General features: G+C 33.0%; 4 protein-coding genes and 1 non-coding gene across 5 annotated transcripts; 2 read left to right on the forward strand and 3 right to left on the reverse strand.

Moving 5' to 3' along the window:
* Positions 1-3,528: 3,528 nt before the first annotated feature.
* Positions 3,529-4,158, reverse strand: LOC105780349 (germin-like protein 9-3). The gene has a single exon (XM_012604629.2). The coding sequence runs from the start codon at positions 4,156-4,158 to the stop codon at positions 3,529-3,531; it is 630 nt and encodes a 209-aa protein (XP_012460083.1).
* A 9,619-nt stretch (positions 4,159-13,777) lies between these two features.
* Positions 13,778-17,167, forward strand: LOC105780386 (electron transfer flavoprotein subunit alpha, mitochondrial). The gene is made up of 8 exons (XM_012604679.2): positions 13,778-14,038; positions 14,143-14,325; positions 14,532-14,743; positions 15,415-15,578; positions 15,847-16,005; positions 16,163-16,215; positions 16,693-16,833; positions 16,989-17,167. Exons 1-8 carry the CDS (start codon positions 13,967-13,969, stop codon positions 17,064-17,066), a joined length of 1,062 nt encoding a protein of 353 aa, XP_012460133.1. The 5' UTR covers positions 13,778-13,966; the 3' UTR covers positions 17,067-17,167.
* Positions 17,168-17,553: 386 nt separating this feature from the next.
* Positions 17,554-17,624, forward strand: TRNAG-CCC (transfer RNA glycine (anticodon CCC)). Its single transcript has one exon. It is a non-coding gene; the product is annotated as a tRNA-Gly (tRNA).
* Positions 17,625-20,448: 2,824 nt separating this feature from the next.
* On the reverse strand, positions 20,449-21,494 carry LOC105787194 (vascular-related unknown protein 4). Its single transcript, XM_012613630.2, has 3 exons — positions 20,942-21,494; positions 20,724-20,795; positions 20,449-20,655 (listed from the first exon to the last, which is right to left on the reverse strand). Exons 1-3 carry the CDS (start codon positions 21,281-21,283, stop codon positions 20,539-20,541), a joined length of 531 nt encoding a protein of 176 aa, XP_012469084.1. The 5' UTR covers positions 21,284-21,494; the 3' UTR covers positions 20,449-20,538.
* An 11,910-nt stretch (positions 21,495-33,404) lies between these two features.
* LOC128039270 (uncharacterized) lies at positions 33,405-34,088 on the reverse strand. The gene has a single exon (XM_052627702.1). It carries the CDS (start codon positions 34,086-34,088, stop codon positions 33,405-33,407), a length of 684 nt encoding a protein of 227 aa, XP_052483662.1.
* Between the last annotated feature and the right edge of the window lie 35,631 nt (positions 34,089-69,719).

Here is a 69,719-nt window from a genome sequence, read left to right on the forward strand (position 1 = left end):
TTATTACCTTGTATAATTAATTTGAATTTTATTTATCTTTTATTTGTTGTTGCCCATATTATTTTTACTTGCATATCCTAATGTTATTCTGTCATATATAATTTTTACTCGAATTCATAAAAATAGAAAACTTTGAAAATAAAGGCAATACTCGTATTTAGAATCTTCGAGAGGATTGAGTCCTAACGTATCGGGTTCCAATTTCTTTCGTTGAATCTAAGTAGTCGAGAATGCTCTTTAATTTAAACATGAATGAAAAGCTTATCATCGGGAATTCAATACGTCGTATTCTAATGCATTAGATATGACACATTGTTTTCTCGAGATGAGGATTTTCTAAGAAATAATAAAAGTAATATTCAACGTTTAGAGTTTTGAGAAATTGTGCCCTAACGTATTGGGGTGCGATTTCTTCATATGACTTAAACAATTGAATATCATTTTAAGTTTTATTGCTCGAGTTTTTTTGACAAGCTCATTTTGTGGGAGTGAAGTATCACATCCTAACTCATTAGGTGTGACATTTCCTCTTTCCAAGATGAGAGGGTCTTAACGGGTAATTCGATTTATATAAGTTTTTAAAACAAAGGATCGTATTTTAAATCTCTTCAAAGTTTTCAATTTTCGACATTAAGACATTAACTAATCAACTAGGTACCAATTTTTTGGGCGTTACGAGGGTGCTAACCCTTCCTCGTACGTAACCGACTCCCGAACTCGTTTTTTAATTTCGTGGACCAAAATCGTTGTTTTAATAAAATCAAATCGTTTATTAAAAACAACCGCTTTTTGAGGTGATCCGATCCCACCTCATTAAAAAGGATTGGTGGCGACTTCCGTTTTCGTTTTCGTTTTTAAAACCTAAGTTGACCCCGTTTTATCAAAAAATGGTGTCAACACTATTGTTTTTTTAACAACTTTATAGAAAATAAAAGCAAATCGCATAGAGGAAGTAGCAAAAGAAAGAAAGAAATTAACCTGGAAGTATATTACATTAATAATTAAGGTGTAGTATTTATAACAAGATATTAAAACAATATATTTATAACAGTTTATTAAAATATTATATTAACACAAGATATTTATAACAAGATACTAAAACAATATATTAAAATAGTATATTTATAATAAGTATATTAAAACAATATATTTATAAAAGTATATTAAAACAGTATATTAAAACAATATATTACAAATTTTATAACAAGTATATTAAAACAATATATTACATTAAAATTAATGTTTTAATCAAAAATTAACAATATTAATTATTTAGTTAATAACATTATAAAAATATAAGCACCTATTTATGTTAAAAATAAAGTATAGAAACTAAAATTTAATCATTTTGGTAAAAGGATATAAAGATTAAAGTTTAGTTGTAAGCATAATAGAGGATAAAATGATATTAGACCATTTTCATATAAAAATAAATACATATTACATAATAGTATAATACCGAACTCATATATTGCACGAGATAATAAACTAGTTATTTAACTATGCTAGCCTTGTGATACAAGATCAAACTTGTCACATGTCTTTAAGTAATACTAAAAAAACACACATCATTTAGGAAAAGTCGCAAAGGTTGATTGTTTCGAAGGAAAGGGTGTGAGATAGTGATAGCAACCTGCCTGGGCCTGCTGTTTTTTCTGCCTCACTAAATAGTTTGTTTCTGCAATAAAACAAAGCAAACAAAAAAAAAAGAGATTAAATGAAGAAACTAAGCTTGTGATCTCAACCTTGCAAATTACATGCTCTATAAAACATAAATCAATTCTCAACCCTGCAAATTACATGCTCTATAAAACATAAACACAAATAAGTGTTGTGTGGGTCGGAATCTGTTATTGGAGCATTTATTACATTCAACTTGGAAGTCAAGGTCAAAAGAAACTAGTGTTTTTTCTCATACTTGACAAAATCAAACTGTATTATAATTTTTTGTCATGTCATCAGTCCAATCTTTTAAGCTTTAAACAACGTAGAATAAGGTCATAATCATAATTTGACCTAAAACAATTTTTGTTTAATATAATAATTTGGTATTTGATTTAATAAAAAGATTGTTTTTAATTAAAATTGATTCAAATAATTCTATTTTTTATCCAAACCAAAACTTAATTCAATGACAATGAAATATACTATTTATATTGGTAATTTAATGGTATAGTTTTTACTTTTTAAGTAAATAAAAATGTTGCAAAGAATAAAAATGTTGCAAAGAATACTATACTAGTAGAAGGCGTAGGTTATGACTTGATCCAATAGAGTCAAAACACCTTTCTATCTAAAAGGAATGGTGCTCGATGAAACGATCCAGATTCCACACTGTGCTGTGGGCTGGGAAGGGAGCTGCTTTGCGAAATTGGGCATTCAATGTTCTTATGGGGGAACCATACTAGAAAGAGAATAGAAAGAGCCTTCAAAAAAGAGCGAGTGAGTGATGGGCAACCTTAGTCTATATGTTGCTTGTGAGCCACCAAGTACCAGTCTCGCAATAGTACTGGCATTAAAGGATTGGTCCTTCACTTGCTGATCGTTTGCGAGTCGAACTCGCTCTCTTGCCACGCCTTTCACTCACTCGCTTTAGTCGGATTCAATCACTCTTTTTGTTGCAAAGAATAATATGTAAACACAATCAAAATCCCCCCCGAAGATTCAGTGTCTCAAAATCAAAATCAGAAAACTGTTAACATCAAGAATCAAAATCACAATCAAAATCAAAAAGCAAAAAGCAAGAAACTACTTCAAATTGGGTTAACAGGAAATAGGGTTAACAGCAAACTCACATTTGAAATTCAAAGGTAGAAGGTTAGAAGCACCCGCACCGTTAGAGCGGAGGTGGAGTCGTGGAGGACTGGACACCGGAGGTGGAATGGTGGATCGGTAGAGGTGGGTTTTCGATTTGGGGGGAAAAAGGGAGGAGGGAAGGGGTTAGGGATTTATTAGATGCATGGGGTCGGGGAAATGGGAAATGTAAATAATGTAATAATAAATTTTAAAAATAAAAAATATATATTAATTATATCCGGGCCAGGTCGGGCTGGGCCTGAGACAAAAAAATTTTGCCCGATGCCCAATCCATTTTCTAAACGGGCCTCGTTTTTTGCCCAAACTCATATTTCGGGCCTATATTTTTACCCAAACCCTCCCATATTTCGGACGGGCTGTCGGGTCGGGCCGGGCCGCCCAACCCATGAGCACCTCTATAACCAACTGAGCCGGTTGTTATTTTCATGGTGGTGTGCAATCAAGAACTAATTGAGGTTGTTTTTTTATTTTCCAGAGGCAGTTATATGCCATATTAAAAGGGTGCTTTGGAAGCATTTTTCACCGTCTTAAAACTTAGAATTCAATTTATTTAAGAAAAAAAACACTTGGGATTAGTTGCAACAAAGACTAAGAATAGGTTTATTACATCTTGATGTTTATTTAATAAGTCACTCTCTAAAGAACAAAGCAAAATGAAAAATCCCCATTTTGCAGCACAAGACGACCAAACATGCGCTCAGAATCCCCATCTCAGGCCTTAGGTGCAAACCCTGCTTTGAGCTTCTGAATTGTTTGCATGTCGATTTTGAATGACTTTGCTAAGATCTCATCATCAATGTTCGTCACAAACACCGTAGAGGGAACCGAAATGGTACCAGCAGCTGCACTACCAAAGGCTGAAACCGCAACTGCGAAATCGCTTTTAGCACAATTGAACTGATAATGGACTAATCCCTTCAGGAACACAAAAATGTCACCAGCTTGAAGTATTTGAGTAAACAGCTTGTTAGTAGTGTCAACAAATCCAACTTCAAGTATGCCATAGGTGAGAAACAAAAGCTCAGCAGCACGAGGATGAGTATGAGGAGGGTTAACAGAACCAGCAGGGTACTCTAAAACAGCATAGGAAACAGTTTGTCCATTAAGGGCAGGGAATTCAGCCATGGTTCCTTTAGTTACAATGAAATTTGTTGGTGGATCAGAGTTAATGAGTGGCCTCATGCCAGTATAGGTGAAAAAGTTTCCACCCAATAGAGTGGCATTGACTCCAATTGGAACCACAAAATCAGATAAAATATCAGGGTCTCCACTTATTGCAGACAAAGGGAAGGTAAGAACTAGAACTGCTAGGAAGAATCGTTGCTTGACAGTCAATGCCATGGCTGAAAAAAACCTGGAAACAAACAATGCTGCTATGTCGTTAGCAAGAGTTTCATATGTATATATAGATGGAACAGTTTCTTGGTATTGTCAACTAGATATTTGTTTGATTGTTAATTACTTAAAGTTGATGAAAAAGGAACAGTTATAAACATGGGAACTATAAGCTCGAAGTTTCTTGTCCATGTTCCCAGGCTTTATTTATTATGGAATTTTGGAAGATTCAGATTATTTATCCAGGCATATCCATATGGAAATAATTTCAGGCCCCAACACCCTTTTCTTTTTAATTTTTATATCACTTTAATCCTTAATTTTAAAATTAATTTGTTAATAAACCGAGTTTGAATAAATATATCTCTATTTTTTAGATTTATCCGTGTCTAGCTCTTTCAATAAAAGAGTGTCAAAATACTTTCAAAATAAAATAAAAACTAAATTACACCAACTATCATTCAACCTTAGGATAGCTGACAAAACAATCACTCAGGTTTCAATTTAGTCACTCAACTTTCAAAAATTAATAAAACAGTCATTAATATTATCGAAAAATAACAAATCAGTCACTCATTAACATTTTCCGTTACAGACCTAATGGGATAGGTGACGTGATCAGTTAACTGGCTGACGTGGCTAGTTAACTTGGCACGTTGGACAAAGCAAAGTTAGTGACTATTCTTTTTGTCCTTCCTTTTTCATTTTTTTAATAAATGACCCAATATTTTTACTTTTTACGTAAATGGCTCACTATGTTTATACTTCTTCTCCATCCCAAGAATCTTACCGCCAATGCCTCTGCTACAACCATCATTGACCTTCAAACCATCACCACCTTATCTCAATCATCCAATCATCCATTCAACAATCAACAATCTAGATCAAAAGATGTTTGGAAAGCACCTAATAGGGGTGTTCATTCGATTAACCGACCTGATACGAGCCAAGGAGGTGACACTCAAGGGGTTGTTTTTCCTAGTGGTCCAATCACTCGAAGCAAGGCACGACAATTAAAATCAAAGATGAATACTTTTGTCCAAGACTTTGTTGCTACAAATTTCAGTCATCATGTTCGTGACGTTGACAAATACGGGAATGCAATTCACTGGACCAATCTTGGAATAGTGAAAGCCCATGAATTGGTGGATTAATCTTTTATGTATTTTATTATTATTATTATTTACTTAATTCTCATTGGTTGGGACACATCACTTATGAGTTAAGTAATTTTATTGGTTAGGTTATTATTTATTTATTTTCTTAGATAATTTTAAAGAGTTTTATTAGGATTCAATTACTCTTGAAAGAGTTTTATTAGGATTCAATTACTCTTGTAATTTTCCTATAAATAGGCTTGCTTTCTACACATTGGGTGAGGGAATAAAAAAGAGAGTATTTGTTTTCTTCCAAATTTGTGTGAGGCAAATTTTTTGAGAGTAGAGTGATTCTTCTCTTGCTATTTAGTTTGGAGTTTGTTACTTTGAGGTATTTTGAGTTACAAATATTCAAATTTCTTTCCGCTCATCGGTGTTTCTAGAGGTTCTTCTTCTAGGGGTTTCGTAGGGAGCCGCTCAATTATTGGTGTTTTTGGTTACAAGTTAACCAAGGGTTCCATAGGGCAAATCTATCATTTTATTATTATTATTTAGCTAATTTTATTTATTCTCATTTTATTTCTAATTTGTGTTTCTCTTGTGTCTAGATTCGGGATTTCCGCATCGGTTGGTATCGATTTCAGCCATTGATTGTTATTTTTAAGCTAAAATCATATCCAAACGAGTCAAAATACTAAAAACACTTCTCATCGGTTTCGTCGATTTTTTTCTCCTATTATTCTTTAAAAAAAAAGCAAAAAGCGCAAAAAAACGCAAAAAAGAAGAAGAAAAAAGCGCAAAAAAAACGCAAAAAAAAAGTTGCTTACCTTTCATACGTAGGTTTCTTCTTTTCCTATTATTGTTATTATTTTTATTTTATTTGTCCCAAAATTGAATTTATTTTCCTTCTTCTTTTCTTGACTCAAGTATAAATTAAGCTTCAATTTTTGAAAATCTTAAGACACCAAACGTTTCCGATTTTTTTTTAATAAATTGGGTAGAGTTTTCTTAAGTGTTCTTCTTATTAAAGCTTTTCTTTGACTCTAGACTTAGGGATCGTTGCAGGTCTACGTTTTTTTGTTTCTCTTACGCTTTCTAACACTTTGTTTCTTCTTGTGTTAGCAGATATTAAAGGCACGCACAATTCCTTCATCCGTGTAGCCTCCATTACAAATTGCCTCGTCAAGTTTATTGGCCTCTTAGAGCAATTAGGGTCTTTATTGTTTCTTTGAAGTTTGCACCTCCGTTATTTGATCTTGATTAGTAACCCTCTCCAAACATATTTACAAGTTTTGAATCATTCAGAGAGTTATTCTTTTGAGAGCTAACGAGTGAGGTTATTATTATTTTTTCTTTCTTGTTCCTGTTTGTTTGATCTTTCACAGATACCATGCTGCTCACTAGATCCCAAACTAGTAAAAATGAAGAGGATGAGCAAAAAAGAGAGAACGATCCTTTGGTCGAGTTGTTACAAAAAGAGATGAAAAAGTTGCAAACTCAATTCGAACATCGCATGACCCAGATGTTACAAGAGCAAAGGGAGTATCTTGATACAAAACTTACAACTCAAGAGAGATACATTGCCGATAATTACAAGAAGTTGAACGAAGCCTTTATAAGCCGATCAAATTCGCGAGATCGAACTTTTAAACGAAGGGAGGACCATGTTTTTGATGATGACTTTGAGTCCGAGTATGTACCTAGAGAAAGGTTGGAACGAAACAATGACACCCCAAACCAAAATTTCCTTCTTTCTCAGGGAAGAATGATCCTGATGCTTACCTTGATTGGGAGGAAAAGATGGAAGCAGTCTTTGCTTGTTACAATTACTCGATGAGAAAAGGTAACATATCTTTGTCATTGAGTTCATTAATTATGCACTAACATGGTGGAATCAATTATGTAAAAGCAGGATTCCTTATAGAGAGCAACCTGTTACTACTTGGGTTGAAATGAAGCGCATCTTGCGAAAACAGTTTGTTCCACCATACTATTATCAGAACTCCATCAAAGACTCCAACATCTTGTTAAGGAGATAGATCTGTGGATGACTACTACAAAGAGATGGAGACTATTCAGATTAGAGCCAATCTTATTGAAGAGGCTGAGGTGACTATGGCTAGATTCCTTGCCGGCCTAAAGCCTGAGATTGCAAATCGAGTTGAGTTACAACACTACATGAATGTTGAAGAGATGATTCAACCGCACTCACCATTGAAAAGTAATTACGAAAGAAAGGGACAACGAGGGGTGTTAGTTCAGTTTCTAATCCTGCTTGGAGAGGAAATTGGCAAAAACAAGATGATAGATTGTGGAATGGGAGAGATGCACCGTTCAAGCTAAATGAGCCTAAAACTTACTCCAAAGATAGATGTATGCCTAATTCACTTAAAGGTTCTACTTCTACTAATCGAGCTCCATCTTCTTCTTCTACTTCTTCTAGTGCCATTAAGCAGCCAAAAGATATTACCTGCTTCAAATGCCAAGGAAGGGGTCACTATGCTTGAGAATGCCCTAATAAAAAGTCATTGGTGATTCAAGAAGATGACGAGGTTGATTTTGAGTTTGATAACGAAGATGAGATGCCTCCTTTGGAAGATGCTGATGATGTGCATACTCATGATGAGTATGAAGAATACTTGGAGTATGGTGAGAAAGCACTTGTTGCTCGAAGGGCTTTGAATGTCCAGTTTAAAGAGGAAGGGCGCGAACAAAGAGATAACATTTTCCACACGAGATGTTTGATTAGTGGACAACCTAGTTCATTGATCATCGATAGTGGAAGTTGCACCAATGTGGTAAGTTCTTCCCTTGTTGAGAAACTTGGCCTACTTTATGTGAAGCATCCAAGGCCATACCGCTTGCAATGGCTGAATGATAGTGGGGAGGTAAAAGTATCTAAACAATGCTTAGTTTCATTTTCCATTGGTAGATACTCTGATAAAGTTTTGTGTGATGTTGTTCCAATGCAAGCTGGGCACATATTACTTAGACGGCCATGGCAGTTTGATCGACGAGTAAATTATGATGGTTTCCTTAACCAATATACCTTTGTGTTCCTTGGAAAGAAGTTTACTTTGGCTCCACTTCCTCCTCAAAAAGTCTACAATGATCAACTCAAACTTGCTAGTGAGATGGGTAAGGGAAGTGAGGTAAAATCATTGAAAAAGGCTGAGAGTAAAGAGGCCCTTAGTGTTAAAAGCCAACTTAAAGGCCCAACATTGGTGAGTGATTACACACACAAGTCACGAGATGAGAAAGTGAGTTTATTCGCTAGGTTTCGAGATATCAAATTTGCTCTTTGTACAAAATAAACATTTGTAATTATTAGGTTTAGGGAAAACTTTGTTTTGACTAACCCTAATACACATTTGCCTAGTTGTTTTGTTGATCTTTTGCAAGATTTTGAGGATGTATTTCCTTCTGAAATGCCTAAGGGATTACCTCCTTTACGAGGGATTGAACATCAAATTGACTTTGCGCCTGGTTCGAGTATTCCGAATAGACCAGTCTATCGAAGCAATCCTGAAGAAACTAAGGAGTTACAAAGGCAAGTTGAAGATCACTTAGAGAAATGGTTGATTCGTGAGAGTCTAAGCCCTTGTGCGGTCCCTGTACTTCTCGTCCCAAAAAAAGATGGTTCTTGGAGAATGTGTGTTGATTGTCGTGCTGTCAACAAGATTACGGTAAAGTATCGATATCCAATTCCTCGATTAGATGATATGTTGGATGAGCTTAATGGTGCATGCATTTTCTCTAAAATTGACTTAAAAAGTGGTTACCGTCAAATAAGAATGAAACAATGTGATGAATGGAAAACTGCTTTTAAAACTAAGTATGGCCTGTATGAGTGGTTAGTCATGCCATTTGGCTTAACTAATGCTCCTAGCACATTCATGAGATTAATGAACCACATACTTAGACCTTTTTTAGGAAAATTTGTCGTTGTGTATTTTGATGACATACTGATTTATAGCAAAACTTTGAATGATCATGTTGGGCATGTTAAATTAGTATTAGATGTGTTAAGGCATGAACGACTCTTTGCTAATCTTGAAAAATGCACCTTTTGTATGGATAAGCTTGTTTTTTTGGGTTTTGTGATAAGTTCTACAGGAATCCATTTGGATGAGGAGAAGGTAAAGGCAATTAAAGAATGGCCTATCCCTAAAATTGTTTCTAAGGTAAGGTATTTCCTTGGGTTAGCCGGTTTCTACCGCAGGTTTGTTCGTAACTTTTCCACAATTGCTTAGCCTTTGACTGCACTTATTAAAAAGGATGTATCTTTTCATTGGACAGATAAGCAAGAATTAGCATTTAATGAACTTAAAGATAAATTGTGTAATGCTCCTATTCTTGTTTTACCTAATTTTGAAAAGACCTTTGAGATTGAATGTGATGCTTCTGGTGTAGGTATAGGTGTCGTCCTCATGCAAGATAGTAAACCACTAGCCTACTTTAGTGAGAAACTTGGTGGAGCACATTTGAACTATTCGACCTATGATAAAGAGTTGTATGTCTTGGTAAGGGCATTAGAAGTTTGGCAACATTACCTTTTACTAAAGGAGTTTGTGATTCACACTGACCATGAATCACTTAAGCACTTAAAGGGACAAGGTAAGTTGAACAAGCGACATGCGAGGTGGGTTGAATTCATTGAATCTTTTCCTTATGTTATAAGGTATAAGAAAGGTAAAGATAATATTGTGACTGATGCTCTATCACGGAGGTACACTTTACTTAGTACTTTGCATACTAAGTTATTAGGTTTTGAGTATCTCAAAAATTTATATGCCACTGATTTTGATTTTGCAAGCATTTATGACGCATGTGAACATGGTGCATTTCACAAATTTTATAAGCATGATGGCTATCTTTTTCGAAATAATAGACTATGCTTACCAAAGTGTTCAATGCGAGAATTGTTGTTCGAGAGGCTCATAGTGGTGGTCTTATGGGTCATTTTGGAGTCACTAAGACTTATGATGTTTTACGTGAGCATTTTTATTGGCCTAACATACGAAAACTTGTTTAGAAAATTTTCTCTACTTGCATTACTTGTAAACAAGCTAAATCCACTGTGATGTCTCATGGTCTATATACTCCTCTTCCTGTTCCTAGTTCACCTTGGACTGACATTTCAATGGATTTTGTAATAGGTTTACCAAGGACAAAGCGTGGACGAGATAACATATTTGTGGTTGTGGATCTATTTTCTAAAATGGCTCATTTCATTCCATGCCATAAGACTGATGATGCAACCCATGTTGCCGATCTATTTTTCCGTGAAGTTGTGAGATTACATGGAATCCCAAGGACTATCGTTTCCGATAGAGATCCAAAATTTCTTAGTCACTTTTGGAAGGTGTTATGGGGTAAGTTAGGTACTAAACTACTTTACTCTACTACATGCCACCCTCAAACTGATGGTCAAACCGAGGTGGTAAATCGAGTTTTGGGATCTTTGCTTAGAGCTATAATAGGTAAGAATGTTAAATCTTGGGAAGAATGGATACCCTATGTTGAGTTTGCTTATAACCGTTCTGTTCATTCTTCCACAGGTTTTACTCCTTTTGAGATTGTATATGGCTTTAATCCACTTACTGTTTTAGATTTGCTTCCTTTACCTTTGAATGAGATTGCTAATTTAGATGGTGAAAGGAAAGCTGATTTAGTGAAAGAAATCCATGAGAAGGCTCGTAAATCCATTGAGAAAAAGAATGAGTCTAATGCACATCGAGCTAATAAAGGGCGAAAGCAAGTCTTGTTTGAACCTGGAGATTGGGTATGGGTACATATGAGGAATGAATGATTTCCTTCTAAGAGAAAGAATAAACTTGATGCACGAGGGGATGGACCATTCCAAGTACTCGAGAAAATAAATGACAATGCTTATCGCATTGATCTTCCTGGTGAGTATAGTGTTAGTGCTACTTTCAATGTTTCTGATCTTTCTCCTTTTAAATTTGATGTAGGTTAAGATTCGAGGACGAATCTTCTTGAAGAGGGGGAGAATGATACGAGCCAAGGAGGTGACACTCAAGGGGTTATTTTTCCTAGTGGTCCAATCACTCGAAGCAAGGCACGACAATTAAAATCAAAGATGAATGCTTTTGTCCAAGACTTTGTTACTACAAATTTAAGTCATCATGTTTGTGACGTTGACAAATACGGGAATGCAATTCACTGAACCAATCTTGGAATAGTGAAAGCCCATGAATTGGTGGATTAATCTTTTATGTATTTTATTATTATTATTATTTACTTAATTCTCATTGGTTGGGACACATCACTTATGAGTTAAGTAATTTTATTGGTTAGGTTATTATTTATTTATTTTCTTAGATAATTTTAAAGAGTTTTATTAGGATTCAATTACTCTTGAAAGAGTTTTATTAGGATTCAATTACTCTTGTAATTTGCCTATAAATAGGCTTGCTTTTTACACATTGGGGGAGGGAATAAAAAAGAGAGTATTTGTTTTCTTCCAAATTTGTATGAGGCAAATTTTTTAAGAGTAGAGTGATTCTTCTCTTGCTATTTAGTTTGGAGTTTGTTACTTTCGAGGGTATTTCGGAGTTACAAATATTCAAATTTCTTTCCCGTTCATTGGTGTTTCTAGAGGTTCTTCTTCTAGGGGTTTCGTAGGGAGCCGTTCAATCATTGGCGTTTTTGGTTACAAGTTAACCAAGGGTTCCATAAGGCAAATCTATCCTTTTATTATTATTATTATTATTATTATTATTATTATTATTATTATTTAACTAATTTTATTTATTCTCGTTTTATTTCTAATTTGTGTTTCTCTTGTGTCTAGATCCGGGATTTCCGCATCACGACCGGTTAACCTACCCGAAATAACATTAACCGAATTAACCAACCTTTCAAAATCTTTAACCGTTAACCGAACTGAAATTTTTTTAAAAAAATTAACCGAACCGAAATTTTTTCGGTTAATTCGGCTAGTTAACCGAATTAACCGAAAATTATATGTTTTTCTATTTTTGGTTAAAAATTAACCGAATTAACCAAATTAACCGAATTACCCGAATTAACCTAATTAACCGAATTGAATCACTACATAATTAAATTATTTTTAGACTTTTAGACTTTAGTTTTAGTCTTAGTTTTAGAATTTTATTTTTATTTATTAAATTATTTGTAATTTTTATGATTGGATTGGGTTGGGTTGGGTAATTGGGTTGGGTTGAATACTTGGGTTTAGATTGAACTTAGGTGAATAGTGGGCCTATTTATATATTATAATTTTATTTATTAATTTTTTCGGTTAAACCGAAAAAATTCGGTTAACCGACCGGTTTCGAACCGAATTAACCGTTAACCGAAAAATCAAAAAATAATTAACCGACCCCCGACGAAAAAAAATTCGGTTAATCGATCGATTAACCGAATTTTTCCTGTTTTACCCGAATTTTGCACACCCCTAGCACCTCACCTTGTTCAAGCCTAGAAGAAAAAATGGTTCCTACCAGAGAAAAGAAGAAATGGGAAGTCAAGATTGAGCAGGTTGTTGACATCAAGAGATTTGTACAAAACAATGGAGGCAGAGATATTGGCATCGTGGAATCGATCAAAAGAGAAAGAGTTAGGGGAAGAGTAAAGGAAGGTTGGGAGAAGCGATTGTTTGGAAGAATCCGAAAGCAAAGCCATTGCTGCAAAATTTGAGAAAACAAAAAACGTGTCGAAAATTTGAGAAATCTAAATACCCCCATCTACCATCTCCACTGTTAGATGTAGATGAAATTTTGGCCACCGGTTCTCCTCTGTGGGGCTTTCTTCTCCTCTATAGACGAAATCAAAGTTTGAAAGTGGGTTTAAGGAGCTTTGAAGGTAACAGTGATATGCCATTGGTGATGAGTGGAGCTTTGGAAATTTTCTCTTCTTGTTCTTTTCTTCTTTTTCTCTGCTTCTTTTTTTTTGTACAGTATTATGTCATGTCACTTTTTTGTTACGTTTGTAATGGAAAATGATTAAAATGACTGTTTTGTTATTTATCGAAAGTTGAGTAACTGAATTGAAACCTGAGTGACTATTTTGTCAGCTACTCTAAAATTGAGTGACTATTGATATAATTTATCATAAAATAAAATAAAAAAACAACAAAATCTCATTTGTATCCAAATTTTTAATTCAAAAGAAATAGAAACTTTTAACATTTTAAATTAATTGGTTAAACTAGCTGCCAGGTTTTTATACTATAGTTAAATAAAATTTAATTTTTATTATAAAACAAATAATTTTAATCTCATACTTTTTGACACAATATGTCTAAAACTATTTATAGTCTCTTTCAACCCATAAATAAGAGGATAATGTATATTAACACACTCAAATCGAGATCGTCCTACACAATAATACTTATACCAATCGAATTAAAACTTAATTAAAAACTTAATATTAATAAATGTTATAATACAGGAATCGTAGTTTGACCAAAATGATTCCATCTCGCTGGTGGATGTTGTAGCTCATAAATAAAAGGTTATTTTATTTAATTGGGCCGCTAAAAGTCGATTGGGCCATTCCTGAAACAGAAAACGCAGCGTTTTTCTACTTTGAGGGTGGAGGGGAGGAAGACGTCTCTGCAGATTCCGTCGCCATTTGGATAATCGTTAATCGACCGCCAACTTAATCAAATAATTCCCAAACAATCCCTAGAATCTGAGATCTTCCAAAACTTGAATGAAGAATTAGAAATGGCGAGTCGTTTACTTCTTCAAAATCTGTCAAAACGACATCTACTTCGTTCCACCTTCGCTTCTAGATCCGTAAGTTTCTTCTTCTTCGTCTTCTTTCTTTATTTTTAATATTAATTTAAGACATGGAAATTTCCTCTAGTTTATTTTCTTATAATTTTGCTTTTATTGAAAAGGCAAGTACGTTGGTGTTAGCCGAGCATGAAGGTGGCTCGATCAAGGCTCAGTCATTGAGCGCGGTGGTGGCTGCCAACTCCCTAAGCCAGGACAATCCCGTTTCCTTGCTATTGGCTGGCTCCGGCTCTTCCCTTCACCAAGCCGCCGAGAAGGCCGCCACGTGTCACCCTTCTATTTCTCAGGTAAGTCACCCCTGACGTCAATACTCTCTCCTTTTTTACTGTTTTCATTTTTATTTAGTTATAAATTTTCACTTTTTCTTTTTTCTTTTTAAATTAAACTCCTAATTCTACCTTTTAATCTGCGGGAAATCAAATTAACAGTTAAATTTAATTTCTAATTGAAGGATGAAAATTATTTGATAAATATATGTATGCTTCCTTTGTAGGTTCTTGTAGCTGATTCAGAGAAGTTTGCATATCCTTTGGCTGAGCCATGGGCTAAGTTAATCCAATTGGTTCAGCTAAAAGGAGACTACTCTCATGTAATTGCTACTTCAGATTCATTTGGGAAGAACATATTACCTCGTGCTGCTGCCCTTTTGGATGTTTCTCCTGTTACTGATGTTGTTGACATTAATGGCCCTCGTCAATTTATCAGGTAACTCTTATGTTGTCATGCTATTTGTTTACTATCACAGAATGCACTGTGGTGGATACCATTTGTATGTGAATTGCTGTTGCTTGTCGCGCAAGTTAAGTTAATTGAGTTGTGTTGGTACACTTGAGGTTTTAAAACAATGGGCTTTTGTAAGAAATGGCAAGTACATTACGGTTTAGGAGGAATTGTATTTTGCTATGTTACCCAGACTTGGAGGTTAGTGTCAGACGGGGTATGTTTTTGTTACCCAAATGCTTAATTATCTTTTAGTTCTTCCTTGCAGTTGGAGTATTATACCCCTCATGCCCATTTCAGTTATATTCCAGATACAGTTATTAGATACGGATATCAGGAAACTGGACAGGCTTTGCATCAGAAGTATTTTGGGGTTCGCTCCACGTCTACTAGTTGGTTGCTAGTCAAGGGCCATAGGGTCTTGATTTTGAATTGTGTTGAAGTATGTAGGTTATTTAATACTTGTAGGCAGCAATGTAGCTTCTTGTTAGTTGTGACCAGTTATATCGTTGGATATTTGGTTCGTGTATGTATTTATGATCAATAAGTAACTTTAAAGCTTAAACTTTGCCGTTACTATGTTTGTGTCATTTAAGAAGCTTATACCTCTTGTTAAACTGACTTTGCTGTAAGGTGTACTACTTTTTTTGTAACAGGCCGATTTATGCTGGAAATGCTCTTTGTACAGTTCGATACACTGGTGCCAATCCTTGCATGTTGACAGTTAGATCTACCTCTTTCCCGGTGCCTCCTATCTCTGTTGATTCGAAGTCTGGTGGGGCTTCTATTTCCGAGGTTGATCTCTCAACCTTAGATGAAGGTCTGTGTAACTTCTACTGATGCACAGATGTTCAAACTTCAAATTGACTTTTCTCTGCCTTGTACGGTATTCTGCCTTACTGCTTCAGAGTGGAAAGGAACTAAAGACGACTTTTCTGTTCTCCTAGTTTTTGCATCGGAATTATGATGTTGAGAAATTCTATATTAAAATTTTTTTCATTACTAACTCGTTAGATTTACTTGGATATTGGGTTTGCAACTGGAGTCTATGCCATGTCTTGAAACCATCATTCTTACTCTGATTGCAGATTCTGTTGGTAAATCTAGATTCATGAAGCTATCATCCCAGGATACAGGTCGACCTGATTTGGGAAGTGCAAAGATTGTGGTTACAGGTGGAAGAGCTTTGAAAAGTGCTGAGAACTTCAAAATGATAGAGAAGCTTGCAGAAAAGCTCGGTGCAGCTGGTAGCTTCCAGAACTCTACTATGTTGAACTTATAATATCTTCATTTTAGTGTTGTCCTTGTCACATCTTTTCTCCAACGAATATATAGTGAACCTTATCTACTAGTCTTTTACATTTTTATGATATTATGCTTATTGGTTCTTCTCTTGTGCTATAGTTGGTGCTACCCGTGCTGCTGTTGATGCTGGATTTGTTCCCAATGACCTTCAGGTAAGATGCATATGGTTCTTTCCCGCTGACAAGTTACAAGCATGTGATAAGGAACTTGTATCATGTCATTTTATATTTTTTGGCTGGTTCTTTGGTTTTGTTTGAATGGTTTCAAATGGAACATTTAAACTACTGTTGTCATTGGTTGCTTTGTTGAGGTTGGGTTCCTAAGATGTTGTCCTTTTTCTCTTATTTTCCACAAAAAGAACACATGCATGCATGTAGAAGAGGAAACTATTTCATGATTTAAAGGATCATTTGTGATACATTCGTTGAATTATAAAATCAAGAGATTACATACCATTGCATCATTCCGTTAGCTTTCTTTGTTCTCCTCAATCCTTGAAGAAATATGCATTTGCATTTGGATGAGAATCTAAAAAGAAAAATAGCTCGAAGTAATAAACTAGCATATTGCTGCAATATATTATATATGTTTTTCCTTTCTGATCTGCTGTGTTTTGACTATTTTGTCAGGTGGGCCAAACTGGGAAAATTGTGGCCCCGGAGTTATACATGGCATTTGGTGTTTCAGGAGCCATTCAACACTTAGCTGGCATGAAAGACTCTAAGATTATTGTTGCTGTTAACAAAGATTCTGATGCACCCATTTTCCAGGTGATCCTCCTTTCCTATCCAGACATGCATATATGCCCTGTTTGAGAGATGTGAATGCATGCTGCATACACAAAAAGGGTGCATATATGACCTTGATTGTTAGATGTCGGACACTGATTGATTCTCGCTGCATTCTATATTCTTATACGGTGCAGGTAGCTGATTATGGACTTGTGGGTGATCTTTTCGAAGTGATACCAGAGTTGTTAGAGAAGCTTCCTGAGAAAAAGTAGACCTGTATACTTCCCAAAGTTACAAAAAATTGTTGAATGGTGTTTAAAGTAAAGTTTCAAAATGAATAGCAATAAAAGTAATGAAAATTTACTGTTGAATAGCTGACATTTCTACCTTGATTTTTAAGTTGCTAGCCTGTGGTTGGGAGCAAAGCAGATGCTTTAACGGGTTCCTTTACATACACACATGGCTCTGCCATTGTTGTGGTGAAATAGATAACTACATTTATGCTTTAGCTAATTGCAGTAAAACTGAGGTAAACAAAGATAAATTGTGCTCTTTTATCACATTAAAGAATTCTTCATTTGTCAAAGCACTCAAAATTATACAGAGGACTGATGTTTTCGCTCTATTTGGTTGTTATATATATGTAAAAAAAGGAACAAACAGAACTGCATTCCAATAAAGTTGTAAAGTGGTTGGCGGAATAAAAGAAGAGTAAATATTTAGTATTAATATAATATTTGAGAATCAATTAACAGCGAAGCGCATCTAGTGTAGTGGTATCATAGTACCCTCCCACGGTACTGACCGGGGTTCGATTCCCCGGATGCGCAAATGTAGAAAGGCTGCTAAAGAAAATTTTGCAAATAGCTTTTAATATGTAGATATTAAATGGTTTTGAGTTAGTTAAAAATGCATGTATTTAGGTGATTAAAATGGGAAAGCATATCTTTTGTGTGACGAAAGCAGTTCCTGTATCGCACCCATCCCTTCCACATCTCATGCATTTCATATGATTCAACAGCCGCTATATGGATGGGGCGCCGTATTTCCCCTTTCTTTACTTATGGATTCTCCATTTTTATTTTTTAAAATTTAGCAATGTGCTGCATTTTAATATTTAAAAATTAAATATCAAATTTAATAGAAGTAACAATATTATCTATTGTATTTTTAAATTTTAAATTCCAACAACTAAATAGATTAAACTATTTTTTCATCCTGTGTAATTCACTATATATTTATTAATTTAAAATAATTTTGAAACCAGTTTGGCAAATAAAATGATTAACAATAAAACTGATCTTTTGTCTTCATTTATGATGTTATAATAATTGCAAAAGAAAATGATATTATTTTAATTAACAAAAATAAATATTTATGTATGTATTTTTAAAAAATATTTTAATGTAATTTCATATAAATTAACACATATATACCAAATAATATTCATGTTTTTCATAAATCTATAACTATGGTAAAATTTTTTAAAAATATATCAATATAGAAAAAAGTAATAAAAGACTATAGTATCGTATATATTTATATTGATATATTGTTTAAGATATTATTATCTCTCACATACTTTATATGATTTTTTAATAATAATAATAAGAATAACGTTAATAACTCAAAAATGGATAGTAATTGACATTAGAGGTATTTGAGAGTGACTGAACACTGCCTAACTACGTAGAATTACTGTTTCAGAAAAATAAAACCAAACATTTTTTATACTTGAAGAAAAGAAAACTTTCCGTATTGGAAGCAGTTTGGGTGATATATACTATAGGCTGCTACTTACAAACCATGGTTGGAATAACAGTTCAATTACGATATGGTCAATTCGCCTATATCTATGATTGGTCCACATCTTTTCATCTTTCCTTTTATGCCTCATCATCCACTCCTTTCTTCCATTATTTGTGTAACTTTTTGTCTATTCTTGTATGTTACATACACAGTCTCAGGTTTTAATGCCACTCATATATAATGTTGTTGAGGAAGAGTTGGGAAGATGTAGGATATTGGTAGTAGAATTATGGTGGGTTTTATTGGGATGTGATAAGATGAGCCTCAATCATGTCTTGAAGAGTTTATGGTAAATATTTTATTACACGTGAGTTTGGATGTGATGAGAGAAATCTCCAAGTAAATCTTAATGTGATTTGACGATATCCATGTGGTATGTAGGAGTCTTTGGTTAGGCGATTCATCAAAATGATTGATCTAATCAAATGCTTTGGAGGAGGTAGCTATATATATTTAATGCTGTGTTTAAGTTCCTCATTAAGATGTTTGATAAATTAAAAAATTAAGCGTTAAAAAAAATTAAGGGTGAGAGTACTTGGGTAGTCCCTCTAATATCAAGAAGGAAGCAAACAAGTGTCTCTATTGAAAATATGGACCAATCAAATCCCTATACTTTTAAAATTGATAACGGTGTTAATAGAAATCATCCAAGATTATGACATATATTGACGAAAATAATTATTATTTTTAATATAATGTGATTTTTAATTAAAAAATACATGTATTGAATATTAATTTATTATAAAACTGAAATTTTATTTTACTTTAATTTACTAATTACTTTAGCAAATAAATTAAATATGATTGGTTATATTTAATAAAATTAAGCAAAAATGAAAATGGGTCGATTTTTAAAAAACTATTTCCCAATTTTGTTTTTAGTTAATAGTTCTTTTAAAAGTGATATGTCAACTTTTATAACAAATTAATATTTTCCACTTATTATTAAATAAAATCTACATCATATTAAATAATCATTATTTTATTATATCCTAATCATTGTCATCAATGCCATCTATATCATATTAAATAATCATATCCTAATCATCGTCATCAATGCCATCAGTATTTTAGATGATTTCCGTCCACACTGTTAACAATTTTACCAACTTGCTTTCGTTCCACCTTAATTGCTTCATTTTTAATTAACACAGCAACTAATTACGGAATTTCACTGAATTTAAGTTCTATATTTCATGAGTGTAAAATTTAGTTAGATAAATGGAAATTTTAAATTTAAATTATTTTTATTTTATATGTTTACCTTTATTTTTTTTAAAATTTACATTATTTTAAAACATAATAGTAAAATAAAAATAATTAAAAATATATATTAAGTGATAATTAACTCTTATCTATTTATCGTTTTCTACATTTTTTTATAAAAAATTGTCAACTCAATCAAAAAATTAACAAAAACTCATTTTTTTACAAAACAAAAATATATTATAATAAATAAATGTAGGAAAACAAATTAAAAAAATTCAAAATCTTAATATTACTATTTGGATCCAAATTACATGCCTGTCTTGTATGAAATTTGTAAGATATGTTGAAACACAAAACCAACCCCTTTATAAAGATATTATAGGTTCTTGTTGACTTCTAGGTAGTTGGAACCTATATGTCCTTAATGTTTTTTAATTGATTTCTCAGCATATTTATAATTTTAGGTAAATATTACTACACTAATGAAGTATTTTTAAGGTCATTGTCTTAACTCAATCATTTCTGCTGCGATCTTAATTAAAAGGTATTTGTCTTTAACTAAATATTGTGCACCATTTGTTCTTCTCCTAATCTTTTTTTTTTTTCCCACTCAAAGAACATTGCAGACAACAAAAATATGAAGCAACATTACTGTTTTGCATTGATGCAGGTGGAGACAGGGAGAGAGAGTGAGTGATATACATAGGATTGGTAATAAAACTGAAATCAACCTAGGTATTGTACTACCATTGACAATGGAACTAAACAAAGACCCTTTTTCTTCAGTTGGGTTTCATCGTTTCTCTCATCTGTCTGTCCTGATGAACCGCTTCCTTTGTTCTTCTGTAATAACAACATTAATCAATAATAAACCCCATTAATTAATCAAGACGAAAGGATAGTTTCTTTACCTGAGGTTTGTCCATAGCATCTTTCACCTTCAGGTTCTTATCAAATTGGTTCTCCATGTTAGTGTTACAAATCTATAAAAGAAAAAAGGGAAGTTGACATTTTAATTTCATTTTTCTAGTTTGGTTAATATAATGTTTAAATGACTAAACATGTAAATTATGCATAGTATAAGGAGTAAAAGAAGAATTTGACCAAAATAAAAGGAGGTGAGGCTGACCTTGGGGCTGTTAACAGGAGAGCTAGCAGTATCTTCCAAATCATCATCAACAAAACCGGCAGCAGGTGATCCATTATTCTTCCTTTTCTTGAAACTCAACCTGCTCTTCTTACAGCTTTTATGATCCAAAGCATGTGGTCCAGCCGCAGAACAAGCTGCATCAGACAGCAGCGATGATGTTTGGTAATTGATGTAAGAAGAACAATAACAGCTGCTGCTGTTACCATCCATCTGGATATCATTTGAGAAATCTTGAAAATACATAGTCCAACTACTTTCCTCAGGAGTTTCATCACCCACTGGGGATGATGGTCTAAACATTGAATTCATGGAGTTCTCCATATGTGAGAGGAAGAAAGAGAAGTTGAGAAGTGATAAATAAAGCCCTTCCCACCTGCAAATATGTACGTGTATATATATAAAGAAAGAGAAAAAGAAAAGACAAGTTTGAGAATAATAGAAGAGTAAGAGATAGGAATGTTGGTGGGATTGATGTGGACCAAATACTAACACAGATTATTATTATTAGATTAGAGGGAGTTTGGGGGGGGGGGGGGAAGAATGTATGTAGGTATGCACCAACATAGACCAATATTTTCTTAAAATTCCTTCCACTAAAATGCTTTGAATCTCTCCCTAAAGTCGCTTTGTTAGACCCAATAGATTCTAACACTAATTAAAACAAACATGAATTTACAACAGTATAAATGGATACTTCTCTCGTAATCAAATTAAACTATTATCAGGGTGACTTTTTCTTCATTGAAAATTAAGGAAAGGGTCTGTATTTTTCTCAATCATTCGTTCAAATACATACATCCTTCCATTATTGGAAGGATATTTGATAATTAGTTGCAGAATTTGACTTCAACATTATACATTTTCTTATCTTAAAATATATGTAGTTTATAATATTATTAAAGTTTCTAAATTAGTATCATTAGCTGATAAAACACCAATTAAACTTGAAAATGATAAAAAAAAACTGTAAAACATTTCCATAAGAAGAATTTCATGGGAAAAGGGCGCAATGTGTTGATGGTGGGATCCCATTAGCAAATTTGTAACATGAATTTGGAAGGTTTCATTGTTTTATACAAACATCTTGAACTGTCATTTACTACATTTTACAACCTTGTCGTTTGGCCCATTTTTATCTAACTGCTCCTTAAATACCAAATTTCCCTTTTCTATTATAAAATACATTAACATTAGTTTTTAATAATCTAAGGCTATTGACTTTTGATTATTTATACCACAATTTGGTTAATTAGAAGATTTGGTGAAGATTTGCTTCTAATTTTAATAACATTCTTCTTTATGTCAACTGTCCAAATAAAACCTTCATCATGTTGGGAAGTATTAGAATTAATTGTCATCTTCTTTAATTTAGCAATGAGATTAGATGTTATAGCAGTGAGATATGTGTTTGGATTCAAATATAATGATATATCGACTATTATGTAAAAATAGCTTTTGCAGATTTATGATGTATTCATTTACTACTTAAATATAATCTAAAACGTGTTTAATAAAAGGAAAAATAAAATAAGATAAAGCGTAAAACTCTAAAAAAATGCTTCATTGGAGGCGTGAGCATGCGGTGAAATATTGAGCCTTTACTGTGTTTCAGTACTCCAAACTCATAGCGCTAAGTTAAACTTCAGAGAGATTTCAAAATAAGGTAAGGTTGAGATTAATTATTGTAGTTTTAGTGTGATACATATTTGTATTTAAATTTAACAATAGTGGTGAAATAAAAAAAAATTACAAATAAGAATATTGAGGATGTGTTTGATAAATTATTAATATTTTTATTTCATTAAAAATAAAAAATTTTAACATTTAATTTTTAAATGTGTTTAATAATCCTATTAATTTTTTAACTAATACAAAATTTTGTTAAAAAACTATTGAACAATATAAGTACGTAAATAACTATTTTTCACTTAATATTAAAAATGTTAGGTTAATGTTATTTTAGAAATTAAATTTGAAAAAAAAAAGAGATATCCAATAATTAATTTTATTAACATATTAAGTACTAAAAGTTCCACCAAAATGTGGGTGACATGGGCAGCTGTTACTTAAAATTTTCATCTCCTAATCTAGGGTCGGTTTGATGGCTAGAGTGTTTATCGTTTCAGGTGTGGTCTAAGTTTGAGTTGAGCTAGTCGCTTTGTTGTTAGGGTTTTACCCTCCTCTTGTTTGTAATTCACCCAAAAAAAAAAATTCAAATCCAATTTTAATACTTATCGACATAACTTTAATGAATTCGCAAACCCAATTAAAATAATTATTTCAATCGATATATTCATATTTATAAATTTAAAATCAAAGTATCTTGAGAGAAAATGATAATGACATAAATGGTTCTCATTTTCTTTGACATGAAGAAGTGAAATCTAGGGGTATAGACATGAGTATTCAAGAATATGTATAGTTCTAAAATTAGGGGTTGTAAATCATATACTAAAATTTGGTAATATAAAAATTATGTGCGGTTATCTCATCCCTTAATTATGAGGTCGGAAAGGTTAGGGGTTCGATTCTCGTTCATGAGAATGAAATACATTTCATGGTAAATTATTTACCTTTTCAAAAAACAACGAATACGTAATTTAGAAAAATAGTTGGTAATGTAAGGTTAGAGAGAGGGGGGGCTTTCACCCTTCAATTTCTATGATAAAAACACAAGATATGAAGGATTGCATTTATTTTCCTCCCCTGTGTGTATCATTTTACGTACCCAACATTTCCAATTAACTTAATTGAACAAAATACAAATTGGTTTTATTTTAGAAACATTTATTCCACTTGTGTGTAGGATTATTTGAACTGAAATTGAAGATATAACATCACTGTCGGGCCATGACTTGTTCAAAATTCAATTTATATGTACATATGGGGGACTATTTCTTACAGTTGCGTGGGCCTCTGAATGAAAATTTAGATAAGAATTATGATATAGCACGCTTCTTGCCTAACACTATTTCCTATCAGTTTCTTTACCTTTTCTAATGTTTGCCTTCTTTTGTTATGAAATGAACCAGAAATTAAGGTTGAGACTCTTTCATTTTTTAATAATGTGTAGTTCAATTAATTTGTAAATAATATTACTTTATCAAAAAAACAAAAACAAAACTGGTCTCCTTCCTTGGATAAGATTTGAAAGAGGGCAGCAAAGCAACCCTCTTTTACTCGAGAACTATCTTCAATGTTTGAAGCTTTTTATGTCCTCACTTTATCATTCCAATAGCTATTTTGAGAACAATAATCAAATTAAAATTTTTTCCAAAATCTTGATTTCCCTTTTCAAAATTTAGGAAACAAAAGATTAAACTTATTTAAGTTTATGATATATTGTTTTTATTTATGTATCATGTAATTTATATCATATGAAAATTAAATATACTATAGTATAATATAAATATTAAAAAATATATTATGTATGTTTAAATTTTTATTATACATTAGTGATCACCAACCCGAGTCCTAAATAGGATCGAGTCACCTACCCGTAACTCGGATAGGTCCCACCAGAAGATTGAGTGCGAAGCGAGCCACAAGAGGACAGCAAGACGAGTTCGCGGGCCCTGCTCGCAAGGCAAAGCCAAGGACCTAACTCGTAACGCAAGGCCACAGTTCTAGCTCACAGGGGCCTAGGGAGCTCACAGAAAGGGCTGCGTGCTCCGCATGCCACCCAGACACATGTCCAACAAGTACGGAGCTCGCCTAGAATAGAAAGGACCGCGTGCTCCATAGACACATGCCCAGCAAAATGGAGTTCGCAGAGAATGTGAATACTAGGAGACAGAGAATGTTAGTACTAGAGGCAGTGGAGTTAAGATAAAATTGTGGGGCCCTATCATGAGCTGTAATAGCATTTGTAACATGTATAAATACTCGAACACTCCTATCAATAAGACACGAGAGAAAATATTACTCAACAAATTTAATAAAAGCTTATCTATTAAAAAGAACTATAATGACTTATTTAGATAAGCTTTTATAGTATTTTTATACTTAAATAAGTTCATTTGCTTTAATCTATAGTCATTATAGTTTAAGGTTGTTTTAAATATATAAGCCTTTAATAAAAGAAAAAATATATATAATGGTTATTAAATAAAAATAATTATATCTTTTAGAAATAAAAAAACAATATAGGTAAATTTTAATGAGTTTGAATTAAATATTTACAAATATAAAAAAATTTAGATAAAATTTGAATCAAACCGAATATTAATATTATATGTAAATTTGATATGAAATAGGCACACATTTGCAAATCTAAATTAAAAGGGGGCTAGGGTAAGAAATTCGTTAGCATGGAACAAAAGCTTGCATGCTTCAACATTTGTGGTCCATTCTTAATAAGATAGTTTCCCTGTGAATTGCTTGGATTCAGACCTATATGGTACTAAAGGGAAGGATTATACAACAGATTTAAGAATAGTTCCAATCAATTTAAAATAGCGATGTTGACGAGATTAATGTAACAATGAGATTGCATCCCTTCTCTAACTTGACCAGTACAACTTGAAATGAAGTTGCCTAGAATGGCTCCACAAGGGATCATTCCTAAACAAGTGAAAGCCAACCCACCATAAGCAGAAAAGCGACCTTGCCGATTTCAAATTTTTTCTAAAAAAATGCCTCCATTCCCTTGGATCTACCTCCACCCCCTCACAAGCCACCAAGATCAAAAGAGTATCGCTAATGCAGATTCCATGGAAGAACGATTTTACCCCATGAAAATCATCCAACACTCCCACTGAATCAAAAAAGTGAATTGACAATCATTGAAAACCCGACAAAGTCAAGAAGAAAGCAGATCTCCACCCTCAGGTTAATAATATTTTGCTTCAATGCTCTCATTTTAACACACACCCTAAACCACATAAGCTTCAACATTACACCTTTGTCATGAAGATAGAGCAGCATATAGATAGCCATGAATCGGGTTCAATAAAAGAAGAAAACTCCCATATGCCAGAGCTCCAAGGATCACATCAAAGTGTCCCTCCCGATCCATTTATCGAGACGCCATTGATACCAAATCCTCCAGAACAGCATCTTCGTCCCCATCAGTCTAGGTCCCCAAAATAATATTACCCAACCCCAACGCTTGCTTCGCCTCTTAAAAAGATCATCTTGGAAAAATCCAATTAACAAAACTGTTTATAGTTATAACAAAAGTTTAAAATTTTTAAAATCGAGCTAGTTTGTAATATTTTTATAACAGTAATTTTTTTATAGAAAATTAATTGTGTTTTATGCGAGAAGGATTCAAGTTGATCCTGACTTTCAATTGATTGGTCTTCTATGCTATCCTTGTATCTCAAATTGTGCTAAGTGTGAGCTCGAACAACACGAACCAAACACTGAATAAGAAACGATATTATTACTTTCAGTTGGAAAGTAATTCTCTCAATAGAAATCGATAAAAATCGTAATTTCTAAAAAAAAATAGAATTTATTCTAAATAAATAAATTACCACTATTTTTTGGTAGAATAATGATAACTCAATAATTAAGAAATGTATGTATTAGGTCAACCGGTGCCATCTATCTATAGGGAGAGAAAAGAATCCTAGTTAAACAAGTCCTTAAAAAATAATATTTATTTAATATAAAACACTCTCCTAATCTAACTAGGAGAGAGGTGGGCTGCATACCCTAGTTAACAATCTTAGGGTTGTCGCCCCTAACTTATCAATTGAGGGGGGTTTGGGCCTTGGGTTTGGGCCTCTTATGTATTGGATCTAATTATATGTGCTTCCTAAATTTTTGATCCAACATTTTATAATTTAATTCAACTCAATATTTTTTTCTTTATCCCAAAATAAATATTATTATTCATTTAATTAATTAATTAATTAAATTAACTAAATTAATTTCTCAATTAAATATTTTTCAACCCAATTCTAATTTTATTAAAGTCATGATAACTTTACTATAAATGAATCAATATATTTTTTATTCATGATTCATAGTGACTAATTAATTTAATTCCATTAAATTCATTTCTATATTTAGTGAGAAAACATATTCATTTGTGAATGCGACTCATTTATCTAGCTTTATCATTTCCATTTATTTCATTTATTTGGTTCTACATGCAATTTATTTATGGTTTTAATGAGCTAACTAAGTGACCGATTGAAAATATATAATTAGGGATCAAATTATTTATATTTAAGTTACTGCTTTTCATCTATTAATTATAAATTTATTTTATCACGAAGTCATTCCACTATAGTATTTTGACCGAACTTTCCGTAATTCATACCATTATGAAAATTACTTAATAAGTGTTCGTCTAATGACCCTATCATAAGTGTGCTATTCTCTCAATATGATATAATTTATCTCATGGTAACCATTACAGCTTCCTTTATGAAAAGTCAATTACTATAAAATAGTAAACAAGTCATTTATCACAAAGATAAGTGATCCGTGGCCACATTTGCTTTTCATCTATCATGTAATACCGATGAGAGGATATCATCTACCCATTAGTTGAGTTATGAATTTCACTATTGTAAATGATACTATATACTGTAAAAGTCGTATACCCAGCTCATATATTTTCAGTTCCTCATCTATTTAAACTCAAGCTTTTACTTACATAAAAGTATATAAGTCACACATACATAGTTCATCATCGGGTTAGGATTGAGGTATGTCACATTATAAATGTCATAAGTGAATAAATTTATAAATGGATATAATATTTATTCTACTTGGTCCTCTATGATATATTGTCAGTCTAGTCAATCACAGCTATGTCTTTATCTTTTGGGAGTCATCCGCTTCGATACTCAAGACAAAACATCTCCCCAATTAGACTTGATATACAACATATATATTAATCTTTCAATCAATTTGTTAATTTTCAATTAGACTAAAAACATATTTAGATTATCTATTGTAGCGACCTAAAAATTTCGGGTACGGGCGCTAGTCGAAGTAATTGTTTGAAAATTTGAAAACCGAGTCTCGATTTTATTATAAAAAAAAGGGAGTCGCCACCGATCTTTTTTCTAGGTGTGATCGGACACCTAATAAATTTTCTTTTTTTAAGAAAAATTTATTTTTTAAATTTTTCTAAAAAAGAGGTAATTTTTGGTCTACGTGAAAATCCAGAGAAAATTAGAGTTCGGGAGTCGATTACGCGCGAGGAAGGTATTAGCACCCTCGCTACGCCCAAAATTGGTATCTCGTTAAATGCGCGTTGTCTTCACTTTCAAAAATACGAGTTCAATTTAATATTTAATCGTGATCCGATTAAAACACGAGAAATTTTTTAAAAAACACGAGAATTTTGGAAACACAATTTTTTTTAAAAACGAAAATTTATGAAACACTAGATTTTTTTGAAAACACGAAAATTTTCAAAACACCGAAATTTTTTAAAACAAGAGGATTTTTGAAATACGAAAAATTTGAAAACAATAAAATTTTTGAAATACGAAAATTTTAGAAACACGAAAATTTTTGAAACACAGAAGTTTTTAGAAAACACGAAAAATTTTGAAAATTGGAATTTTTTTTGAAAACACGAGAATTTTTGAAAAACATGAAAATTTTTGCAACACGGGAATTTTGGAAAACACGAAAAATTTTCCGATTTTTTTATTAAGCACGTATCGTATTTAACACTAATCGATGATATTCACTCAACATAGCAATGAAATCAACGAATTAGTGTCAAATCAATTCGTTGCCTTATTTTTGAAAACACGAATATTTTTTTGAAACACGAGAAAAATTTTTGAAGAACGAAAATTTCGAAACACGAGAATTTTTTTCGAAAACACGAATTTTTTTGAATATTTACAATTTTTAAAAGGACGTATCGTATTTAACATAAACCGGTGATATTCACCCAACATAGCGATGAAATCAACGATTTAATGTTAAATCGATTCGTTGCCTTATTTATTAAAATTATTTAAAATTAAATTAAATTAAATTAAATTAAATTAAAAACATAAATACAAAAATATAAAAGTGCATAAAAATACCAATAATATTAAAACGAAATGGCATAAAAATACATGCATTTAATTAAAAATGAAATAAATAAAATTACCGAAAATGTCCGAAATACGAGCTTCGCCGAACGGGTTACACAAATTAAAACCCCTTTTTTCTTTTTTTCCTCTCTTTTTCTTTTTTCTTTTTTTTTCTGGATTGGGCTGGCCTGTTGGGCTGCTGCTAGGCTTGGGGGCTGCTGGGCTGCTGCTGCACTGGGCCTGGGGGTCCGCTTGGTCTGCTGCTGCGCTGGGCCTGGCCTGCTAGCTGGCTGGCCTGCTGGGCTTGCTAATAAGTGGCCTGCTCTTTTTTTTTTTTGCTTTTCTCTCTTTTTTTTTTTTTGGTTTTTTTTGGGCTGCTTTGGGCTTGATTATTGGGCTCACTGGGTCGGGTTGCGGGTCAGCTAGGTCGGGCCGAATTCGGGTCGGGTCGGCCCGATTTAAATTTTTTTTCTTTTTTCTTTTTTTTCCCTCTTCCTTCTTCTTCTCTCTTTCTTTCTTTCTTCTTCTTCTTCCTTCTTCTTCTTCTTCAAAACCGAGCCCCCACACCGTCGCTTCTTTCACGCCGCCGTTCGAGCTGCCACCGTCGACTCCACCGGACCTTTCTCTTTCCTTTCCTTTCTCTCCCCTTTTTTCTTATTTTTGAAGCTTTTTTTTTTCTCTTTGAAATTTTTTTTTGGAGATTCGTGGGTGGGGGCCCCGATTTTAGGGGTAAAACACCCTTTATAGATGATTTTTCTTCTTTTTTGGGGAGCGGTGGCTAGGGAGAGGGAGGCCATGCCTTAGGCGGTGGCTGGAAATCACGGGGGTAGGTGTGCAAGTTGCTGCCAGAAGGACTAAATTGCAACTGCAGTAAAACTTTTGGGGCCAAAATGAATTTTGAGAAAATTTAGGGGTCAAAATGTAATTTCAAAAAGTTAGTGGGTCAAAATGTAATTTCAAAAAGTTTAGGGGTCAAAATGTATTTTTTGATTTTTTATTTTTTGAATTTTTTTTTGAATTTTTTTTAAATATATATATATAAACACGACAAAACCCGGACAAAATTTAGTGCTTACAGCTGCCCCTCTTTGCTCATCGCTGTGAAACAGGGATAGAGCAAAGACTTTAAAGCACTGAATTTTGTTCGACTATCCAAAATTTTTTATTATTATTTGAAGAACAGAAATTGAAAATACCTCGGCGTGTGGCCCGAGGCTCGACTCACCTATCGTAATATGAGTTGATTTTTTGAAAAAAAACAGAAATTTAAAAGAAATACCTCAGCGTGACCCGAGGCTCAACTCACATCTGTAATATGAGTTGAGTTTTTTTTTTTGAAAAATAGAAATTTAAAAGAAATACCTCGGCATGTGACCTGAGGCTCAACTCACCTCTCGCATTATGAGTTGATTTTTTTGAAAAAACAGAAATTAAAAAAATACCTCAGCGTATGACCTGAGGTTCAACTCACCTCTCGCAATATGAGTTGATTTTTGAAAAACAAAAATTTAAAAGAAATACCTCGACGTGCGACCCGAGGCTCAACTCACCTCTCGCAATATGAGTTGATTTAAAAAAAGACATAAATTAAAAATACCTCAGCGTGACCCAAGGCTCAACTCACCTCTGTATTATGAGTTGATTTAAAAAAGACATAAATTAAAAATATTTCAACAGTGACTGAGGCTCAACTCACCTCAGATTATGAGTTGATTTAAAAAAAGACATAAATTAAAAATACCTCAACAGTGACCCGAGGCTCAACTCACCTCAGATTATGAGTTGATTTTAAAAAGATGAAATTAAAATACCTCAACAGTGACCCGAGGCTCAACTCACCTCAGATTATGAGTTGATTTTTGAAAAAGCGAAATTTAAAAATACCTCAACAGTGACCCGAGGCTCAACTCACCTCAGATATGAGTTGATTTTTGAAAAAAAGAAATTTAAAATACCTCGGCGTGACCCGAGGCTCAACTCACCTCTGTATTATGAGTTAATTTTTGAAAAAAGAAATTAAATTAAAAATACCTCAACGTGACCCGAGGCTCAACTCACCTCTGTATTATGAGTTGATTTTTGAAAAAGCGAAATTTTAAAAAAATACCTCAGCGTGACCCGAGGCTCAACTCACTCTCAGATTATGAGTGATTTTTGAAAAAGGAAATTTAAAATACCTCAACAGGACCCGAGGCTCAACTCACCTCTGTATTATGAGTTGATTTTTGAAAAAGAAATTAAATTAAAAACTACCTCAACGTGACCGAGGCTCAACTCACCTCAGATTATGAGTTGATTTTTGAAAAAGCGAAATTTAAAAAATACCTCAACAGGACCCGAGGCTCAACTCACCTCAGATTATGAGTTGATTTTTGAAAAACATAAATTAAATTAAAAAATACCTCAACGGACCCGAGGCTCAACTCACCTCTGTATTATGAGTTGATTTTAAAAAAAAAACAGAATTTTTAAAAAATATTTCTTGAAAGAAACAAGGGTTTCAAAAAATATCTGGTAAAGCTAAAAGCCTTCTTCTTCATTGATTTTGTGCAGCTTTCTCCCAGTATTCCTTGCTCTACTGGTATACCTGTATATGTCATTTATGATGTTATTATGATATGCACATGTTTGTCCTAAATGCTTTTGTGTCTACATGATCATGCAATGCACCCTGGGCTGTTTGTCACGTGCCCCACTTTTGATTTTTGTGAGGGTCCGCATTCATTGCCTCCATTCACGACTTTCTCTCAAGTTTTGTACTCATCTTCAAGGTTTGCAAGTAATCCACATTTCTTCGCATATCACTCTCTTGCCCCCTGCTGAACATTGTTCCTGCTTTGGGGCCCTTGTATTTATCAAATTCTCATCCAGGTAATGCTCAACATTCCTTTTGTTTAGAGTATGTCATCTTACTATTTATCATTTAAATGAATCCAAAATGAGATGCATAAAAAGACAAAGTAGGCATGAAAGAAAGACTTCAAATTCATTTTTTTTTTCAAAAGCAACAAACAAAAAATTGACAAGGAAAGTTTAACAAATAAATTGTCATAAAGAAAAGAAAGCGAGTTCAATGGCCAGAAATGCTCTAGATATCCAATGCATGAACTTTCCACGTTTCTTCATCCTGGATCTTTTCGAGCACGGCTTCTTGTGTAGAAGATTTTGAGCTTCTGAGAATGCTTCAAATATTGTAACCCCGCCATTCGACTCCCCGTTCAAGCCAATTGGCTTCTTCAAGCCCGAGCCCACTTCATTAGGACGCCCTTTCGGGTTTTCATCCTAATCCTTTTTTGTTTATCAAGACGCCCTTTTCGGGTTTTCATCTTGATTTTTTCTTTTTGTTTTTTTTTGTTTTGTCTGTTTTTTTCTGTTTTTTCTATTTTTTTCTATTTTTTTTGTTTTTTTTAAGCATAATATTTCTTCACAGCATCTGAGTTCATTGGATTAGGTAATTCTTTCCGTCCATCTCGGTGAGAATCGAGCCCTCCCGAGAATGCCTTTTTACAACGTATGGCCCTTCCCAATTTGGTGACCATTTTCCTCGAAATTCCTTTTGTATCGGGAGGATCTTTCTTAAAACAAGCTCCCCTTCACGAAATTCTCTTGGCCGCACCTTTTTTATCATGAGTCGTGATCATTCTTTTCTGATACATCTGTCCATGACAAATTGCCTTCAAGCGTTTCCCTTCAATAAGGTTTAGCTGATCATATCGAGCTCGAACCCACTCTGATTCTTCTAATCTTGTCTCCATTAAGACGCGCAGGGATGGGATCTCTACTTCGATAGGCAGAACGGCTTCCATTCCATAGACCAGAGAAAAAGGAGTTGCCCCCGTAGACGTCCGTACCAAGGTGCGATATGCGTACAAGGCGAATGGTAGCTTCTCATGCCAGTCTTTATACGTCTCAGTCATCTTCCTAATAATCCTCTTAATGTTCTTATTAGCGGCTTCTACTGCTCCGTTCATCTTCGGGCGGTAGGGTGAAGAATTATGATGCTTTATCTGGAATTGCTCACATACTTCTTTCATCATCTTGTTGTTCAAATTTAAAGCGTTATCTGAAATGATTCTTTCAGGCAGACCATATCGACATATAATCTCCTTTTTTAAGAACCTATGATCGCGACCTTTGTCACATTAGCAAACCAAGTGGCTTCTACCCATTTTGTGAAGTAGTCTATAACCACAAAGATGAATCGATGCCCATTGGAAGCTTTCGGGGAAATTGACCCTATAACATCCATGCCCCACATAGAAAAAGGCCACGGAGAAGTCATGACATGAAGGGGCGATTTGAGTGCATGAATTTTATCACCATAAATTTGACATTTGTGGCACTTTAAATGCGTAACCAATGCAATCCCTTTCCATCGTCACCAATAATAACCAAGTCTCATAATCTGCTCGCCATGGTGAAACCAACGGCATGTGTTCCTAAATTCCTTCATGAACCTCTTCAAGTATCTTTCTAGCTTCAACAGTGTCCACGCACCTCAGGAGCTCTTGATCTTTTCCCCTTTTGTAAAGAATATCCCCGTCAAGAACAAATCCAATCGCCATTCTCCTGATTGTTCTTTTGTCATTCTCGTTTGCTTGCTCGGGGTACCTTTGATTCTTGATATACTCCAAGATATCATGGAACCATGGTCGTCCATCTGACTCCTCCTCAATACTAAAACAGTGTGCGGGGGTCTCGTATATACTCATTTGGATGGGGATTATCTCAGTTTCTCTGTTTGCCTTAAACATCGAAGCCAAGGTGGCTAGGGCATCAGCCAGTTGGCTCTCCTCTCGTGGAAAGTAGTTAAAAGTTACTTTATAGAACTCCTTGATCAGCTCTGCAACGAGATCATGATATTTGACTAATTTTGGATCTCTCACTTCCCAATCTCCACGAATTTGATAAATGACTAATGCTGAGTCCCCGTGTACCTCTAAAATTTTGATTTTCCTCTTGATAGCTGCACGAAGTCCCATGATGCAAGCCTCATATTCCGCTATATTATTTGTACAGAAGAAATTCAATCTGGCAGTAAGCGGGTAATGGTCCCCTTCAGGTGACACTAAGACTGCTCCTATCACATGCCCCAATGCATTTGATGCACCATCAAAGCTCATCTTCCATGACTTTCCTTTTGATGACTCGCCCTCTTTTTCTGAAATGCATATCAAATCTTCATCTGGGAACTCAAATCTCAAAGGCTCGTATTCCTCCGTTGTTTAACTTGCCAAGAAGTCAGCCATTGTGCTTCCTTTTATCGACTTTTGGCTCACATATACAATGTCATACTCATTCAATAGGATCTGTCATCGGGCCATTCTCCCTGAGAGTGCAGGTGACTCCATCATGTACTTCATTGGGTTCAGCTTTGAAATTAACCATGTCGTGTGATACAGCATGTATTGCCTGAGCCTTCGAACTGTCCAAATCAATGCACAACAAAACTTCTCAATTGAAGGGTACTTTGCCTCATATTCTGTGAACTTCTTACTGAGGTAGTAAATTGCCTTCTCTCTTCTCCCTGACTCATCATGTTGCCCCAGTACGCAACCCATTGAGTTCTCGAACACGGTCAGGTACAATATTAAGGGTTTTCCAGGAGTCGGCGGTACTAGCACAGGAGGATTAGACAAATACCGTTTTATCTTATCGAATGCCACTTGGCACTCCTCGTTCCATTCTCCCGGGTTCTGCTTTTGAAGGAGTCGAAAAATTGGATCACACTGATTCGTAAGTTGGGCAATGAATCGAGCAATGTAATTCAACCTTCCTAAAAATCCTCTGACTTCTTTTTGTGTGCGCGGGGGAGGCAATTCTTGTATAGCTTTTATCTTATCTGGATCAACCTCGATACCTCTTTCACTAACAATGAAACCTAGCAGTTTTCCTGAGGTAGCCCCAAACGTACATTTGGTCGGGTTAAGCTTCAACTGGAACTTTCTTAACCTTTCGAACAGCTACTTAAGACTCCCCACATGTTCTCTTTCTTCCCGAGATTTGGCAATCATATGATCGACATAAACTTCTATTTCTTTGTGCATCATATCATGAAACAACGTCACCATGGCTCTCTGATATGTTGCCCCAGCATTCTTTAATCCGAACGGCATTACCTTGTAGCAAAAGGTTCCTCCACATTGTTATGAATGTAGTTTTCTCCATGTCTTCGGGAGCCATCTTTATCTGATTATAACCTGAGAAGCCATCCATGAAAGAAAACAAAGAATGCTTTGTCGTATTATCCACTAAAGTATAGATGTGCGGTAAAGGAAAGTTATCCTTGGGGCTTGCTTGATTCAGATCACGATAATCCACACACATTCGTACCTTGCCATCTTTCTTCGGTACCGGGACTATGTTAGCCACCCACTCTGGATATTTGGAGACTTGTAGGAAGCCAGCGTCGAATTGTTTCTTGACTTCGTCTTTTATCTTCAACAGCATTTCAGGTCTCATCATTCTTAGCTTCTGTTGAACAGGCTTGCATTCTGGTTTCAGTGGGAGCTTATGGACCACAATATTTGTGTTCAACCCTGGCATATCCTGATAAGACCATGCAAACACATCCTTGTACTCATGGAGCAAAGCGATCAAATTCTGTTTGGTGTTCTCTGAAATGGAAGTCCTAATCTTCACTTCTTGTTTCTTTTTTTCATTCCCCAAGTTCACTACCACAACAGATTCTTGATGGGGTAGGATATGTTTCTCTTCTTGTTCTATCATTCTCAGTAAGTCAGGAGACGAGACACAATCTTCAACATTTTCGTCAGCTTCGAATTCTCCTAAACAAATAGCCTTCTCAAAATCAATTTCAGGATTCATAACGGGATTATTCATGCCATTGATATCTGAGCACCTGAAAGGTGAATGGAAAAGGCTATAGAAGAGCATTGAGGTATTGGAATCAACACACAATGATATGAGATGATATGAGACACATGTCGAAAAAGGATAGAAGGAGTAGTCACGAAGTTAATGGAACTGAAAAGATCATGACAACATAAAGCAAAATGCATCTTCATTAATGTTCATTGAAATGATAAAGAGCAAACATAAGCTCTTACAAAAGGAATTCCATTACTTAGGGACACACAAAATAATGAAGAATTAACATTGAGCATTACTCTGGAAAGGACTTAGAAACTACAAGGATGTCCATAGCTGTCCAGTTGTTCAAAACATATCCTGAAGGACAGGGGTGTATCATTGAAACATCATCACTTGTATCACTCTCGTTGAGTTCAGCATCCATAGTTCTAGCTCCTAAATGCGTTCTATAAGAATGACGTGATTCCAAACTTGTAGTGTCACAACTGTGGATTATGCGATTCTAGCCTTAGTGAATGGTTAGGGTGATATGTACATGCAATGCATGAATGAATGACAAGTGAATGTTAGTCATGAATAAATATACAAGAATTTGGTGTTGATTTCAAGATAGCCCCATATTTTGGCGTTTCATTAATCAAAAGAGCCCATTACAAAACATTTTTTTCATCTTGGACTGAACAGTTACACAAATTCCCTGGTTACATCGCTTTGTTTCTTCACTCGTCCTAGGAACTCCGACATGCTTGATCTTTGGCTTAGAAAGAATTGCCAACTGAGAGCTTCAGCCTCATCTAATAATTGTACAATTTGCACAGCTGCCTTGCGAATTTCATTGACTAAACTTCAGCCCATATATCAGTCATCCCCGTCAACTTCATTAACTTCTTCTTGAAGGTCATTGGTTTAGGCTCCTTCACATATATCTTATTGAATTGTACATTGTCGATGCGAAGTAGGGCAACATACTCTTCTATCGTCGGAGTCATATCTTATTGATTGAAAGTGAAACACTGATAGGCAGGGTCCCAGAATCGAACCATTGCTTGAATCAACTGCTCGTTCACATTGATTGCCATCAAATGAGCTATATCCCCGTACTTTTCAGTGAAGACAACTCTGGTATCTGAGTCCCACTGTTTCCAAATTCTCGTCAAGTCTTCAAGACTGTTTTGACAACCATTCAAAGTCACACGCTCGGGAAGATCAGAGATGTATCCTTCCTTTAAATTGTCCCCTTTTGCTTTTTGAGTCCTCAAAGACCAATCTCAGACTACAGCATTTTTCTTGGTTACTCGTGTAATTGACTCCTCCATCAGAAACCCGTTTTTGGCAACCAATCTCTAATCAACACCTTCCTAATGAAATGCCTATGATGCATGATGAAAAATATGATGCATGATGAAAAATAAAATGAAGAACAAACAACCTTGGTTAGAGATCACAACAGATATAAACAGAAGAAAAAAAATGAAGATTATGGAAAATTTAACAAATTAAGCTATTCAATCATGTAATTTGGTGGAACAGATCCACATTTATTTTTTTTGCCCCAACATGCTTTACAAAAACCTACCCCACATACCATCAGACAATCTACCCGACCCAATTTATTAAACAGACTCAATTTACTTGCAAATAAGTGTAAATGTAAAAGAAATAAAATGTAAGAGGCGTTTCTCCCGTGTACTTATTTTGGTGACTATTCATCGGACAGAGGTTCGGCATAGCTCTAATTGGGTAGCTCGTACGGTTCACTATATGTGGTTTCGGTTCTAGAGAGGTACTCGAATTGTCCATACTGTCACCTACTAAGGTTAGTATAGAGCCTCGGTTATCGCCCGTCATGGGCTTGCGAGCTCAATTCGAGGGATTACATTTACTTATGCCTATGCGGAGGGACAAGTTAACTCACGAAAGCATAAGTCATATGTAACCCGGAAGTAATTACTAGCCTGTGCGGAGGGACGAGTTAACTCACGAAGGCATAGCGTTTACTTCCACTTAAACGGACGGAGCCCGGGTAGAGAGCTCATGTTATGCAAAAAATGCAAGTGCATGGTGTGTGGAGAGAAACTCACAAACCTTTTATTTTTGATTTACTAAAACAAAAAACGTAAAACTTAGAGCTAAAAAAACAGAAAAATAAAACACATTAGAAAAATATTAATATAAAAACCGAATGCAAATGCATGACTTTTGAAAACAAAATTCAAGGATCACGATTAAAAATTAATTTGAACAAGAAAATTTGAAAATTTTGACAACACGCGTTTAACATCAGACTCGACTCTCAAAAAAAAAGATCCCCAGTGGAGTCGCCAGCTGTAGCGACCTAAAAATTTCGGGTACGGGCGCTAGTCAAAGTAATTGTTTGAAAATTTGAAAACCGAGTCTCGATTTTATTAAAAAAAAAGGGAGTCGCCACCGATCTTTTTTCTAGGTGTGATCGGACACCTAATAAATTCTCTTTTTTTAAGAAAAATTTATTTTTTAAATTTTTCTAAAAAAGAGGTAATTTTTGGTCTACGTGAAAATCCAGAGAAAATTAGAGTTCGGGAGTCGGTTACGCGCGAGGAAGGTATTAGCACCCTTGCGACGCCCAAAATTAGTATCTCGTTAAATGCGCGTTGTCTTCACTTTCAAAAATACGAGTTCAATTTAATATTTAATCGTGATCCGATTAAAACACGAGAAATTTTTTAAAAAACACGAGAATTTTGGAAACACAATTTTTTTTAAAAACGAAAATTTATGAAACACTAGATTTTTTTGAAAACACGAAAATTTTCAAAACACCGAAATTTTTTAAAACACGAGGATTTTTGAAATACGAAAAATTTGAAAACAAGAAAATTTTTGAAATACGAAAATTTTAGAAACACGAAAATTTTTGAAACACAGAAGTTTTTAGAAAACACGAAAAATTTTGAAAATTGGAATTTTTTTTGAAAACACGAGAATTTTTGAAAAACATGAAAATTTTTGCAACACGGGAATTTTGGAAAACACGAAAAATTTTCCGATTTTTTTATTAAGCACGTATCGTATTTAACACTAATCGATGATATTCACTCAACATAGCAATGAAATCAACGAATTAGTGTCAAATCAATTCGTTGCCTTATTTTTGAAAACACGAATATTTTTTTGAAACACGAGAAAAATTTTTGAAGAACGAAAATTTCGAAACACGAGAATTTTTTTCGAAAACACGAATTTTTTTGAATATTTACAATTTTTAAAAGGACGTATCGTATTTAACATAAACCGGTGATATTCACCCAACATAGCGATGAAATCAACGATTTAATGTTAAATCGATTCGTTGCCTTATTTATTAAAATTATTTAAAATTAAATTAAATTAAATTAAATTAAATTAAAAACATAAATACAAAAATATAAAAGTGCATAAAAATACCAATAATATTAAAACGAAATGGCATAAAAATACATGCATTTAATTAAAAATGAAATAAATAAAATTATCGAAAATGTCCGAAATACGAGCTTCGCCGAACGGGTTACACAAATTAAAACCCCTTTTTTCTTTTTTCCTCTCTTTTTCTTTTTTCTTTTTTTTTCTGGATTGAGCTGGCCTGTTGGGCTGCTGCTAGGCTTGGGGGCTGCTGGGCTGCTGCTGCACTGGGCCTGGGGGGTCCGCTTGGTCTGCTGCTGCGCTGGGCCTGGCCTGCTAGCTGGCTGGCCTGCTGGGCTTGCTAATAAGTGGCCTGCTCTTTTTTTTTTTTCTTTTCTCTCTTTTCTTTTTTTTTTTGGTTTTTTTTTGGGCTGCTTTGGGCTTGATTATTGGGCTCACTGGGTCGGGTTGCGGGTCAGCTAGGTCGGGCCGAATTCGGGTCGGGTCGGCCCGATTTATTTTTTTTTTCTTTTTTTCCCTCTTCCTTCTTCTTTTCTCTTTCTTTCTTTCTTCTTCTTCTTCTTCCTTCTTCTTCTTCTTCAAAACCGAGCCCCCACACCGTCGCTTCTTTCACGCCGCCGTTCGAGCTGCCACCGTCGACTCCACCGGACCTTTCTCTTTCCTTTCCTTTCTCTCCCCTTTTTTCTTATTTTTGAAGCTTTTTTTTTTCTCTTTGAAATTTTTTTTTGGAGATTCGTGGGTGGGGACCCCGATTTTAGGGGTAAAACACCCCTTTTATAGATGATTTTTTCTTCTTTTTTGGGGAGCGGTGGCTAGGGAGAGGGAGGCCATGCCTTAGGTGGTGGCCGAAATCACGGGGTAGGTGTGCAAGTTGCGCCAGAAGGACTAAATTGCAACTGCAGTAAAACTTTTGGGGCCAAAACGAATTTTAAGAAAATTTAGGGGTCAAAATGTAATTTCAAAAAGTTAGTGGGTCAAAATGTAATTTCAAAAAGTTTAGGGGTCAAAATGTATTTTTTGATTTTTTATTTTTTGAAATTTTTTTTGAATTTTTTTAAATATATATATATATAAACACGACAAAACCCGGACAAAATTTAGTGCTTACATCTATTAATACAAATTGTCTTCCTATATTATGATTTGACAACGTATTTCTACTTAGTATTAGTTAAGTTGTAACAGCCCAATTTTCAGTAGTGTCAGAACAGTGATTTGAGATCACTAAATTCGATGAAAAAGTTAGAAATATTTTTGAATCAGTGAATTTTGTGATTTAAAAGAAATTATTAGGTAAATTGGGTCAAAAACGAGGTATCGAGACCTCGATATCATAAACTGAGCCATAAATATTTTTATAAATATTTACGGAGTGTTAATAGGGTAGTATTAAAGTTTCGTTAAGAAATTTTAACGTTTCGATGGTTAATTGATTAAAAAGGATTGAATTTAAAAAAAAAAAAGAAATGTATTCTCGGGACTTCATTCCGGTAAATTGGAATTGTAAATATTTATTATAAATATTTACCAAGCTAGTTGTGTAGTTAATCGGGTTTGGTTAAGTGAATTTGTCTAAATTGTGGTTAATTATGAAAAGGATTAAATTGCAATAGAGATAAAAGTTTAATTATAGATTAAAGAAAAGTTAAATGGACCAAATAGGCAATTATGCCAATTATCAAAGTTGAGGCGGCATAAGTGTAAAAATCTGAGATTTTTATGTGTTAAAAAAAATTATTATATTATTATATTATTATATGTATATAACAAAGAAAGGATAGAAAAAGAGAATAGAAACAGAGAAAGAAACAGAGAGCAAAACGGGCAGAGAAGGAAGGAAGGAAAGAAAGAAAAAGAAAAAGGGAAATTTGAGGTTTCAAGGTTCCAAGCTCAAATGGTAAGTTAAATTAGTCCTTTTCTTATAATTTTTGAGTTTTTGGAATCCTAGAGCAAAATACTACTTGATTTAAGTGGAAATTTTGGAAGTTAGTAGATTATTAGATGTTGTTCATGTTGAATTAATTGATGAATTAGAGGTTAAAATGATTGAATTTTAAGTTAAAAGTTAGTAAAAGGTTGATTTGTAAAATAAAACATAAGTTTTGAATAGTAGGGACTAAATTGAGAGAATCCCGAAATTAGGGATTTATGGTGAAATTGAAGAGCTAAATTGAGTTTATGGTAAGAATTAAGAGAGAATATAGAGTTAGATTGGGAAAATAAAATTATTATTGATAATGGATTAAATTAGAATTTGGGTAAAGTTTAGGTATAAAAAGAAATATTTTAATGAAATTGTGTATTAATGATTTTAATTGTTTAATTACGTAGCTAATGTCGTATACGAGTCATTGTCCCAGAAAGGAAAGGAGAAAGTGGACAAGGAGTGACTCGAGAGAAATTCCGGTTAGTATTACCATAATTCGAATTTAATTATTAATTGTTAAAATTTAAATTAATATACATGATAAGAAAATTGAGGTGAGTATCATGATTGAATCGAATGAAATATATATATATATATATACGTATTGATATTGAATTTATTGATAGTAATTGTTGAATTTTGAATAATATGTTTAGTAAATAAAAATAAGGAGAATATCGATATTTAATTGAATGAATTAAAAATATGAATTGAATAAAAGTGAATTAAATTATGAATAAGTGTGAATACGTGAATTGAGTATTGACTGAAAAGTGGTTTGATTCGAATCGAGGTATGATTTGTGAAATATGTATTGGTCTTTGAATTGTATATTGATTTGAAAGTGGGAAGTGAATTTGAAATAGAAAATATATTGAATCAAATGGTGATTAAATTGTATAATGATTTGAATTGAAAGTATGAGAAAGTGATTGAATTGAAATGTGATTCGAAACCCTATTAACTAGTCGAAATTTGAGTCGGATATAGTTGACATGCCATAGGATTGGAAGTGTTCAGGATACTTGACCTTGAGTCGATGAGACACTGGGTGTCATATTGTTACTTGAATAGATTCGATGAGGTCTTGGTACCAACTTGCTTGCTTTGCCGATGAGACAGGTGTCAACTATTGCTTGAACTATCCGATGAGGCTTTGGGTGCCATTCGGTGTGTTTGGTTGGATCCGTGTATCCGCCAAGGTCCGAGTCAAGTTAATAGGGTAAATGAATAATTTTGATAATATAAATTTTATTAAATGATCTTGAGTATGAATCGAAATGAGATATTAAATTGAGATATGGAAATGAAATGTATGAACCAAGGGTTCAAGAAATAGTTAGCGATTTAGTTCATGAAATGATTTTGGTAGTATGAGATGTAAAATATAAGTAAAGAAAAGCAAATTGAAATAGCTATTCTTTGAGAAATGAGAAGTGAAAATAAAAGTGGAATTATATGTGAATTTAATTAAATACAAGATTGAAATATTGCTTATTGTTATTAATGATCTAGTTGATTTAAAGTATGAGACAATTAACGAATAATTGTAGACATAAACTAACTGTATATAATTTATTGGTTAATGTTATTAATTTGAATTATGGTAATACCACTGAGTATTCCTATACTCGTGTCACGGTTGTTTCGTCATGAGTTAGTAGAAAACCAGTGTTCGGTCCAACATCCAGAGTAATCCCGGCCTCAGATAAATTTTAGTGATGTGCCTTTCTTTTGATATTGTGGCATGTATCTAATATCTAGGTAATGTATTGATTAAAGTATGCTATGTATGTCATTTATTTGTGAATTAGTGATAAGTTATCCGATATGTCCGGTAATGCTCCGTAACTCGATTCCGGCGACGGATTTGGGTTGGGAGTGTTACATTTAGTGGTATCAGAGCTTTGCAGGTTTAGCCGATTCTCGGACTAAATCGAGCTCGAAATTGAGTCTAGAGGTACATGCCATAATTGAGTCGAATTGAGTCGGGATTTGGATGCTGATATATTTGCTTATGTTTTAGAGTTGAAAATGTCGAATGAATATGATGATGAATATTACGTTATATGTTTCATTGTAAAATAAATTATAGTGCTATATCTAACTGTTGAATTGATAACTAAATTATAAAATATACAAAAGTAATATATGAAGTAGATGATAAGGATTATTAAGGAATTATGGATGAATAGTAAATTTTGAAATATATTACATGTGCTAAAGATAGAGAAGATATAAATGCACGAATTATTGGTACAAGAATTAAATTGTAAAGCATGTAAAAGTATTGTGTGAAAAGTATAAAAGTGATATGCATGCATGAATGAAATAATTTGCCCAAGTAGACGAGGCTAGAACTATTAGGATATTAAGGGAGTTTAGCGTGCTCTCTGATTATTAGCACATTGGTGCTCTCTGATTATTAGCACATCAGTGCTCTCTGTTTAGCACATCTGTGCTCTCTGATATTTAGCACGTCAGTGCTCTCTGAATATTAGCACGCTCTCTGATCACTAGCACGTTAGTGCTCTCCGTTTAGCACATTTGTGCTCTCTGTATAGCACTTTAGTGCTCTCTGTTTAATAGTGCATAATAATGCACCTCTGTATCAGTCCCGTATATCCTAAGTGTTCTATTTCGTCTACTAGGTCTCTGCTAAAGAAAAAAAATTGTTACAAGATAAAAGATTATCTTTGATTCAATAGTGAATGATTATAAAGGAAAATAAGTTACAAAGCTGTGAATAAATAAGCATGTATTTGTAATAAAATAATTTAAAGTTTTGAATAAGTAAATGTTATTTAGTTTTGTATGGTGATTTAAAATAGTAATCCTTATAGATAAGGATGAAAATATACATTTATACATTCAAAAAGTAACCTTGATAAATAAGAAATGTTTTACTAATAGACAAAAATGTCTCCAATTGATCTAGTTAAAGCGGTGATGAAAGTGATATTTGAGTATTTGATAGAGAAAGGGGAGTTGCCTATATGAGTAAAGATTTATAAGGTACGAAATGAATGTTTGTAATGAATATATTGACGATAAAAGTCATGTTATGTGTGTGTATATATATATATATATATAAGTATATATATGAGAGTCAAATTTTGAGGCTTTACGACCTTCACCCCCTCACCTAAACAATGGAATTTACAAGAATTATATTCATTAAGTTTACAAGTGTTAAATTAAAGAGTTCAATAATTGAAGGAAAAATAATGCAGTCAGAGTTGTGGATGGGATAGCAAGTAAAGAAGGTTCTAGAAAAGCTATCAGATTTTTAAATGATTATTTGGGATTCGCAATGTCGCTATTAAGGAAGAAGTTATTCACAAGTAATCGACTTATTCAGGTATAAAAAAAATTTAAAGAGCAGGTTAATCGAAATTTCTTCTGAATTGATTTCTTTAATGATTGGGATAATGTAAGATTATTGATGACTTTAGTAGTCAGTGGGATAGTGATGAAATTGCAAAGATATCTGAATGCAGCTGTTATAGTCGTGTATTTTACAACGATCTCTTCTGGGTATTCTATATGGGTATTCTATATGTTCTTTTATCCTCAGAGGTATATATGCAACTATTTATTTTCAAATATAATTTTTATCATATAGCAAGGTTGGCTAATCATAATGTTAGATGGAATTATTATTAGTCTGGTTGATTCATGATCGAGATTCCTCTATCTTTCTTTGGTTTTCTAATCTACTATGTTCGATAGAAGATTTGATGATAAGACTCATATAAAGCTATTTTCTATTTCTACTGGTTGAAGCTCCGAATTACATATATGGAATCTATATTGTCTTTATCACAACTATTTCTAGTGCGTACAAGCGATATTCTTCTTTTGGATTTTCTCTGGGATATCATCGATCTCTTTATCATTCAATGTGGTTTTTCTTCTCGGAAATTCAGTATAGCTTCACATCTTGGATTTTATTATCTCGGTTTTCTTATTATTCTTGTGGTCTAATCTTATTTATTAACCATGGTTCATCCATCAAAGATATTCATTGGACGGAGGTAATTATATTTATTACTGTTATAAATCTTGGATCGATCATGGAACTCGGTGATATGGATCTCAGATTATAGAAGTTGTATCACTGCACTGGTTGTTATTGGAACTACTTTCGAATTTCTTCATCTATTTTGAAGTGCACTATTGATGTTGAGGTATTGTTCTATCTATATGGTTGGAACGTCGGTTCTATTATAGCTTTATAGTTTTTAATCTATCTGATGGTTGTGGCTTCGGTATAGTTCAAAGCTTCGATGTTAATGATTGAAATAGTTTTATTATATATATAATTCCTTTCTAGATTTTGTGAAAGGGTTGACATCGGCAGAAGTGTAGATGGAGGAAGATTGAGCTCAAACTTGTATTTGGTTTTCACTTCTCAGGTAATTTTGAATTATGTCAACAAGTCAATAATGAAATGTCAAAATTCGTTTGAGTTAAATGCTATTTGTGGTAATTTTTGGTTGGTGTTTCGAGAGGATTATGAGATATGGTATATCTGGATTGTTTTGACAACAAGAAGAATAGATTATTCTGAAATGTTATTATCTGATAGATAAAATCGACTCAGTTGTTCTAATCAAAGTGGGTTATTCAGTGAAAAGTTAATTGAGTTATAATCAGTGATGGAATCAGTACATTTTGGGTCTCCACAATGGGTTTAAATTATCTGTTTTCTTCTCGCTGGATGGGTTTGAAAGGTATTAAATAAGATAATTCGGGTTTTTTCAGTTATGTTCGACAGACAATTACTGGAAATTTCTCGGTAGTTATACTACTAGTGAAAAAAGTGATGGCAAGAGAACATTAGAGCTACTCAGTTAAGTTCAGGCATAGTATCAATTTCTAAAATGAATTTTGATATGAGTTCGGAAGTGATATGAGTTATGATTAATTTTTATGGACTTCGATTGAAAGGGGTGAAGAAAGATTTGACTTAATAGCTTGTATCAGATGAGAAATTTCGAGGACGAAATTTTTTAGGGGAAGAGTTATAATGACCCAATTTTCAGTGAGTGTCGAGCAGTTGATTTGAGATCACTAAATTCGATGAAAAAGTTAGAAATATTTTTGAATCGGTGAATTTTGTGATTTAAAAGAAATTATTAGGTAAATTGGGTCAAAACGAGGTATCGAGACCTCGATATCATAATCGAGCCGTAAATATTTTTATAAATATTTACGAGTGTTGATAGGTAGTATTAAAGTTTCGTTAAGAAATTTTAACGTTTCGATGGTTAATTGATTAAAAAGGATTGAATTTAAAAAAAAAGAAAAAAAGAAATGTATTCTCGGACTTCATTCCGTAAATTAGAATTGTAAATATTTATTATAAATATTTACCAAGCTAGTTGTGTAGTTAATCAAGTTTTGATTAAGTGAATTTGTCTAAATTGTGGTTAATTATGAAAAGGATTAAATTGCAATAGAGATAAAAGTTTAATTATAGATTAAAGAAAAGTTAAAAGGACCAAATAGGCAATTATGCCAATTATCAAAGTTGAGGCGGCATAAGTGTAAAAATCTGAGATTTTTATGTGTTAAAAAAATATTATTATATTATTATATGTATATAACAAAGAAAGGATAGAAAAAGAGAATAGAAACAGAGAAAGAAACAGAGAGCAAAACGGGCAGAGAAGGAAGGAAGGAAAGAAAGAAAAAGAAAAAGGGAAATTTAAGGTTTCAAGGTTCCAAGCTCAAATGGTAAGTTAAATTAGTCCTTTTCTTATAATTTTTGAGTTTTTGGAATCCTAGAGCAAAATACTACTTGATTTAAGTGGAAATTTTGGAAGTTAGTAGATTATTAGATGTTGTTCATGTTGAATTAATTGATGAATTAGAGGTTAAAATGATTGAATTTTTAAGTTAAAAGTTAGTAAAAGGTTGATTTGTAAAATAAAACATAAGTTTTGAATAGTAGGGACTAAATTGAGAGAATCCCGAAATTAGGGATTTATGGTGAAATTGAAGAGCTAAATTGAGTTTATGGTAAGAATTAAGAGAGAATATAGAGTTAGATTGGGAAAATAAAATTATTATTGATAATGGATGAAATTAGAATTTGGGTAAAGTTTAGGTATAAAAAGAAATATTTTAATGAAATTGTGTATTAATGATTTTTAATTGTTTAATTACGTAGCTAATGTCGTGTACGAGTCATTGTCCGAGAAAGGAAAGGAGAAAGTGGACAAGGAGTGACTCGAGAGAAATTCCGGTTAGTATTACCATAATTCGAATTTAATTATTAATTGTTAAAATTTAAATTAATATACATGATAAGAAAATTGAGGTGAGTATCATGATTGAATCGAATGAAATATATATATATATATATATATACGTATTGATATTGAATTTATTGATAGTAATTGTTGAATTTTGAATAATATGTTTAGTAAATAAAAATAAGGAGAATATCGATATTTAATTGAATGAATTAAAATATGAATTGAATAAAAGTGAATTAAATTATGAATAAGTGTGAATCGTGAATTGAGTATTGACTGAAAAGTGGTTTGATTCGAATCGAGGTATGATTTGTGAAATATGTATTGGTCTTGAATTGTATATTGATTTGAAAGTGGGAAGTGAATTTGAAATAGAAAATATATTGAATCAAATGGTGATTAAATTGTATAATGATTTGAATTGAAAGTATGAGAAAGTGATTGAATTGAAATGTGATTCGAAACCCTATTAACTAGTCAATTTGAGTCGGATATAGTTGGCATGCCATAGGATTGGAAGTGTTCAGGGATACTTCGACCTTGAGTCGATGAGACACTGGGTGTCATACTGTTACTTCGAATAGATTCGATGAGGTACTGGGTACCAACTTGCTTCGGCTTTGCCGATGAGACACTGGGTGTCAACTATTGCTTCGAACTATCCGATGAGGCACTGGGTGCCATTCTGGTGTGTTTGGTTGGATCCGTGTATCCGCCAAGGTCCGAGTCAAGTTAATAGGGGTAAATGAATAATTTTGATAATATAAATTTTATTAAATGATCTTGAGTATGAATCGAAATGAGATATTAAATTGAGATATGGAAATGAAATGTATGAACCAAGGGTTCAAGAAATAGTTAGCGATTTAGTTCATGAAATGATTTTGGTAGTATGAGATGTAAAAATATAAGTAAAGAAAAGCAAATTGAAATAGCTATTGCTGAGAAATGAGAAGTGAAAATAAAAGTGGAATTATATGTGAATTTAATTAAATACAAGATTGAAATATTGCTTATTGTTATTAATGATCTAGTTGATTTAAAGTATGAGACAATTAACGAATAATTGTAGACATAAACTAACGTATATAATTTATTGGTTAATGTTATTAATTTGAATTATGGTAATACCACTGAGTATTCCTATACTCAGCGTACGGTTGTTTCCGCATGCAGTTAGTAGAAAACAGTTGTTCATCCAAAGATCCGAGTAATCCTGGCCTCAGATAAATTTTAGTGATGTGCCTTTCTTTTGATATTGTGGCATGTATCTAATATCTAGGTAATGTATTGATTAAAGTATGCTATGTATGTCATTTATTTGTGAATTAGTGATAAGTTATCCGATATGTCCGGTAATGCTCCGTAACTCGATTCCGGCGACGGATTTGGGTTGGGAGTGTTACATAAATATTAAATAATCTGTAAATCAATGTTTACTTCATTTTATTCTACGTGTAAAAACATTAAGAACAATATATAAAAAAATATTAATATACCAAATTTTATTTAAAAATATAAAATGAATATACTAAGATGACATCCTTTTGATTTATGAAATCAGAATCTTTAAGGCCTTCGCAACTCTACTAACACTGGTCGATTTCTTGGCCGCAAGTCTCTTTTGTTTAAGCTTCTTTAACTTCGCGGCTTCTTTCTTAGAAAATTTTTTCTTCAATGGATCGAACCTTCTTCACCAAACCTTTCTCTGTACCCACAACCATCTATTCTTCAATCTATCTATCATCAAAGAGAGCCTCTCGATTAGGATTTGTATTGGCACTGGATCTAAAAGATGGGCTCAACGGCACACCACTAGAACTAGGTTCCCTATCCTTATCCTCAGGGCTGAGAGAAACAAATGGGCTCACCGCCCACACCCGTTCCAGCCCATCAACCGATTGTTATAGCCCACGCCCATTGAAACCCCCTCAACGTTCATTTCAACATCATTTAATGTACCCATACCTTCCTTCATACTGAAATTACAACCTGAGCTGTCCATTCATCCTCATACCCTATGTAGTCACGCTCAGCCGACAGCACCACCCTGTTCTTAACGACATTCCCCATTTCCCAATCAACCTCATTAAAAGCATTCTCGAAAGAAGAACCATCGTCTCTATACCCTTGCCACCGCTCATCTATCCTTTTCTACGGCGACTGTAAACCCAACGCCATCAACTTCCGTGCCTGAAATTTCTGAACTCTAATAGGAAAACTTTCCTCCCCACAATCAAGTTCGAGGGTTTCCTCTATTCTCTTCAAACGATCAGTGAGAATCAATAATCTCATGACGCTACAGTCGGAGTCGTTATCATTATGCTTATTTGAACTTAAGGACAGGAACGAGCCCCACATCTCTGCAACTCTCTGGAAAGTTACAAGGTTCCAGGCATGGATCGGAGCACCATGGATCTCCACCCATGCTGCCCTTTTACACGAATAACTTGCTCTTGTCCAAGGTTCTATTTTGATGAAAAACACTATAAGTCTCTCCCAGTCTGACTTTTGCATAAAACTTTCTAACCTCTTCATTTTTAAATTTAATAAGAACATGCATCCTTGATAAACGCTTCATCTCTATGCCTTGGATCCCCGACTTTGACAATGCTTCCCTCAGCCTTAGCATATCAACGAAACCCTTAGTGGTCCCTATCAAGCACCCCCGAAACTGAGAAATTACCTCCTTGTTCCACGATGCAACGATCCCTTCTTATCTCCGGTTCACCCTTCTCCATCTCACCCTCATTACTATCATCACCACCGATTTTCTCTCCCTCGCGATTATCTTTAATGGTCATCCTTGTACCATTAACCTCCTTATGAGACAAAGTCTGATACCTTTCCTCCTTGCTGGACTCTTGAACGGGGTTATATTCACCGATTTCCTACAGAAATTTTCCCTGCTCCCAAACCTAGCCAAGTTTGCACTTAATCTAACTCTTGTGTCACACAGGATGTGGATCAAAACCCGCCATCAATGCACATGGAATGTTACTTGGAGATCAACAGATAAAATAGGATTCATTCGACTCATTGTAATTGATCTGATTCATGGAATGAATACAGAAATCTATCTACTTTAGTCTTGTTTGAGTTGAGATATTCAAGTAAATTGTATTTTAGAATTTATCTTAGCTGTTGTGTAAATTGATCTATACAATTAGATTTAGAGAACTCGACTATAAATATTTCTTCATTTATAATTATTTCACTTCATTTTACTCAAATAGTTGGTTTGCATCTTCTTTTTGTGATTTTTTCTGTTAGTAGTTTTTTCTTTTTTTGAATTTACTTTAGCTTTATTTTATTTCGGTATTTTGAAGGAGTTCTACGAAATTTGTCATTTGTGAGAGTTAAGTTGATTTAGATGCATTTGAAGCGAAGAAATCACCTAAAATCATATGGATTACGAAATGAAAGTTCTAACCTCATAACACACCCACATGCCATTGATATTATTATTGATCCTCTTAGCATCGTGCATGTTGGTTACTCGCACAAAGCCGAACTTCGTCCCTTTTCTGTTTCTTTTCATTGGCGCAAAGGTATGTACCACCCTCCCTACCTTCTGACATTGCATCGTGAACCAACGCCAGTTGATGGTAATAGGCACATTCTCAACATATATCGAAATGATCTGATTGAAATCAGAATGGGCAGTGAAACTTAGAGGAGCAAAGTTTGTCCCACTCCAATGCCCCATCAGTCATCTCTCCTAACCCTTCAAACCATCCCAAATAAAGTTGTTGCAACTTAGAAGCTTGGCAATGCAGTTTGTTACGATGCAAAATGAAGCATTTCTCTTGTTATGAAAACAAATATGTATATGCTCATTAACTGAAATTTGTTCATGTATATAATTTTTAAAATTTAGCAGCATTTGAGGATGTATGTATGTTTCTTTATTGTGTAACTTGTAAAATATTTTAAGATGCTACATAAAAGAAATAGAGAAATTTTCCTTGAAAATTAAGCGTATGTGATTGATGATAAAAAATGATTACCCTTGTGGCAATCAAAATTAGTTTGATATATCTTCGTACATATAAATAATTATAATTACTAGTTTATGTACTCATATAAATAAAATGTAAGGTATAAAATTAGAATATTTGTATTTGTTTGAATAAATGTGTTTGGTTGGGAATCCAATAAATTTTCCTAACTTTTAGTATATATGACTAGAAATGTTAGTATTTGTTTATATACTTTGAAGTTGTTTATATGATTTTAAAAATAATGGAAATGAACTCTGTGTATTGGCCTGATAGTTAGGGTATTCATCGCCCCAGACGTGGTTTGAGTTCGAGCCAAATTAGTCGTTTTGCTGTTAAGATTTTGCCGCCTTCTTATAATTCAAAAAAAAAATGAAAATAGTTAATTTATACACAATTTAATAACAAAAAGATATAACCAATGACTTTTAAGTTTTAACATTAACAAATATGTGTACAACCGAATTTTGCCCGGGCCCAACTAGCCCAAATACAACCAAACCAAAATTAATTAATAGTCCAATTACATTCAACAGCAGGCCCAAATTCCATTGAAACCCAAATCCATGGCCCAACTAAATTAACCCAAAAATTCGACCCAAACCCAAAAAAAATTTTAGGGTTTCAGAACCCTAGCCCTCCCTAGCCTAACGCCGCAACCACCCTCGGTCTTCTGCTCACCTGCTCTGCCAACAACCACCGCCAACTGCCACTGTCATCTCCATCCACTTGCGCCGATCCCTGCAAACAAATCAAGGCAGACATGACAAGCATAGGAAATAGATTAAAAAAACTCATGTAAATCGGCTATAAAGCCTAGAATAGGTATTGTAAAAGGGGTTGGATTTTGAAAAGGAATATTGGAGAAATAGGAAAGAAAAATCAGTTTGAAAGGTGATTTTTTTAGTTTTTTTTTCTCTACGATTCGATTTTGTTTTTTTTCTCTCTTCTTTCTTTTCTTTCACATTCAATAAATCTAAGGAAATAATAAAAAGAAACGTACCTGAAAGCTGTGCTTGGGACATCGCCGGAGTCCTTCGGGTCACCGAAAATGGACGAGGATGGCGGCTTTTGGGGTTTCTTCTCTCGGCTTTAGGGCCATGAAAGCCCGATCTACGAATGGTTTTGAAACAGGGCTTAAAACCCCACTTTTCATCTTTTGACTGCCGCCTACGACGGCGCCGGTGAACGGCGTCCGGCCCGACGGCCGGCATTTGGAAAAGGGAGAGAGGGTTGAGAGAAAAAAAAGGGGCTTTGAAATTTTTTTTTTAGAAAAATGGGCTCAAATGAAATTTTTTTTTTTGACTTTTATAAAGAAATGAAACGGCGCCGTTTTGGTTAGGAGCGCGTCGACCCGACCCGACCCGTGGGATCCCCATGTTTATGACTTTTGGGATATTTCCGCGCGCAGTCCCTCTAATTTTGCGGCGTGTTGCAATTTGCCCCTCTTTTATTTCTTTTCTTTTATTTTAATTTAGACGCGTAATTTTATTTTTGTTTCAATTTAGTCCACTGTAGCGCTGAGTTTTGGGAACTCGGTCTATTTACTGTTTTGGTCCCTCTCTGTTTGGCGCGTGTTGCAATTTAATCCTTTTTTGGTTTTTTATTTCGAATTCGCCTAGTATTTTGGTTTTTATTTCGATTTAGTCCATGTTTTAGCAATTTCATTATTTAGTTTATTATTATTATTATTATTATTATTATTATTATTAACTATTATTAGTTTTATTTTCCTTTTATTTATTTGTTACTATTATATTAATACATTAATTAGTAATATATTATTTTGAGCTTTATTTTTATTCGAAATATACATACATATTCTCCTATACATGTACATATTTTTATAACTTGTTTATATATATGTATACATACATACTTATATGTTCTATATATTTTAATTTACATACATATCTATATATATGTATTTATATACATTTTTTTCATATAAGTACATATCTATATATGTACTTATATATTCTATATATATGTTTTTTAATATTTTCATAATTTTATGTATATACATACATATATATTTCCCTTATATGTACATACACATTTTTATATTTTTATAATTTTTATCTATTGTTATTATTGTTTTACTTGACGTTCATTTATTATTTATTTATATGTCCATATTTTTAATGTTTTAGTTTTTTTATTTTATTTTTATTGTATATACATGATTGATTTGTTATTTTTTTTTACTTTTCATTTTTGCTCATATTATTTTTATTCACATTATCATATTTATTATTCCATCATGCATATTAACACCATACTTCAAAAAAAGAAAATTTTCTAAATAAGGCAATATTTTACATTTGGAAGTTCGAGAAAGCGTGCCCTAATGTGCTGGGTTTCAATTTTTCTCGTTCGACCTAATAGCCAAATATCCTTTTAAAAATTTCAAAATAAGGCAATGTTTTGCGTTTGGAAATTCGAGGAAACGTGCCCTAATGTGTTGGGTTTCGATTTTCTCGTTCGACCAGATAGCCGAATATCTTTTTAAAAATTTCAAAATAAGGCAATGTTTTGCGCTTGGAAATTTCAAAATAAGCTAAATATCCTTTTATATCTTAATCCATGTCATTCAAGTTTTTCTAGGATCGTACTTTAAAATTTTTTAAAGCGTTCAATTTTCGACATTAAGACATTAACTAATCAACTAGGTACCAATTTTTGGGCGTTACGAGGATGCTAATCCTTCCTCGAACGTAACCGACTCCTGAACCCGTTTTTCTAAATTTCGTGGACCAAAATAGTTGTTTTAATAAAATTAGATCGTTTATTAAAAACAACTGCTTTTTTAAGGTGATCCGATCAGACCTTATAAAAAAGATTGGTGGCGACTCCCGTTTTTTATTTTCATCTTCAAAATTCAAGTCGACCCCGTTTTATCAAAAAAATGGTGTCAACAATATGAATTACCTTTTAAAAGTTACATAAAAATCAACCCCTAAATTGAAAAAAAAACACAAAACTAATCACTAAATTTAAACGGTAATAACATCAAATCGGTAATAACATCAAATTAGCCGAAAAACAGAAACCCTGTATCATTAACAGACAGTTCTTACAAAATTTATCCACCATCACATATTGGCCTAGTGGGTTTGATACTATAACCACGAATTCAGTGGACTCGACAGGTAAATTTTTAATAGACACTAAATTCGTGCAAATGTATGAATGAGTTGAACCGGGATCAATTAAAACAATTATATCAGTATCAAGAAGAGAAAAAATACCAGTATAACACCAGGTGCAGAGGCTTCCTCACGTGCACGAATAGCATATATCCTTGCCGGTGCTCGTGCTTCACATTTGACAGTTGAATCTTTTATCGTACCTCAACAACCACGTACATTGTCGGGGTTACGAGGTGGTCTACTTCTTGTAGCAAAGTTGCTCGGCTTTGAAGTCTGTACAGTATCTTTCACAGGCTTTTCCGGGCAGTCTCTGAGATAGTGGTCAAAAGAACCACATCTAAAGCAAGCTTCGCTTTTCATGCGGCACTCTCCAAAATGAAATTTATTACAATGCTTGCATTTAGGTGTTTCTAACAGCACTTGCACTTGCTACAGATGTAGCCTGGGATATTGGACTAGAGTATCAAGTTTAAAGCATTTTTTTTTAATTTTCCTGTTGTTTAGGAAAGTCAATGTTAGAGAATTTAGATGTATTGAAATGTTTATGGTGATTGGAAACGAAGGGACCTTTTAGTTTAATTAATTTATTATTAGCTGTTTATTTCTGGTGCTAGTTTGTCAATAAAAATATTGGGAAATTAGAATTTTTGAGCTTAATGAGTGTTTATCATTTGATACATTTGTAGTGAGTTTTAATTATCTTTGTTTGTAATTTACTACATTTATTATAATTGGAGAAAATAGTATAAAATTTAGTAAAATAAATAAAACAGAATAGCTGAATCTTCCTGTCGACATGCCATACTTGTTGCTTGTGTTATGGGGGGATTTGGTTCAGCTTGCAGTCCCCATGTGCTAGTCTTTTGCTTTGACGTCAAACTGCATGCCGCCTTCTGTTATCTCTTTTAGGGTTCAACAACTAGTAGAACCCCTTCAGTGGATATTGCTTGTTAAGTTAATAGCAGAAAAAATGTTAACTTATTAAAGCACTTAGCCAAATTTCAATAATTTTAAAACAAACGGCCCTTAGTTTAGATTGCTCGCTAATTTAATAAAAGAAACACAACTAGTCTCTTAAGGAACTTAGCCAAATTTCTTTAGTTTTAAAGTAGGCACCCCTCAATGGATACTATTTGTTATATTGTCGGCTCCTTAGGGCACTAGCAAAAAAAATTATAAAATTTAAATGCATATACTTCTCAAAAACAATGATTTGTTGTTATTTTGATTTTTGATATGCTTGAGCTTAGGATGATTTATTTGTTAACTTGTTAGTTCAGTGCAACTATTTACTCTGTCATTTTTTGTTCAGTACTGCTTATTTATTTATTCGTTATTACTTTTTCAATGTTAAAATTTGACAGCACACATATATGCAGTAAAGGTTTAGTGTTTTAATATTTTCTAAGTATTTGAATTTTTTTAAAATCGTTTGTGCATAGATGGCATTCATTTTTTTTAACATATTGGAGATTTTAAATATTTGGTTCTCATATTGATAAAGTTTTACAAACTGAAAAAATATTTGCTGCTAACTAATCATGGTTCATCTATTGTAGGCAGAATTAATATTTGGTGCAACTTAATACATATCTGACCATTGACATCTGGTTTGCTGCCTGTGTTTTGGCCAAACTATTGTTTGGGCAGGTACATAAAAATTCATATACATTTCCCTTATTTATATGCATTTCCCCAAATTACTTAACAAAATTCATATTTCTGACTGCAGTCTGTCTTTGCTGGTGAGAGTGAAGTAGACAAAGTTGAGTGAAATATTAAGGTATGTTTTAGTTCATAACTTAAATCAGATCTAGTTTTATCATGATGATTTTTGAAAAATGTTTCTTTTGCGGCTCTGGTTTTGTATACATGTAATTGGTTTTGGTTGTTTTCCTTTAGCTTATGTTTCATTTTACTTATTTTGCAATTGCCATGTACTTTTCTCGACTTATGTTTTCGTTATCATCCATCAACGATTGCTATATATGTTGAGCAAAATAGAAGCAATTTAATAAATTGTACCGGAATTGGATTAAAATATTTTATTTTAAAATTATTCAAATTTCGAACTATCGTTACATTCAATAACAAATTGGTCCATTTTCTTTTCACATTTCAGTTTCATTGATATCAAATATGCTTAATTGTTGTATACATATTATTCTATATCGCAAGTAAATTATTTCAAAATGAAGGTTATTTATGTCTAAATAATATAAACATTTGGTTAAAAGGCTGTATAGTTTGCAAATATTTATATGCTTTCCTCCAAAATTTTTGTTTTTCCTTTAGTTGCTATTTTAATCACGGAAATTTAGTTTGTTTTGTTTTCTTTTATTTAATTTGAATCATGGAAACAAATTTCAAACTTTTAATTTATTTTAAGTTTAATTTTAGATAACTTACAAAATTTAGTTAAAACTAACATAACATACATAATTTAATTCAAAGTTATTTTTATTTGTTTTAAAGTTAAAATTCACATAACATACATAAATTAAAGTTAAAATTTCTTAACTTATATAATATTAAGATAAAATATCGAATTACATAACTTATACAATATTAAGATAAAATTTCAATTACATAACTTATATAATATTAAGATTACTTTTATAATATTAAGATCAAATTTCAATTACATAACTTATATAATATTAAGATTACTTATATAATATTAAGATAAAATTTCTAATTACATAACTTATATAATATTGCATAACTTATATAATGTTAAGATAAAATATCGAATTACATAACTTATACAATATTGAGATAAAATATCGAATTACATAACTTATACAATATTAAGATAAAATTTCAATTACATAGCTTATATAATATTAAGATTACTTTTATAATATTAAGATCAAATTTGAATTACATAACTTATATAATATTAAGATTACTTATATAATATTAAGATAAAATTTCTAATTACATAACTTATATAATATTGCATAACTTATAAAATGTTAAGATAAAATATCGAATTACATAACTTATACAATATTGAGATAAAATATCGAATTACATAACTTATACAATATTAAGATAAAATTTCAAATTACATAACTTATATAATATTAAGATTACTTTTATAATATTAAGATCAAATTTGAATTACATAACTTATATAATATTAAGATTACTTATATAATATTAAGATAAAATTTCTAATTACATAACGTATATAAATTACATAACTTATATAATGTTAAGATAAAATATCGAATTACATAACTTATACAATATTAAGGTAAAATTTGAATTACATAACTTATATAATATTAAGATTACTTATATAATATTAAGATAAAATATCTAATTACATAACTTACATAAATTACATAACTTACATAACTTACATAAATTAAATAACTTGCATAACGTAAATAACTTACATAATACATAACCTTCCTAACTTACATTATTTAGATAATACATAGCCTACATAACTTACATAACTTACATAAATTAAATAACTTCCATAACTTACATAACTCACATAATACACAACTTACGTAACTTACATAATACATAAAAATATATCATATCATAACTTACATAACTCATTTATAGTTATATCTGCCGTTTTATCTTACCCGTGCAAATAATTGTCAACGTCAGACTTCAATAATTAAGAAATGGACTGGTCTTGGATGAATTTGTCAAGGGTAAGCAACGGCTATCGAAATGGAGTACAGACGTTTCTAAATTTTGCATTTCAATATGCAAGCCAAGAGAACATGATTCTTTGCCCCTGTAAGAATTGTGTCAACATAAACTGGCATTATCGTGAGGTTGTATATGAGCATCTAATTGTTGATGAGTTTGTTCAGGGTTATAAACAATGGTTATTTCATGGAGAATGCCCGCCTAGTACTTCCTCTTCAAGGATGGATGTAACTTATCCTGATACTGCTTACCATCAGTCTGATAGAGGGGATGACATGGAAGGTATGTTGCGAGATGCATTTAATATGCACAATCATGGTGTCCAGTCGTTCCCAGCAGACTTTGTGGCCTTCTCAGATTGTAATATTGGTGGAAATACTTTTACCGAACCGGGAAGTAGTGTACGTCATTAAGAGCCGAATGGAGAAGTGGCAAAGTTCTCCGCGCTACTTAATGACATGAACGAAGAACTATATGAGGGATCAAAATTTTCAAAAATGTCATTCTGTGTTCGTCTTTTTCAATTAAAGTGTTTGGGAGGGTGGACCGGAAACTCGTTGACAATGCTGTTAGAGTTTTTGAGAGAAATGTTTTCGTTTGCAAAAATCCCTCGGTCATGCAAAGATATAAAGAAAATGATAAAAGATTTAGGCCTTGGGTATAACAAAATCCATAGTTGCCCAAATGACTGCATGTTGTATTGGGGCGACCGGAGAAACCAACAGTGCTGTCATGTATGCGACCACTCCCGTTGGATAAGTAGAAACACAGAAGATGGGAACGACGATGAAAATGATGCATAGTCATGGAAGAAGCCAGTCAAGATTTTGCGGTATTTTCTGTTCATACTAAGGCTTTAAAGGCTTTTCATGTCGTCGAAGACAGCGGAGTCAATGACGTGGCACCGTGATGGACGAACCGATGATGGATTACTAAGGCATCCGACAGATTCTTTAGCTTGGAAATCATTTGACAATAAATTTCCAAGCTTCGCAAGCGATCCTAGGAGTGTGAGGCTTGGGCTAGCATCTGATGGATTTAATCCTTTCAAGATCATGAGCACTGCCTACAGTACTTGGCCAAAGAAGCTCCTTCGCAGACCAGTGGCTCTGAAATCTTGTTCATGTTGGAAGATATGAATTTCATTTATGGGAAGATGAACCAACCGCCAAACACGCAAAGAAATAGAAGATCAAATGATGAAGCTGATGATGACTCTGATGAAGAGGACTATCCTAATGAGGCGGACTTGTGGAAAAAAAGAAGTATTTTTTTGAGTTGCCTTATTGGGAGCATCACCTTTTACGACACAATCTTGATGTTATGCACATTGAGAAAAATGTCTGCGAGAACATTGTGGGTACAATTTTGAGTGTCGACGGAAAATTAAAAGACAATCTTCAGAGTCGACTTGATTTAGTCCAAATGAGAATTCAACCTGATCTTCATCCCAATCCACTTTCGAATGGGAAATATCGGTTGCCGCCTTTTATTTTTTCAATGTCAAAGACAGAAAAAGAAGTGTTCTGTACGGTGTTGAAGGATATAAAGGTTCCAGATGCGTATGCATCAAATATATCTCGATGTGTTAGTGTTAAAGATCGAAGATTATATTCGCTAAAATCACATGACTATCACATCTTGATGCAAGATTTACTGCCAATTGCTCTACGATGTTGTATGTCCAAGAAGGTGACGTCTTGTCTAATTGAACTATCCAACATAATGAAAGCCATTTGTGGCAAAGTTTTGGATGTTCAAGAACTTCAGAAGGTACAGGATCGAGCCGCTTTGACTTTATGCAACATGGAGAAAATCTTCCCACCTTCCTTCTTCACCATTATGGTTCACTTGATAATCCATCTCCCGCATGAAGCAATTCTTGGCGGACCCGTTTTCTATCGATAGATGTATCCCATAGAAAGGTGTTAATTAATTAAAATTTTTAAAATTTTCCTTCATTCACCTCTATGCCTTTAGTTACAACTTTTGATAATGTTGATACAACTTTTGATAATGTTGTATATTGTGTTTAGGTTCCTATCCAAATTACAGTCTTACTGCCGCAACAAGTGAAATCCAGAAGGATCGATAGCTGAAGGCTACTTGGTAGAGGAATGTATGACCTTCTGCTCAAGATATTTGGAAGATGTTGAAACAAGGTTAAACAGACCAAATAAGAATGCTGGAATCATGGACCATAACTTAGCCGATACTTATTTGTTCCAAAGTTTTGGAGAACCAATCGGCAAAGTTGAAATTGCAGAATTAGATCATTTATCATGGGTACAAGCACATCGATATGTTCTGTTTCACCACGAATCATTGGAACCTTTACGGAAGTAAGTTCAACAAATTTGATAAATATTTATCAAACTAATAATTGTTTATCTTCTAACAAAGTGAACACTTTTTTAACATAGTGAGTACAAACAAATATTGAGATCTCGTTCGCACTCCCGAAGAACACAACATCGAGATATCAATAAGTTGTTTACAGAATCTTTTTATGAATGGTTAAGCCAAACGATATGCAGTTGGAGCTTCCGCTTACAAATAATAATGTTTTCTCATAACATTTTTAATTAGTCAGTTTACTTTCCATTCAATAGGTTTGGAGTGGGAAGAACGTAAACGACAAAGTTAAATGGCTCTCCCAAGGTCCAAATCGAGTGGTTAAAAGATATAGTGCGTTCCTCATCAACGGATTTAGATTTCATACAAAATATCGCGAGAGGTTGAGGAGAACGCAAAATTGTGGAATAGTTGTTAATTCTGCAATTACAAGTTATGCTAGTGCTAGGGACAATAATCCTGTCGAGGGAAATATGGAATATTTCAGACACCTTACTGACATAATTGAGTTGGATTACTATAACAAATGGAAAGTTGTCTTATTTCGAGGTGATTGGGCCGATGTTAATACAACTCGTGGAATTAAGCAAGATCAATTAGGTTTTACAATGGTGAACTTTGACCGATTGATTCACACAGGACAACAACTGATAGATGAGTCATATGTATTCTCATCTCAAGTCAAACAAGTTTTTTACTCAAAAGATCCAACTGATGAGGGTTGGTACGTTGTACTCAGTAACATCCCTATAGACTTGTTTGACATGGGCAGTGGAAGTAGAGATAACATCGATGACAGATCAGAAACTGTGTCCTTTCCAGAACAAAACTTAAACGATGATATCCCTAGTACTAGTGCACAATTTCAATGGGTTCGTCAGGATACCGATGAAGATATTTACGAATAATGATGTAGTAAGATTTTACGATTGTTTAATTATATGTAATATCATAATTTAAATCTTGGTCTTATTATATATTTCAACTATTTTATATGTGTTGTTATTGTTGTAATTAGTTATTAAGTTTTCAACTATTTTATGTGTATTGCAGATAAAATGCCTAGAAGAAAAATTCTAAGGGGAAGCATTGTTCAAAATGATCCAAACTCGATAGAAACAAATAGTACTGAACAACAGACAGCAATTGGATCTTCGAATGTTTCGATTACAGCTGAGGATCCTACAAAAGTTCAAAGTAATTTTACATTTAATTTACATGCGTGTTGACTTATAATTGATTTATTTTTCAAATTCTTATATTATAATATACCATTTGTAGCTGAAAATGGTGGGACGCGCAGAGGTCGAGGACGTACGCTACTTAGAGAGTTATACGAGTTAGATCCAGTCGAGCGTGTCAAAGTTGGACGAAACAGTTTTGGTCAGCCTGTTGGATCAGAAGCTCGACTTTTAGTAGGATACATGGGCATTTTAGCACGAAATGCGAATATGTTGCCTATCAACTACGAGTCATGGCATCAAATGCCCGATAGCAACAAAAACCAAGCCCTTGATAATATTAAGGTATCAAAATGTTAATGTCATCTGTAATGCTTGGGAAATAGTTTCATTTATATTTACTTTATTAACTTGTGTTTTTTGTAGGCGAGGTTTGCTTTAGAGGTCTCCGATGCTTATGTAAAGAAGGCATTGGGAAAAAGATGGAGAGACAATAAAAGTACTTTAAAGAAAAATTATTATAAGACAAAAACAACCATCGATGAGAAATTGCAAAATGTCCCGCCGGGTATGTTGAGGTACCAATGGGAGGATGCGGTTAGATTTTGGCATTCGAAGAAAGGCGAGGTATGACGTACTTCCAAACTATTGTAATTATTTTGGTTTATAGTATTTACTATTTACGTACTAAAAATTTCATAACGTAGGATCGTGAACAAGTTGGAAAAAGTAGTAGACAGAAACAAAAATTCACTCACACAGCTGGGTCGAGAAGTTTTGCATGTGTAGCTGAGGCGGAGGTATTTTTAATTTTTTAATATTGTCAAATATGTATAACTTTCCATTAAATAATATTTTTACTACTATATTGTAGGAACTATCGTCCGGTCAAAAAGTTAGACGCCTTCCACTTTTTGAAATTACACATAGGAAGAAAGATGGATCTCCCATGACTCCTGAAGCTGGTGAAATAATGGTACGTTTACTTAATACGATTTGACTTGTTTTAGTTATTTATAGTGTTTATTTTCTAATGGTTTAATTCATTGCTTGTAATGCGACTATTGTTATGTTGCATATATTTTATAATATATATTGCGTTCCTAACTATGTGATTTATTTATTAGGAAAAACTAAAGGATAAAAAGGCGGAGTACGAAGCGATTGCTTCTAGTGATAGTTCTGTTCATCTTGAAGAAATTGATAACCGGATTATTACTGAAGTTTTGGGTCCTGAAAGGTATGGTCGGGTTCGATTTCAAGGATCTTTTGTTAGCCCAACCCAATATTTTGGATCCATTCATGACAATACATGCCTTCGGGGAGTCAGCTCAAGTCAAGTTCAGAGGTTAAAAGACCGGATGGCTCGGATGCAAGCGACCACGCTTGAGGTTCAAAGGAAATATGAAGAACTCCGGCTACAACTTAAAGCAGAGAGAAAAGAAGGAAGCAGCGTCACAATGAGGGAAGCAGAGGTGCAGTGAGAGAAGCAGAAGCGAGCAAAAAGTACGACGAACTCCAAAGAAGACTTGACTTATGATGAAGATGTTTCATCATAACTCCCCAAGTCATAGTGTATTGCATAAATATTTTATCATTTTAACATTTAACATTTTTGCAAAAATAATATGAATTCACTTTTATTTATTGATATTAATATTATTTTATTCGTTTAATTTGAAATATTATATAAATTTATTGGTTTTAATGGTTTAGATCTGGTTGCTTTTGATTTATTGCTATAAGAGGGCTGAAAAAATGAAAAATTTAATATAAAAAAATCCTAAAAATAGTGGCGTTTTTGTAAAAAAGTGCCGCTAAAGAACATGTTCTTTAGTGGCGCTTAGAAAAACGCATGAAGACCATGTTCTTTAGCGGCGCTTAAGAAAAAACGCTAAAGAGCATGATCTTTAGCGGTGTTTTATCTAAGCGCCGCTAAAGAACATGGTCTTTAGCGGCGTTTTTTTCTAAGCGCCGCTAAAGAACATGGTCTTTTAGCGGCGTTTTTGTTTGTAAACGCTGCAAATGTTTGCGACATTTTCGTTAGCGGCCTTTTTTGCGGCGCTTGTGGAACCGCCACAAATACCTTTAGTGGCGTTAAAAAGTGCCGCTAAAGGCCTAAAAAAATGCCGCTAAAGACATGTTTTGGTGTAGTGAAGTGTTTCTTAATTATTCTTAACTTTCCCCAGGGATTTTTCTTTCAAAAATGGTTTTGGCAAGAGTTTAATTTGTTCTTCTTCTTTTCTTTTGGGAATTAGTCTTATGGTGGGATTACAAGAAGCCCTTGGGTATGAAATTGAGGTTAATTATAACTGGTTTGGGGCAAATACTCTTGAAATGAATCCAATGGTAAATTTTCATTTTCTTTATTTTGTTCATTTTTTTGATGCTTTGTTAGAAAATGTATTAGTTTCCGTAAGTTTAATCTTACCTAATTTGCTAAACATAAAATATTTCTAGTTATTCCTAAAGCAAATCTACGAAGCTAAGGTTCATGTTAATCACTTTTTTCAAAAAAAAAAAAAAGGAAGAAAAAGAAACCCAAATTTCTTTAGAGTACAAAAAACCCTAAAATTTAAAGTCTATTTGATGATGACCAATATCATTTTGAAAATATCATTTTGAAAAGAAAATCAAACTTGTTTATTTCAATAAATGAAAACAGAATTAAAAGACATACATTTTGAAATTTATATGATGATGACCAAAACAATTATCATTTTAAAAAGAAAATTAGAAAGTTGAAGCCTAATTATTTCAATAGAAATGAAAATAGTATTAAAATAACTCTAGATTTTGAATTCTATTTGAAAAGAAACATCATTTTGAATAGAAAATCATGAGGTTGAGGCCTATTTATTTCATTAGAAATAAAAATAGCATAAAAAATAATCCTATATTTTGAAGTCCATTTCATTATGATGGAAACAGAATACAATGAGAAATAAAGCCATTTTCTCCTTATTATCTCGATCATTTGCTGATGTTTTATTTCCACGGAGGATTATTTTGTACAAAATAATGAAAATTCTGGCTCCCTTTTATTGCATAATCCTCCATCCCCACAAAATTTACCGGGTTTGGAATCATCGAGGAATGTTAAGCCCGATCATATGAATCGAGCAAGTGATCTTCTTATGGCGGCCTAAATAGGAGCTGATCTGAACAAGAACAAAATCATCGAACAAGCTATGGAAGCCATGGAAGAGTTGTTTAAGTTGGCAATAATGGGTGAACCGCTATGGCAACATAATGAAAATAGTGGAATGGAGACTCTAAATGGGTTTCAGTACTTGTGGGAATTTGGTAGCTTTGATGCAACAATGGAATAGATAATGAGGATGGTTGAAGTTGGTGAACCCCAATGTTTCCTAATCTTTGATTGCAACTGTAACTTTGATCAAGATGTCCCCTCATCCTCTTCAAAACTCAATTTTGAGCCTTTGAATATTGAAATTTCTCGAGAAACCGCATTTGTTGAGACGAATCCTATTAACATCGTCCAATTGCTCATGGATATGGTAGGGCTTTTGTTTCCCCTTGTTCCATTTCATTATGTCAGTTTACACATTTATGAAGTTATTAATGAATTAACATTTTCCATGTTCTTGTGATTATAAACAATGGGCGACAACATTTTACAGCATTTTCTGAAGGACAACATTGTTGTTAGGAGTTATATTAGAAAACGTTGATGGGAGCTATAATGGAGTTCTTCAAGCGGTAAACTTCAAACATCATCTTCATTTTAATCTCAAATTTACACTTTGACTTTGATTAAATGTGGAATTATTAGTGTATATAAAAAATTTATTAATATGCAAAATAATATTTTTTACCACTAAAATTGATTTCTCATGGCAAAACATAATTTGAAACATGTAATATAAAATATTACGAGGAGTACTAAAATTATAAAATAGTATCAAAATTTTGAGGAATAGAAAAATTATGAAGGGTATCAAAAAATTATGGGAAGTACAAAAATTTTCGAGGAGTACAAAAATCATAAGATAATATCGAATATTCAATTAAGAATTTTATCATTATCTTGTAACCTGTTGAATTAGTTAAAGCTTATCATGAAACCACGACATGGTGGCCTTTTTTTCTTTTTAGGTTCATACACCTTTTGATAAATAATCTTGTATTGTTAAGAAAAGGTAATTACATATTCAGTCTAGTTTATGTATTTTTGTTGGTGTTGGGGATTTAATCTTGTACTTTAATTTCGCTAGTTTAAGTATGTATATTTTTCGATATTTGAAAATTCAGTCAACTTAAATGGTAGCCATTAAATTGTAAATTTTTCTATTTCAAAAATCATATCGTCAAAAATATTATTTTTGTAGAAATATTTATAATTAAATGTAAATAAAATATTTTTATTAGATATTAATTTGGTTTAAACTTATGGAGCGAACACATAATTTGACATTTACAAGATACATATATATATATATATATTTATAAATGAGTTATATTTACTCAAATTTGATAACAAAAATATATGTTTACTTAAAAGGAATTAAATTAACTTATCGAAGCCCATTTTATATGGTAATATCTGTAGAGGCCCATTTTATTCAGCCCAAACGGACCAAAAATAAATAAACAAAAAAAATTAAAACAAATTAAAAGTTCAGTCCATTTATAAGCCCAATTACCTAAACTACCCAGAAGCCCTATAGCCCATTATCTTAAACGAAATATAAAAAAAAAGATAACCCTAAAAGTTCCTAAGCCTCTAGCCGTCGCCCTCACCACGTCAACAGGCGTGCCATCTAAGGCTTGACACCTCTTCATCCTTGCCTCCATCACCTGCAAAAAATAGAAAATAGAGGCAAAGAAGTTGAGAATAGAAATAAAATATAATATATTTTTGTACTATATTTCAGTTATAAAAGCTGAAAATGGATTGTAGCAAAAAAAAAAAATTCTAAAGAGAACACAAAAAAAAACAACCAAGTTAAAAAGGTGGTTCTTTTATTCAATCTGCTGTTTTTATTTTATTTTTTACATAAAAAGCATTAAAAAAAACAAGGTTAAATTTAAAAACCTACCTCGTCGCTTCATCTCCCACTGTAGTTGTCGGTGGCTCTCTACCAATTTGAAAGGTCTCTGACCCCATTAGTGTTCGTCGACAGCCTCGATGGAAAAGAAGAAAATAGAATACAAAAAAAAAAAACAAAACAAATGTTAAAATAAAAACAAAGGTAGTCGATTTTTTTTACCTTTTTATTTCGTAAAAATATAAAAATAAAAACAAAAGATTTAAATTTTTTTACCTGTTAAGCGCTACCGTAGAATCCCCTTTCTCCAAATCGAGAAGCCTCAGAATCCCCTAGGGTTCCATCGAAGGCCTCGTCGAAAAGGGAAGAAACCAAAAGGTTTCTCTGCTTTCAGCTAGACTTTGATTGATTTTCTAGGGATTTGAACCCCAAATGTGTGTTCCACGCGAAAAGGCGGTCAAAAGGGATATTTTTGGAGAATTTTCGGCCTCTGGAGGCGGCGGTCGTCGTTGCCGATGACAGGTGGCTACGGTGGAGACTCGTCGACACCAGGGCAGGACGAAAGGGGATTTTAGAGAAAAAGGGAAGAAATAAATTTTTTTGTTTAAAACTAACCCCAATGATTTTTTTCTTATTTTTTTTATTTATATAGGGGCCTGATACGATGCCGTTTTAGGCTTAGCTTTAGATGCCCAAAACAACATCGTTTTGGCACAACCTAATGATCTGACTTGACCCATCCTAAGATTCGCGTATTTTTGAGGGGATGGGTTAATTGCCATTTTGGTCCTTCCGCCTTTTTGCCCCTTTTTAATCTCGTCCTATTTCCTTTTTATTTATTTTAATTTTACCCCTTTCATTTTATTTTCTTACATTTTAGACACTTGACCTACTGTTGACCCATTGAGGGTGACATGTGTACTGGGGTTGGGGAAAATAGCACACTGGGTGCCTATACTTTTCCATTTTGTTTTAATTTAATCCTTTATTTGTTTTCTTGTTTTTTGTTTTCTTGCAATTCAGACTTTAAAATTTTGTAGGGTTATAATTTAGTCCTTATCTTTAGATTCGGTCCATTTACTTTTTGTTATTTAAATTCCAGCATGTTTAAATTTTTATTTATTATATTTTCTCTTTAAATTACTGAATTTACAATTTTACCTCAAAATTCCGATTATTTCCTTTAGCCTTTTATTTACTTCTTTGCTTTTAATTTGCACTTTAAATATCATTTAAATTTCATTTTAGTCCTCTATTTATTTATTTCAGCATACTTATTTCTTTTTAATTCCTTGCACTTTTAATCTTTGTTATTTATATTTTGCCCTTTCAAATTGTATAATTTGTTATTTGGTCCTTAATTATTATTAGCACTAATTAACATTTTTATAACATTATTATTAATTATGATATATTACATTATTTATGTTCTTATGACATCATATAAAACATTTAAACATACTCGTGTATCTCATATAATGTTTTATGTTCGAATAAGTCCATAGTATGTCATACTAGAAGCATAATATTCATACATTGTATATTTAACAATTTGAACCAAGGTGTTGTTCTTTAATTAGGGGATTCGAGAAATTGTGCCTCTAACTTACGGAGTACGATTTTCTTTTTGAACCGAAATAATCGAACATCCTTTTTTTAAAAAAAAAGAATAAATTTTAAAAAATACATAAGCTTTGGGCAATAATTAATCGATGAGCGTTCTTATTTTCGAGAATTCGAGATTTTGCGTCCCAACTTACGGGACATGACTTTCGTCTTGATCGACCCAAAATAAGAAAACCTCCTCATTAAAAATTCAATTTAGATAGCGTCATTTTCAATGCCATCAAATAATATCATGTAAAAAGGGATTAAATTTTAAATTCTCTTTGCATTCTCAATTTTTGACGTCAAGACATGAAGTAATAAACTAAGTACCAATTTCTTGAATTATGTAGACAGCAAATAATTGTTTTAGTAAATCTAACATTTTATTAAAATGATTAAGTTTTGAGGTGATCCAATCACACCGAATTAAAAAGGATTGGTGGCGACTCCATTTTTGTTTTTTAAACTAAAAAGTCGATTTCAAAAAAAGGTTTCGGCAATAACAAAAGTAAAATAAAATTTAAAAACTAGCCATAAGTTTCAAATTGGAGACATGAATCTATTTGTATTGATACAATGGATGTCAATTAGTGCCAAGAATTCGCATCTTGCACTATCCGCACAGCCCCTTCTATCATCTCAAGATAAAGCCACCCCAAAATAACCATTCCTCGTAAATCCACTGCTTCTCATGATAAACACAATCACCATAACCCACACAAAATCACTATTAAATCACATAACAACCAAATTATTATAGAAACCACAACTTGAAAAATGATTTCATCCTGAAAACAAAATGTCACCACTAGAAGGGGAAATCCCCAAACCATTCCTTTTGAATAATAGTTGTATAAAATTGGACGCCACACTGAAATCTACACTCAAGATCTTTCCATCTCACCCACTTCCCTACGCTAAATTATTTGTCTAATCTCTAATAATCAAATCCTAATTATTACCTGCATTCAACCCTAACAATTATCTCATGTATATAAACATATTATTATATAAATTTATGCTCAAAACTATTCAAAATTTATTAATTAAGCTAATATGAAAAAGCATTTAATATAAAAGAAGGAAATAATATAAAAAAAAGGGTTTAATATTTTCAAATTTATGTTTCACCCAAAAAAGCATTGAGTGAGAACATAAAGCAAAAACAAAAAATGCACAATCTCTCAAAAACTGTCCATTAAAACCTTTAACTAATCATATTTCAAAGAAGTGTCAATCAACAAATTTCAACACTCTTGTCCCATGTACCCTTCTAATGCTCATTTACTACTTACCATTTATTTTCCTCTCATATATATATATATATATATATATATATAAGTTCAGTGTTGTACT

Source organism: Gossypium raimondii, chromosome 1 (assembly GCF_025698545.1).
Source record: "Gossypium raimondii isolate GPD5lz chromosome 1, ASM2569854v1, whole genome shotgun sequence".
NCBI lineage: Eukaryota > Viridiplantae > Streptophyta > Magnoliopsida > Malvales > Malvaceae > Gossypium > Gossypium raimondii.

Bases quoted from the DNA above. Each gene is read 5' to 3' on its own strand.
- LOC105780386 (XM_012604679.2), top strand. From the start codon at position 13,967: ATGGCGAGTCGTTTACTTCTTCAAAATCTGTCAAAACGACATCTACTT. The intron at 15,579-15,846 runs GTCTGTGTAACT...CTCTGATTGCAG, and splicing joins TCTCTCAACCTTAGATGAAG to ATTCTGTTGGTAAATCTAGA. The intron at 16,006-16,162 runs GTAGCTTCCAGA...CTTGTGCTATAG, and splicing joins AGAAAAGCTCGGTGCAGCTG to TTGGTGCTACCCGTGCTGCT.
- LOC128039270 (XM_052627702.1), bottom strand. From the start codon at position 34,088: ATGAGCTTTGATGGTGCATCAAATGCATTGGGGCATGTGATAGGAGCA.
- LOC105780349 (XM_012604629.2), bottom strand. From the start codon at position 4,158: ATGGCATTGACTGTCAAGCAACGATTCTTCCTAGCAGTTCTAGTTCTT.
- LOC105787194 (XM_012613630.2), bottom strand. From the start codon at position 21,283: ATGGAGAACTCCATGAATTCAATGTTTAGACCATCATCCCCAGTGGGT. The intron at 20,796-20,941 runs GTCAGCCTCACC...TTTCTTTTATAG, and splicing joins CTCCTGTTAACAGCCCCAAG to ATTTGTAACACTAACATGGA. The intron at 20,656-20,723 runs GTAAAGAAACTA...TTGTTATTACAG, and splicing joins ATGCTATGGACAAACCTCAG to AAGAACAAAGGAAGCGGTTC.